This window comes from Triticum aestivum, chromosome 4A (genome assembly GCF_018294505.1).
Source record: "Triticum aestivum cultivar Chinese Spring chromosome 4A, IWGSC CS RefSeq v2.1, whole genome shotgun sequence".
Lineage (NCBI taxonomy): Eukaryota > Viridiplantae > Streptophyta > Magnoliopsida > Poales > Poaceae > Triticum > Triticum aestivum.
This window is the reverse complement of record NC_057803.1, coordinates 59,994,347-60,065,758: the sequence shown is the minus strand read 5'-3', so window position 1 is coordinate 60,065,758 and position 71,412 is coordinate 59,994,347. Positions and strand designations below refer to the sequence as shown.

Sequence of the window (71,412 nt, the reverse complement as noted above, 5' to 3'; positions counted from 1 at the left end):
ATCAAGTCTACGATATAAAGAGAGAGGCATAACACTAACACCGGCTCCAAGATCACATAAAGCAGCTTTAACATAGTTTCTTTTAATGGAGCATGGTATAGTTGGTACTCCGGGATCTCCTAGTTTCTTTGGTATTCCACCCTTTAAAGTGTAATTTGCAAGCATGGTGGAAAATTCAGCTTATGGTATCTTTCTTTTATTTGTAACAATTTTCTTCATATATTTAGCACAAGGGTTCATTTTAAGCATATCAGTCAAACGCATACTCAAAAAGATAGGTCTAATCATTTCAGCAAAGCGCTCAAAATACTCATCATCCTTTTTCTTGGATGGTTTAGGGGGAAAGGCATGGGTTTCTGAACCCATGGTTCTCTTTCTTTACCGTGCTTCCTAGCAACAAAGTCTCTCTTATCATAATGTTGATTCTTTGATTGTGGGTTATCAAGATCAATAGCAGGTTCAGTCTCTACATCATTATCATTGCTAGGTTGAGCATCAACATGAACATCACCATTAACATTATCACTAGGTTCATGTTCATTACCAGATTGTGTTTTAGCATCAGGAATAGAAATATCATTGGGATTCTCAGGTGTGCAAACAACAGGTTCACTAGAAGCATGCAAAGTCCTATCATTCTTCTTTTTCTTCCTCTTATAAGGACTAGGTGCATCAATATTAATTATCTAAGAATCCTGCTCAATTCTCTTAGGATGGCCCTCAGGATACAAAGGTTCCTGAGTCATTTTATCCTCTCTACTCATAACTATAACAACATTATCATTCTTATTATTATTTAATTCATTGAGCAAATCATTCTGAGCTTTAAGTACTTGTTCTACTTGAGTGGTAACCATAGAAGCATGTTTGATAATAAGTTTAAGTTCACCTTTAACTCTAGACATATAATCACTCAAGTGTTCAAGCATATCAACATCGTGTTTCAATTGTCTATCAACATAAGCATTGAAGTTTTCTTGTTTAACCATAAAGTCATCAAACTCATCCAAGCATTGGCTAGCAAACTTAGTAAATGGGATTTCGCATTTATCAAACCTATAGAGAGAATTTACCTTTACTACCTGTGTTGGGTTATCAAGACCATGTATTTCTTCAATAGGTGGTAAATTCTTAACATCCTCAGCTTTAATACCTTTTTATTTCATAGTTTTCTTTGCCTCTTGCATATCTTTGGGATTGAGAAATAGAATACCCCTTTTCTTCGGAGTTGGCTTAGGAGTTGGTTCAGGAAGTGTCCAATTATTTTCATTAGTCAACATATTATTCAGTAACAATTCGGCTTGATCAACAGTTCTTTCCCTGAAAATACAACCAACACGACTATTCAGGTAATCTCTGGAAGCATCGGTTAGTCCATTATAAAAGATATCAAGTATTTCATTTTTCTTGCGAGGATGATCAGGCAAAGCATTAACTAATCAGAGAAGCCTCCCCAAGCTTGTGGGAGTTTCTCTTCTTAAATTTGCACAAAATTATATATTTCCCTTAAAGTAGCTTGTTTCTTATGAGCGGGGAAATATTTAGCAGAGAAGTAATAAATCATGTCCTGGGGACTACGCACACAACCAGGATCAAGAGAATTAAACCATGTTTTAGCATCACCCTTTAATGAGAACGGAAACAACTTAAGGATAAAGTAATAGCGAGTTTTCTCATCATGAGTAAACATGGTGGCTATATCATTTAATTTAGTAAGATGTGCCACAATAGTTTCAGATTCATAGCCATAAAAAGGATCAGATTCTACCAAAGTAATTAACTCAAGATCGACATAGAAATCATAATCCTTATCAGTAATAAAGATAGGTGAAGTAGCAAAAGCAGGGTTATATTTCATTCTAGTATTCAAAGACTTTTCTTTAAGCTTAGCTAATAATTTCTTAAGATCGGATCTATCATTGCACGCAAAAAAGTCTCTAGCAGTTTCTTCATCCATAACATAACCCTCAGGAACAACGGGCAATTCATATCTAGGGGAGAATCTTCATCATCACTTTCATCAATATTATCATATTCAATAATTTCATTCTCTCTAACCCTAGCAAGTTGTTCATCAAGAAATTCACCTAGTGGCACAGTATTATCAAGCATAGAAGTAGTTTCATCATAAGTATCATGCAAAGCAGAAGTGGCATCATCAATAACATGCGACCTATCGGAATCAATAGCATGTGTAGGTGTCGCAAGTTTACTCAAAACAGAAGGTGAATCAAGTGCAGAGCTAGATGGCAGTTCCTTACCTCCCCTCGTAGTTGAGGGAAAAATCTTGGTTCTTTGATCTTTCAAGTTCTTCATAGTGATCAACAGATATGAATCCCAAGTGACTCAAAGAATAGAGCTATGCTCCCCGGCAACGGTGCCAGAAAATAGTCTTGATAACCCACAAGTATAGAGGATCGCAACCGTTTTCGAGGGTAGAGTATTCAACCCAAATTTATTGATTTGACACAAGGGGAGCCAAAGAATATTCTCAAGTATTAGCAGCTGAGTTGTCAATTCAACCACACCTGGAAACTTAATATCTGCAGCAAAGTGTTTAGTAGCAAAGTAATATGATAGTAGTGGTAACGATAGCAAAAGTAATATTTTTGGGTTTTATAGTGATTGGAATAGTAGCAACGGAAAAGTAAATAAGCGAAGAACAATATATGAAAAGCTCGTAGGCAATGGATCGGTGATGAAGAATTATGTCGGATGCGATCGATCATGCAACAGTTATAACATAGGGTGACACAGAACTAGCTCCAGTTCATCAATGTAATGTAGGCATGTATTCTGAATATAGTCATACGTGCTTATGAAAAAGAACTTGCATGACATCTTTTGTCCTACCCTCCCGTGGCAGCGGGGTCCTATTGGAAACTAAGGGATATTAAGGCCTCCTTTTAATAGAGCATCGGACCAAAGCATTAACACATAATGAATACATGAACTCCTCAAACTACGGTCATCACCGGTAATGGTCCCGATTATTGTCGCTTGCTACCTCTTGAGCACTGCGTTGGTTTTCCCCGAAGAGGAAGGGATGATGCAGCAAAGTAGCATAAGTATTTCCCTCAGTTTTTGAGAACCAATGTATTAATCCAGTAGGAGGCTACGCGTGTGTCCCTCGTACCTGCACAAAACAAATAAATCCTCGCAACCAACGCGAATAGGGGTTGTCAATCACTACACGGCCACTTACGAGAGTGAGATCTGATAGATATGATAAGATGATATTTTTGGTATTTTTGTGATAAAGATGCAAAGTAAAATAAAGGCAAAGTAAAAAAGAAAAAGAAATAACTAAGTAGTAGGAGATTAATATGATGAAGATAGACCCGGGGGCCATAGGTTTCACTAGTGGCTTCTCTCGAGAGCATAAGTATTCTACGGCGGGTGAACAAATTACTGTTGAGCAATTGACAGAATTGAGCATAGTTATGAGAATATCTAGGTATGATCATGTATATAGGCATCACGTCCGAGACAAGTAGACCGACTCATGCCTGCATCTACTACTATTACTCCACTCATCGACCGCTATCCAGCATGCATCTAGAGTATTAAGTTAAAAACAGAGTAACGCCTTAAGCAAGCTGACATGATGTAGAGGGATAGACTCATGCAATATGATGAAAACCCCATCTTGTTATCCTCGATGGAAACAATACAATACGTGCCTTGCTGCCCCTACTGTCACTAGGAAAGGACACCGCAAGATTGAACCCAAAGCTAAGCACTTCTCCCATTGCAAGAAAGACCAATCTAGTAGGCCAAACCAAACTGATAATTCGAAGAGACTTGCAAATATAACCAATCATACATAAAAGAATTCAGAGAAGATTCAAATATTGTTCATAGATAGACTTGATCATAAACCCACAATTCATCGATCTCAACAAACACACCGCAGAAAGAAGATTACATCGAATAGTTCTCCACAAGAGAGGGGGAGAACATTGTATTGAGATCCAAAAAGAGAGAAGAAGCCATCTAGCTAATAACTATGGACCCATAGGTCTTAGGTAAACTACTCACACTTCATTAGAGGGGCTATGGTGTTGATGTAGAAGCCCTTCGTGATCGATGCCCCCTCCGGCGGAGCTTCGGAACAGGCCCCAAGATGGGATCTCGTGGATACAGAAAGTTGCGGCGGTGGAATTAGGGTTTTGGCTCCATATCTGATTGTTTGGGGGTATGTAGGTATATATAGGAGGAAGGAGTACGTCGGTGGAGCAACAAGGGGCCCACGAGGGTGGAGGGTGCGCCTGAGGGGGTAGGCGCGCCCCCTACCTCGTGGCCTCCTCTTTTGTGTCTTGACGTAGGGTCCAAGTCTCCCAGGTCTTGTTTGTTGAGAAAATCACGTTCCCGAAGGTTTCATTCCGTTTGGACTCCGTTTGATATTCCTTTTTTTCGAAACACTAAAACAGGCAAAAAACAGCAATTCTGGGCTGGGCCTCCGGTTAATAGGTTAGTCCCAAAAATAATATAAAAGTGGATAATAAAGCCCAATAATGTCCAAAACAGTAGATAATATAGCATGGAGCAATCAAAAATTATAGATACGTTGGAGATGTATCAAGCATCCCCAAGCTTAATTCGTGCTCGTCCTCGAGTAGGTAAATGATAAAAACATAATTTTTGATGCGGAGTGCTACCTGGCATAATTTTAATGTAATTCTTCTTAATTGTGGTATGAATATTCAGATCCAAAAGATTCAAGACAAAAGTTTAATATTGATATAAAAATAATAATACTTCAAGCATACTAACAAAGCAATCACGTCTTCTCAAAATAACATGGCCAAAGAAAGTTATCACTACAAAATCATATAGTCTGGCTATGCTCCATCTTAACCACACAAAATATTTAAATCATGCATAACCCCGATGACAAGCCAAGAAATTGTTTCATACTTTTGGTGTTCTCTAACTTTTTCAATCTTCATGCAATACATGAGCGTGAGCCATGGACATAGCACTATAGGTAGAATAGAATGGTGGTTGTGGAGAAGAAAAAAAGGGAGAAGATGGTCTCACATCAACTAGGTGTATCAATAGGCTATGGAGATGCCCATCAATAGATATCAATATGAGTGAGTAGGGATTGCCATGCAACGGATGCACTAGAGCTATAAGTATATGAAAGCTCAAAAAAAAACTAAGTGGGTGTGCATCCAACTTGCTTGCTCATGAAGACCTAGGGCATTTTGAGGAAGCCCATCATTGGAATATACAAGCCAAGTCCTATAATGAAAAATTCCCACTAGTATATGGAAGTGATAACACGGGAGACTCTCTACTATGAATATCATGGTGCTACTTTGAAGCACAAGTGTGGTAAAAGGATAGTAACATTGTGTAACGCCCGAGACCGATGTGCCAGGTGTCCTCCAGTTATTCGCTGTTGTTGCCATGTCATTCGCTTGCGTGTTGCATCTTGTCATGTCATCATGTGCATTGTGTGTCTGTATTCATGCATGTTACACTGTTGCTTGCCCTATGCATATGTCCCATGTATTATCACCTCTCCTTTCCTTCTTCCTCATGTTTTTGCAAGTGACATTATTCCCTCCTCCTTTAATGTTCATTTATTTCCTGATGATCTTATTCCATGCCTTATACCTCTCTGTCAAATATCATCCATTTTGGAGTTGTTTTGGTAGGGTTCAAAAATGGCTCAAGTTTGAATTAAATTCAAACTTGAATTATTTTTCTGTCCTTAAAAATTCCCAAAGCAATTTATTCAAATTCTGCACAAATTCTGGACTCCAGGGATATTCTTATATCTCTCAAAACGCTCTCCAATTCCTCTGTGATTTTGCTCTTTTATTTCTGTTTGAAGAAGTAGAAAAGCAAGAGCAGCAGCAACTCAGCGCAGCAGGGAGCAGCCCGGCAGTGGCCCATCTTCAGCGCACCCGCAACAGCCCACCTAGCCCTCCAGATCCTTTTTCCACCTGATACTCACATACCCCTCTCTCTCACTCGCCCCACGTGGCATAGCTGGACCCACGCGTCAGTGGCTTTTCTGTAGCAGTAACCCACCTTTCTCCTACCTCTCCCCTCTCCTTTACACGCACGCCATGGCCACGGTGGCGAGCCAGCCGAGCCCACGCCCCCTATAAGACCTCCCCGCTCCCTCTCCTAGGGTTTCCCCTCTTCCCCTCTTGCCGCCTCCACCTCCTTCCCATCCCTCTGCTTCTTCCACAAATCAGATGCACCGAGAGCAGGGAGATAAGCCTGTCGACGTCTGTCGTCGTTCTCACGGCTAGAGGGCCTCAAGCTCGTCTTCGACATGTCCTCCTGCACCCCGTCTCCATCCTCGGCCGATTTTGATGGGTGGTCGAACTGGATCGCCTCCATGCCATCGTCCACGTCCACGTCGCCGTCGTCTTCCCCTGCTTCCTCTTCTTCAGGAGACCGAGCTTCTCTCCGTCGTGATCCGACAAGCAGCTGCCGTCTTCTTCGTCCGGAGCCTCTCGTGCCTCGTCGTCGTCTTCCTCGACTACGCACACGTCCACACGGTCCCGTAGCTCCTTCCACGACGTCCTCTACATCGTCTTCTTCCTCCGGCTAATCCATCGCCGCCCCGATCAGCGCGCCTTCTCGCCGTCTTCGGTCTCCGACGCCTCGTACAACTCCAGCAGCCTCCCCTCGATGAGCATACGCTCTCTAGCCTCTCTCTTGTTCAATCCGTCGCCGTAGTCGTCTTCTCGAGCCGCCAACTCCATATCCGCCATGGCTGAGTTTCTGGAACTCACCTCGCTGCCCCTGCACACTCCCGCACGCGCTCACACACGCAAGACCGAAGCGCTGCACGCGCAGCAGCCGCGGAACACCACCCGCGCGGCTTCGGTCGTCGTCTTCCCCATGTCCGAGATGAGCTCCTGCTCGTGCACAAGTGCCTGCACGCACGCCACCCCCGGAAGCAGCCTTCACTCACAAGCGCGCACCCTAGCACATTTCCGCACCCCCGCCGATGATCCGCTGCACCTGTAGCCGCTGCTTTGCTCATCCTCGTCGCCGGCAAGTTGCTGTGCGTTCATGGCGGTTCCAAGACCGAACCTCTGCTTTCAAAAGAACTATGCCACTTCCTTATCACAAACACTCAGTCAGGCCAGCTGGTCAACGCTCTGCTCCCCTACGCAGGAGCTCGTGGGATCAAGTCCCAGCAGGCCCCATTTTTTGCTCTATTTTCCCCTTTACTGCTGCACACACACGCAGCGCTCACTCGGGCCTCATTCGCTCCCGGGCCGCTACAATCAGGCTCGTGCATGTTTTTTTTCCACTCTATGATTTTGGCATATTTCCAGTGCATGCATATTTTCAGAAATGCCATTAATTTGCTTTGCTCATATCTAAATACCCATGCATCTTAATAAAGCATGTAATATATATAAAATGCTTAGGATTTCATGTACTGTCATAATATGCACCTTTCACCCTTGGCAAAATGTTTAAAATGTTGTTTGTTTAAATTTGCTTAAATAACTTGCTAAAATGATTTAATTCATAACTAAATAACCGTAACTCTGTTTGTAATAAACTTTATATGTAAATGGGGTAGAAAAATGCCTAGTTTAACATGTTGCACTCACCTAGCATGTTTAAAAACTCTAAAATTATGTTTAGGGCAGAACAGTAACCAACCTAATATATGCATATGAGGAGTTTCCGGACTTGTTGTTTTGTTGTTCCGGCCTCATTTAAACTTGCCTAGATTAGATAGTTTCATCATGCTTCACTTCTTGCCATGCTAACAACATTTAATCTTGTTGGGTACATAAACGAGAAAGAACTAAATAAGTCATGTGGTGTTTTTCTTCAATATGTAACTCCGTTGCATATTGAGCTCCACTTAATTTGTAGTGTTGTTTGTTGCACTTTGCCATGCCATGCCCTCTTTAAACCGGACATGCATCATACTTGTTGTGCATCATGCCATGTTGTTGTAGTGGTTGTTTACTATGTTGTTTGCTTCTTTTCGGTGTTTGCTTCTTCGGATTGGTTCCGGTAACGTCGTGTTTGTGAGGACTCATTCGCCTACGCCCGTTTGTCTTCCTCATGGACTCGTTCTTCTTCCTTGCAGGATTTCAGGCAAGATGATCATACCCTCAAAATCATTTCTATCTTTGCTTGCTAGATGCTCGCTCTTTTGCTATGCCTATGCTGCGATACCTACCACTTGCTTTTCATGCCTCCTATATTGTTGAACCAAGCCTCTAACCCACCTTGCCCTAGCAAACCGTTGTTTGGCTATGTTACCGCTTTGCTCAGCCCCTCTTATAGTGTTGTTAGTTGCAGGTGAAGATTGAAGTTTGTTCCTTGTTGGAACATGTTTACTTGTGGGGATATCATAATATCTCTTATCTAATTAATGCATCTATATACTTGGTAAAGGGTGGAAGGCTCGGCCTTATGCCTGGTGTTTTGTTCCACTCTTGCCGCCCTAGTTTTCGTCATATCAATGTTATGTTCCCGGATTTTGCGTTCCTTACACGGTTGGGTGATAATGGGAACCCCTTGACAGTTCGCCTTGAATAAAACTCTTCCAGCAATGCCCAACATTGGTTTTACCATTTGCCACCTAGCCTTTTTCCCTTGGGTTTCGCGGACTCAAGGGTCATCTTTAATTTAACCCCCCCCCCCCCCGGGCCAGTGCTTCTCTAAGTGTTGGTCCAACTGAGCGATGTCCGAGGCTACCAGGGCAACTCTGGGTTGGCTTACCCGACGTCTGGCTCATCCGGTGTGCCCTGAGAACGAGATATGTGCAGCTCCTATCGGGATTTGTCGGCACATCTGGGTGGCTTTGCTGGTCTTGTTTTACCATTGTCGAAATGTCTTGTAACCGGGATTCCGAGTCTGATCGGGTCTTCCCGCTAGAAGGAATATCCTTCGTTGACCGTGAGAGCTTGTCATGGGCTAAGTTGGGACACCCCTGCAGGGATATGAACTTTCGAAAGTCGTGCCCGCGGTTATGGGCAGATGGGAATTTGTTAATGTCCGGTTGTAGAAAACCTGAAGTTTACCTTAATAAAATGCATCAACCGCGTGTGTAACCGTGATGGTCTCTTTCCGGCGGAGTCCGGGAAGTGAACACGGTGTGGAGTTATGCTTGACGTAGGTTGTTCTAGGATCACTTCTTGATCATAGTTTCTCGATCGTGCTTTGCCTTCTCTTCTCGCTCTCATTTGGGCATGTTAGCCACCATATATGCTAGTCACTTGCTGCAGCTCCACCTCATACCTTTACCTTACCCATAAGCTTAAATAGTCTTGATCGCGAGGGTGCGAGATTGTTGAGTCCCCGTGGCTCACAGATTACTTCAAAACCAGCTTGCAGGTGTCGTTGAACCGTGCAGATGACGCAACCAAGCTCAGGAGGAGCTCGACGAAGATCGTGTCCTTTATGTTGTTTCGTTCTAATTGATCAGTAGTGGAGCCCAGTTGGGGTCGATTGGGGACCGTGTCGCATTTGGGGTTCTTCTTTTATTTTGGTTCCGTAGTCAGACCTTGATTGTATTTGGATGATGTAATGCTTTATTCATGTATTGTGTGAAGCGGCGATTGTAAGCCAACTATGTATCTCTGTCCCTTTTGTATTACATGGGTTGTTTGCGAAGATTACCTCACTTGCGACATTGCTTTCAATGCGGTTATGCCTCTAAGTCGTGCTTCGACACGTGTGAGATATAGCCGCATCGAGGGCGTTACAAGTTGGTATCAGAGCCTTCCCCGACCTTAGGAGCCCCCACTGCTTGATCGAATTAGCTGACGAATTGAGTCTAGAAAAATGTTTTGAGTCTTCTAGGAATTATATATCGAAGAGTTTAGGAATTCTTTTTACTCCCTAGTCCCCTCATCGCTCTGGTAAGGCATCCTGACGTAGAGTTTTAACTCTTCTCTTCTCAAATTTCACCTAATTTTTTTTAGGATCACGCGGGTATCTTGGAATCGTTCCGATGGATTTGTGACGAGAACATTGTTCTTGGTGCCTCCTGTCATTTAGGGGTTGTGGCAGTGTCCCGGGGAGTTGAGCTCCGAGGTGTTGTCGTCACAATTTTATCGTTGCAGTTCTGGAATACCTGAGTTTAGTTTCGCCGACATCGAAAATCTCTTTTATGCAGTTGTTGGTGAGATAACCTCGACGCCACCCAGTACTGGGGCGGGAGTTCGGGAGTATTGCCATAACTCGTATAACGGATGCTTTTCGAAGGTTGAGGTAGATGATTTCCGAAGGTTTCTTGGTTATGTGTTGAAGGATGGATACAGCTGGATGTAGGATTTGCTAGTTTTGAGTGAGATATTATGCTTCCCCTGTATCCCCAACACCTGATTGCATAATTGGAAAATTTCGGGAGTTTATAAGTGGGAGTTCAAGTAGCTCTTAGGATATCTATTCGACAGATGTATGATATGAAATTGGGGTTCGATGTCTAGTGGTCCGCCTATTCACGGTTGGTTTTACAATGGTCTCGTTGTGTCTTAAAGAGTCCTTGGCTATGCCGACTCAGGGACGCTTCGTATGTCATGTGCACTGCCTTGTACATGATGGTGTTGTACGATCGAGCCCGTGTAGGCCCCACCACGAAAACTTCGGATGAAATCTCTATCATATGTTTGTTCCGGCTTATTCTGCAAGCCAATCCTTTGTTTTGTTTTGAGTTGTGGTATTCGAGTTGCTTCGAAGTCAAATGTTGATTCCATACCTTTCCTAAGCGGTGTTATCATGTTCCTATGTGAATACCAATCCTTCATGATCATCGAGATGGTCATGTCAATCCGTTTCAACCGGCGTGTTTCTCTTCAAGTGGATCCGATCATTTCAACATGCGCAAGATCAACTCAAGCCTTTTCAATGATGTTTGTTTCATTCGTTCCAAGCTGCCTTTGTTTTTTCCCGCCCGCCCACCCCTTTTTCCTCAAGGACTCAGATGTCTTAATCAAGTATCCTTTTATTCCTGTGAAGTCTCTCCATTCCTTTTCTGTCAATGTTCTTATCCGGTGATTCTCATGAAGATTTTAACGGAGCTTCAAGTTCATCATTTTTCGTTCTTTTTCTCCTCCGGTGGATTCAATTCAAGCTTTTGGTGTTTCTTTACCCTTTTCCTCATTTCATGGTTTTCTCATGCCGGTGCAATTCTTAATCGTTCACCTCTCGCTATTCTATTGTCCCGGAGTGCTCAAAATATCTCAGAAGGCTTGTCTTTTCATTCAAGATCAGTTCAACCTAATCTGAGGTTGCTATCTCATTCAAGCCATTTTATTTAACCGGTGCTTTCTCTCTTTTAAATCGTTCTATGGTGTTTTCTTTTGAGTGGGCCCTAACCCACAGGTCTTTTCCCAGGATCTTACCCGACTCTTCTTATTTTCCCGGAGCTATCCTCAAATTTTCTTTTCGAAGTTGACGTAAGAATGAGTTATCATCAGTCACATGCCTTTCTCCAAGATCTTTCAAATTCTTTTCATCGTTGGATCAACCTTTCCATTCTTCATTCCGGAGTGCCTCTACAATTATTGTTGGTGTTTCTCGTCTTCATTCTCAAATTTTGAAGACCGAAGAAGAGCTTCTTTTAAATCTTGCCCCATTCTCTGCCACCCTCCCATAATTGTTTCGGTTGTGAGAATTTCTTTTCACCCATCCGGAGGAATTCAGATTATTTTCAGTTTGATTCTCCGAAGGCCATCATTTCGGAATTATTCATTTTAGCTTTTAGCTCTCATCCTTCTAATTTTACCAATGCATCGATCAAATATCCTCTAATCAGTGCATGATCTCTTTGTTCTCTCATATATAAATTCTCTCAAGCATCTTCATTCATTTGCTAATTCTTCCCGGTGTTTTCTTTATCTTCTCTTTGTTCATTTTTAATTCTTATGGTGGTTCGTTCAAGAGTTCCTCTTCCTTCGTTTATCATATCAATTTATTCATTGTTTTCAATCCTACCGGTGGTTCATTGAAGACCTTTTCCAAGTCGACTCTATATCTATCTTAATTCTTTCTACAAGAATAAGTAGTATGCCAAAGCCATCGATTGTCATCAAGTTAATTGGTGAAGGATAAAGCATGATGTAATTCTTATTCTTATTTCATCAAGTTTATTCAATTTCTTTTTCGGAGTGGTTCATCGTATCACATTCTCAGTTCGAGATGCTTATCTTTTCTTTTCCGGAGTTCCATGGGTTCCACATTATATCATCACAAAGATCCATCTAAATCATTGCAAGGATTCACCTTGTGTTTTCAATTTCTCCTTCTTTTTATTCTTTTGTTACCGGAGTTTCTTCATGGATGCTATACAGGATGGTTCATCAAAGAAATAATTCCTTCTCCTAAAGTTCTTTGAGATTCTTTTCTGAGGAGCTCAAGTTTTCTTCATCTTGCTATCCGGAGTGCAATTCTTTCAACCGTGAGGACTCGTTTGCCTACGCCCGTTTGTCTTCCTCATGGACTTGTTCTTCTTCCTTGTGGGATTTCAGGCAAGATGATCATACCCTCGAAATCACTTCTATCTTTGCTTGCTAGATGCTCGCTCTTTTGCTATGCCTATGCTGCGATACCTACCACTTGCTTTTCATGCCTCCTATATTGTTGAACCAAGCCTCTAACCCACCTTGCCCTAGCAAACCGTTGTTTGGCTATGTTACCGCTTTGCTCAGCCCCTCTTATAGCATTGTTAGTTGCAGGTGAAGATTGAAGTTTGTTCCTTGTTGGAACATGGAGATGTTGTTCCTTGTTGGAACATGTTTACTTGTGGGGATATCATAATATCTCTTATCTAATTAATGCATCTATATACTTGGTAAAGGGTGGAAGGCTCGGCCTTATGCCTGGTGTTTTGTTCCACTCTTGCCGCCCTAGTTTCCGTCATATCGGTGTTATGTTCCCGGATTTTGCGTTCCTTACACGGTTGGGTGATAATGGGAACCCCTTGACAGTTTGCCTTGAATAAAACTCTTCTAGCAATGCCCAACATTGGTTTTACCATTTGCCACCTAGCCTTTTTCCCTTGGGTTTCGCGGACTCAAGGGTCATCTTTAATTTAACCCCCTCGGGCCAGTGCTTCTCTAAGTGTTGGTCCAACTGAGCGATGTCTGAGGCTACCAGGGGCAACTCTGGGCTGGCTTACCCGACGTCTGGCTCATCCGGTGTGCCCTGAGAATGAGATATGTGCAGCTCCTATCGGGATTTGTCGGCACATCTGGGTGGCTTTGCTGGTCTTGTTTTACCATTGTCGAAATGTCTTGTAACCGGGATTCCGAGTCTGATCGGGTCTTCCCGCTAGAAGGAATGTCCTTCGTTGACCGTGAGAGCTTGTCATGGGCTAAGTTGGGACACCCCTGCAGGGATATGAACTTTCGAAAGCCATGCCCGCGGTTATGGGCAGATGGGAATTTGTTAATGTCCGGTTGTAGAAAACCTGAAGTTTACCTTAATTAAAATGCATCAACCGCGTGTGTAACCGTGATGGTCTCTTTCCGGCGGAATCCGGGAAGTGAACACGGTGTGGAGTTATGCTTGACGTAGGTTGTTCTAGGATCACTTCTTGATCATAGTTTCTTGATCGTGCTTTGCCTTTTCTTCTCGCTCTCATTTGCGCATGTTAGCCACCATATATGCTAGTCGCTTGCTGCAGCTCCACCTCATACCTTTACCTTACCCATAAGCTTAAATAGTCTTGATCACAGATTACTTCAAAACCAGCTTGCAGGTGTCGTTGAACCGTGCAGATGACGCAACCAAGCTCAGGAGGAGCTCGACGAAGATCGTGTCCTTTATGTTGTTTCGTTCTAGTTGATCAGTAGTGGAGCCCAGTTGGGGTCGATTGGGGACCGTGTCGCATTTGGGGTTCTTCTTTTATTTTGGTTCCGTAGTTGGACCTTGATTGTATTTGGATGATGTAATGCTTTATTCATGTATTGTGTGAAGCGGCGATTATAAGCCAACTATGTATCTCTGTCCCTTTTGTATTACATGGGTTGTTTGCGAAGATTACCTCACTTGCGACATTGCTTTCAATGCGGTTATGCCTCTAAGTCGTGCTTCGACACGTGTGAGATATAGCCGCATCGAGGGCGTTACGCATTGTCCCTTCTCTCTTTTTCTTTTTTTATTTGGGTCTTTTCTCTATTTTTTATGGCCTCTTTTCTTTCTATTTTTTTCGTCCGGAGTCTCATCCCGACTTGTGGGGGAATCATAGTCTCCATCATCCTTTCCTCACTGGGACAATGCTCTACTAATGATGATCATCACACTTTTATTTTTCTTACAACTCAACAATTATAACTCAATACTTAGAACAAAATATGACTCTATATGAATGCCTCCGGCGGTGTACCGGGATATGCAATGAATCAAGAGTGACACGTATGAAAGAATTATGAATGGTGGCTTTGCCACAAATACGATGTCAACTACATGATCATGCTAAGCAATATGACAATGATGGAGTGTGTCATAATAAACGGAACGGTGAAAAGTTGCATGGCAATATATCTTGGAATGGCTATGGAAATGCCATAATAGGTAGGTATGGTGGCTGTTTTGAGGAAGGTATATGGTGGGTGTATGATACCGGCGAAAGGTGTGCGCGGTATTAGAGAGGCTAGCAAAGGTGGAAGGGTGAGAGTGCGTATAATCCATGGACTCAACATTAGTCATAAAGAACTCATATACTTATTGCAAAAATCTACAAGTTATCAAAGCAAAGTATTACGCACATGCTCCTAGGGGGATAGATTGGTAGGAAAAGACCATCGCTCGTCCCCGACCGCCACTCATAAGGAAGACAATCAAAAAATAAATCATGCTCCGACTTCATCACATAACAGTTCACCATACGTGCATGCTACGGGAATCACAAACTTTTAACACAAGTATTTCTCAAATTCACAACTACTCAACTAGCACAACTTTAATATCACCATCTTTATATCTCAAAACAATTATCAAGCATCAAACTTCTCATAGTATTCAACACACTCATAAGAAAGTTTTATTATTAATCTTGTATACCAAGCATATTAGGATTTTAAACAAATTACCATGCTATTTAAGAATCTCAAAATAATCTAGGTGAAGCATGAGAGATCAATAGTTTCTATAAAACAAATCCACCACCGTGCTCTAAAAGATATAAGTGAAGTACTAGAGCAAAACTATATAACTCAAAAGATATAAGCGAAGCACATAGAGTATTCTAACAAATTCCAAATCATGTATGGCTCTCTCAAAAGGTGTGTACAGCAAGGATGATTGTGGTAAACTAAAAAGTAAAGACTCAAATCATACAAGACGCTCCAAGCAAAACACATATCATGTGGTGAATAAAAATATAGCTCCAAGTAAAGTTACCGATAGAAGTAGACGAAAGAGGGGATGCTTTTCGGGGCATCCCCAAGCTTTGGCTTTTAGGTGTCCTTAGATTATCTTGGGGGTGCCATGGGCATCCCCAAGCTTAGGCTCTTGCCACTCCTTGTTCCATAATCCATCAAATCTTTACCCAAAACTTGAAAACTTCACAACACAAAACTTAAAGTAGAAAATCTCGTGAGCTCCGTTAGCGAAAGAAAATAAAAGACCACTTCAAGGTACTGTAATGGACTCATTCTTTATTTATATTGGTGTTACACCTACTGTATTCCAACTTCTCTATGGTTTATAAACTATTTTACTAGCCATAGATTCATCAAAATAAGCAAACAACACACGAAAAAACAGAATCTATCAAAAACAGAACAGTCTGTAGTAATCTGTAGCTAGCGCAAGATCTGGAACCCCAAAAATTCTAAAATAAATTTCTGGACGTGAGCAATTTATCTATTAATCATCTTCAAAAAGAATTAACTAAATATCACTCGCCAAATAAAAATGGCAGCAGTTCTCGTAAGCGCTAAAGTTTCTGTTTTTTTACAGCAAGTGTAATAAGACTTTCCTCAAGTCTTCCCAACGGTTCTACTTGGCACAAACACTAATTAAACACAAAAAACACAAACAAAACAGAGGCTAGGTAAATTATTTATTACTAAACAGGAGCAAAAAGTAAGGAATAAAAATAAAATTGGGTTACCTCCCAACAAGCGCTATTGTTTAACGCCCCTAGCTAGGCATAAAAAGCAAGGATAGATCTAGGTATTGCCATCTTTGGTTGGAAATTCTTCAATGAGACATCTACCATCTTTAGGAATTTCTTCCTTTTTATTGATTATCAAATTTTTAGGCACAAGATCGAAAAAATCATTTGTAATAAATGGTTCCTTAAAGATAGCAAAAAGATAGGGATGAATACTTATATATTTGAGACCCACGGTTTCCTTACTAGAGGATTCACCCTTATTCTTAGGAACGTACATAAGCTTGGCAATTTTAGCGGGAGGACTTGGAGTGTTCTTTACGGAAGAAAAAGCGGTTCCCAAGTTGGTAATAATATCCTCAAGTTTATCGATCCTAGTGGAATCATGATTTATTTTCTCATTAACTATGGGTTCCTTTTCTTTAATATTTTTCAAAGTAACGCCGACTTTAGATCCATATTGAGAGATTCGGCTGTGGATATTTTTATCCAAATTTTCAATTAACTCTATGGTAGCAACCTTATTTTCAATAATTTTAAGTCTTTGCATTACATGCTCCAAAGTTAATGCAGTTCCATTAACCAAAAGAGGGGGGAGCCAAATAAATCTATCATAGCATTATAAGAATCAAAAGTATGGCTACCCAAGAAGTTCCCTTCGGTAATAGTATCAAGAACATATTTGTGCCAAGGAGTAATGCCTACATAAAAAATGCGAAGAAGAACGGAAGTAGATTGCTTCCTAGTAGATCTATTTTGAGCATTGCAAATTCTATACCAAGCATCTTTTAGATTTTCTCCCTCCCTTTGCTTAAAATTTAGAATTTCACTCTTGGGAGATAACGGAGAAGATAAGGGACTAGCCATAACGACAAGTAAGCAAACTAACACGAGCAAACAAAAAGCAAGCAGGCAAAAAGAGGCAAATAGAGAAAGAGAGGGAGGATAGAGAGAGAGGGCGAATAAAACGGCAAGGGTGAAGTGGGGGAGAGGAAAACGAGAGGCAAATGGCAAATAATATAATACGGGAGATAAGGGTATGTGATGGGTACTTGGTATGTTGACTTTTGCGTAGACCTCCCCGGCAACGGCGCCAGAAATCCTTCTTGCTACCTCTTGAGCACTGCGTTGGTTTTCCCCGAAGAGGAAGGGATGATGCAGCAAAGTAGCGTAAGTATTTCCCTTAGTTTTTGAGAATCAAGGTATCAATCCAGTAGGAGGCTACGCGCGAGTCCCTCGTACCTGCACAAAACAAATAAATCCTCGCAACCAACGCGAATAGGGGTTGTCAATCCCTACATGGCCACTTACAAGAGTGAGATCTGATAGATATGATAAGGTAATATTTTTGGTATTTTTGTGATAAAGATGCAAAGTAAAATAAGGGCAAAGTAAAAAGCAAAGGAAATAACTAAGTAGTAGGAGATTAATATGATGAAGATAGACCCGGGGACCATAGGTTTCACTAGTGGCTTCTCTCGAGAGCATAAGTATTCTACGGTGGGTGAACAAATTACCGTTGAGCAATTGACAGAAATGAGCATAGTTATGAGAATATCTAGGTATGATCATGTATATAGGTATCACGTCCGAGACAAGTAGACTGACTCCTGCCTGCATCTACTAATATTACTCCACTCATCGACCGCTATCCAGCATGCATCTAGAGTATTAAGTTAAAAACAGAGTAACGCCTTAAGCAAGATGACATGATGTAGAGGGATAGACTCATGCAATATGATGAAAACCCCATCTTGTTATCCTCGATGGCAACAATACAATATGTGCCTTGCTGCCCCTACTGTCACTAGGAAAGGACACGCACGATTGAACCCAAAGCTAAGCACTTCTCCCATTGCAAGAAAGACCAATCTCGTAGGCCAAACCAAACTGATAATTCGAAGAGACATGCAAAGATAACCAATCATACATAAAAGAATTCAGAGAAGATTCAAATATTGTTCATAGATAGACTTGATCATAAACCCACAATTCATCGGTCTCAACAAACACACCGCAAAAAGAAGATTACATCGAATAGTTCTCCACAAGAGAGGGGGAGAACATTGTATTGAGATCCAAAAAGAGAGAAGAAGTCATCTAGCTAATAACTATGGACCCGTAGGTCTGAGGTAAACTACTCACACTTCATCGGAGGGGCTATGGTGTTGATGTAGAAGCCCTCCGTGATCGATGCCCCCTCCGACGGAGCTCCAGAACAGGCCCCAAGATGGGATCTCGTGGATACAGAAAGTTGTGGCGGTGGAATTAGGGTTTTGGCTCCGTATCTGATCGTTTGGGGTACGTAGGTATATATAGGAGGAAGTGTTGGAAATATGCCCTAGAGGCAATAATAAAAGCATTATTATTATATTTCCTTGTTCATGATAATTGTCTTTATTCATGATGTAATTGTGTTATCCGGAAATCATAAAACATGTGTGAATAATGGACACCAACATGTCCCTAGTAAGCCTCTAGTTGACTAGCTCGTTGATCAACAGATAGTCATGGTTTCCTGACTATGGGCATTGGATGTCATTGATAACGAGATCACATCATTAGGAGAATGATGTGATGGACAAGACCCAATCCTAAACATAGCATAAGATCGTATAGTTCGTTTGCTAGAGTTTTCCAATGTCAAGTATCCTTTCCTTAGACCATGAGATCGTGTAACTCCCGGATACCGTAGGAGTGCTTTGGGTGTGCCAAACGTCACAACGTAACTGGGTGACTATAAAGGTATACTACGGGTATCTCCGAAAGTGTTTGTTGGGTTGACACGGATCAAGACTGGGATTTGTCACTCCATATGACGGAGAGGTATCACTGGGCCCACTCGGTAATGCATCATCATAATGAGCTCAAAGTGACCAAGTGTCTGGTCATGGGATCATGCATTACGGTACGAGTAAAGTGACTTGCCGGTAACGAGATTGAACGAGGTATTGGGATACCGACGATCGAATCTCGGGCAAGTAACATACCGATTGACAAAGGGAATTGTATACGGGGTTGCTTGAATCCTCGTCATCGTGGTTCATCCGATGAGATCATCGAGGAGCATGTGGGAGCCAACATGGGTATCCAGATCCCGCTGTTAGTTATTGACCGGAGAGCGATCTCGGTCATGTCTACATGTCTCCCGAACCCGTAGGGTCTACACACTTAAGGTTCGGTGACGCTAGGGTTGTAGGGATATGTATATGCAGTAACCCGAATGTTGTTCGGAGTCCCGGATGAGATCCTGGACGTCACGAGGAGTTCCGGAATGGTCCGGAGGTAAAGAATTATATATAGGAAGTGCTATTTCGGCCATCGGGACAAGTTTCGGGGTCACCGGTATTGTACCGGGACCACCGGAAGGGTCCCGGGGGTCCACCGGGTGGGGCCACCTGCCCCCGGGGGCCACATGGGCTGTAGGGGGTGCGCCTTGGCCTGTATGGGCCAAGGGCACCAGCCCCAAGAGGCCCATGCGCCTAGGGTTCAAGAAGGGAAGAGTCCCAAAGGGGGAAGGCACCTCCTAGGTGCCTTGGGGAGGAGGGATTCCTCCCTTGGCCGCCGCCCCCTAGGAGATTGGATCTCCTAGGGCCGGTGCCCCCCCTAGGCCCCCTTATATATAGTGGGGAGATGGAGGACTTCTAACCCCATGCCTTTGGTGCCTCCCTCTCCCTCTCCAACACATCCTCCTCCTCCATAGAGCTTAGCGAAGCCCTGCCGGAGTACTGCAGCTCCATCACCACCACGCCGTCGTGCTGCTGTTGGATCCATCTTCCTCAACCTCTCCTCCCCCCTTGCTGGATCAAGAAGGAGGAGACGTTACGCTGACCGTACGTGTGTTGAACGCGGAGGTGCCGTCCGTTCGGCGCTAGGATCTCCGGTGATTTGGATCACGTCGAGTACGCCTTCCTCATCCCCGTTCTTTGAACGCTTCCGCGCGTGATCTACAAAGGTATGTAGATGCAATCCAATCACTCGTTGCTAGATAAACTCATAGATGGATCTTGGTGAAACCGTAGGAAAAATTTTGTTTTCTGCAACGTTCCCCAACAGGAAGGAGTACGTCGGTGGAGCAACAGGGGGGCCACGAGGGTGGAGGGCACGCCTGGGGGGGGGGGGGTAGGCGCCCCCCTACCTCGTGGCCTTCTCTTTTGTGTCTTGATGTAGGGTCCAAGTCTCATGGGTCTTGTTTGTTGAGAAAATCACGTTCCCGAAGGTTTCATTCCGTCTGGACTCCGTTTGATATTCCTTTTCTTCGAAACCCTAAAATAGGCAAAAACAGCAATTCTGGGCTGGGCCTCCGATTAATAGGTTAGTCCCAAAAATAATATAAAAGTGGATAATAAAGCCCAATGATGTCCACAACAGTAGATAATATAGCATGGAGCTATCAAAAATTATAGATACGTTGGAGACGTATCATCACTTCGGGGTTAACGGATCATAACACATAATAGGTGACTATAGACTTGCAAGATAGGATCAAGAACTCACATATATTCATGAAAACATAATAGGTTCAGATCTGAAATCATGGCACTCGGGCCCTAGTGACAAGCATTAAGCATAGCAAATTCATAGCAACATCAATCTCAGAACATAGTGGATACTAGGGATCAAACCTTAACAAAACTAACTCGATTACATGATAAATCTCATCCAACCCATCACCGTCTAGCAAGCCTACGATGGAATTACTCACGCATGGCAGTGAGCATCATGAAATTGGTGATGGAGGAAGGTTGATGATGACGATGGCGATGGATTCCCCTCTCCGGAGCCCCGAACGGACTCCAGATCAGCCCTCCCGAGAGAGTTTAGGGCTTGGCGGGGGCTCCGTATCATAAAACGCGATTAATCCTTTTCTCTGATTTTTTCTCCCCGAACACGAATATATGGAGTTGGAGTTGAGGTCGGTGGAGCGTCAGGGGGCCCACGGGGCAAGGGGGCATGCCCAGGGGGTAGGCGCGCCCCCACCCTCGTGGACAGGGTGCGGGGCCCCTGACGTGGATTCTTCTTCCAGTATTTTTTATACATTCCAAAAATAATCTCCGTTGATTTTCAGGTCATTCCGAGAACTTTTATTTCTGCACAAAAATAACACCATGGCAATTCTGCTGAAAACAGCGTCAGTCTGGGTTAGTTCCATTCAAATCATGCAAGTTAGAGTTTAAAACAAGGGCAAAAGTGTTTGGAAAAGTAGATACGACAAAGACGTATCACTGAGCCAGTTTTGAAGCACCCTCCCCCCTTGCTCCGCATCCTCCTTTGTGAGATGTTGATGTGTTGATATTCCTAGGTCTCGGTTGGAGACAAGAGACCAGAATATCCTGATATCTGCACTAAGTTTATATCCAAAGCCACATAGGTTGATTTCTGCGTTGAGATTTCTTGTTTGTTGACGACTTCGTTTCCTCACGAGTTATGTCTTGTAGTCTAACATGTAAATATTCTTTCCCCACTGATGAAAATAATAATGTCAATCGTCAACTGATCAACTTGCTATCGGCCCCTGCATAAGTACTATCTTTGATTTTTCTGACTTCTGAATTTTCAAGGAAGATATGAGAAAAAACTTCTAGGGACACAATCATGTTTCCTTCTTTTCTCACGTGCAACTGTGCATTTTATATGACTTATTAGCATATAGTACATTTTTAATAACCGTATGTATTTCTTAGTTGCCAAAAAATGTCATTTCCTTGTTTCCGACAATTTGTTTGATAGTAACATATAGACTATGAGGAAATGATTTGGAAGTTTTCTTGAATCCATTATACCACATTGGGTGCAAACACATAAACCTACATGGCAGGTTGATTAACAAGGTTAGTGGATAAACATGCTCTCCTTAAAAGTAAAAAGATTATTGCTCTGGCAATACATATTTGTGTATATGATGGCCGATGAATAGCCTGAGTTGTGATGCTTTTGGCGCATGAGGAATTCCGACGGGTGCCTTTCGAGAGCAGTAACACCAAGAGTTTGTTTGTTGTTTGTGTAAGTTCACATTGCACGTCTGTACACGGTTTTGTTGTTTGTATTGTACAATGCATTTTTGCATATATGGTGTTTGATGAATAACTTGAGTAGTTTTTTCCTCGAGAATATGCATGATTATGCATATCATATAATGATAGGAGGAAAGGGGTGGAAGAGCACCCGTCCATAGAGTTACCCTTTGTCCGAACGGACAAAGAAAGATTACAAGAACTTAAATTTCCCCAGCACTCCACCTAGACAACTTCAGCAAACATGATCTCATGTCAACCTGGAGGAAATCTCCCTGTTGATACGTCTTCAACGTATCTATAATTTATAAAGTATTCATGCTATATTTACATGAGTACTGCATGGTTTTGGTGCACTTTTATATTATTTTTATGGACTAACATATTAATCTAGTGCCCAGTGTCAGTTCCTATTTTTTTGCATATTTTATGTTTCATAAAAAACCATACCAATGTATGTCCAAACGCGATAAAAATTTATGACGATTTTTGTCAGAAGGAAAGAAACCCAGAAAGCTTCGGGAGGGAGGAGCCAAAAGGTGGGGACCACAAGCTCAAGGGACGCCCCCCTAGGGCATGCCATGCAAACTTGTGGGGCCCTTGGGACTCCCCCTAATGTGAATCCAATGCTGAAAAATCTCATAAATAGAGAACCCTCTGAAAAGTAACCTAGAACTTTTACTCCATCGTCGCAAGCCTCTTTTTCGAAGCGATCTCATCTAGAGGTCTTTTCCGGTACCCTGCTGGAGGGGGGCCATTGCAGAGGCCATCTTCACCATCCTTGCTGCCTCCATGGCGATGCCTGAGTAGTTCATCCTCGGGGGCTGAGGGTTTGTAGTAGTAGTTATGTGTTTGATCCCTCTCTCGTGTTCTTGATTTGGCATGATCTTCATGTACCATGAGCTTTACCAATATAGTTGGATCTTATGATGTTCTTCCCCTCTATTTCTTTTATGGTGAATTGAGTCTTGCTCTTCGAAGTTTCTTTGTTATTGGATTAAATAGTCTGGATTTTAGATCACTTGATGCACGTCTCACTCGCGGATTCTCGTGGTAACATTGGGGTAATCTAGGTGACATAATAGTTGACTGATGCATACCACATGATGTTATCATAGCACGATCTCTAGAACTATTCGTAACAATTTGAGGGTCGTTCAATAAATTGATTGGAAAATACAACTTTGAGGTGGTTTACTACCTACGCGATTTCATCCTACTTTCTCCGATAGGAATAGAAACCTTGGAGTGATTTTTTACCGCACTTTGAGGGATTATTATATGATTTAATTATGTTAGTAACATTCAGAGATTGCACTAGTAAAAGTATGAACCCTAGACCTAAGCATTGAGATACTGTTTTGCTCGTTTTTATCACATGCTACTTTGCCGCTTTTTATCTATTCAAATTATAAAAAGATATTTCTACTATCTATATCACACATCTATCACCATCTCTTCGCCGAACTAGTGCACATATACAACTAACATTTGTATTGGATGTGTTGTGGACACAAGAGACTCTTTGTATTTGATTGCAAGGTTGTTTGAGAGAGACCATCTTTATCCTACACCTCCCACAGATTGATAAATCCTAGGTAATTCACTCGAAGGAAATTTGCCATTGTCCTATAAAACTTTGCGCTTGGAGGCCCAACAAAGTGTACAGAAATAAAGTTGCGTGGTAGACATCACCTGCGTCCACTCTCTACTAACCGGCATAATCGGCCGGAGATACACCATCGAAGACCGCTGCATTACAATGCTTGCACGTTTCCCAGAGAACCAAGGTTGTGAAAGTGTTGTGGTCCTTCTGGCATTGCGGATCAAGAGAGACGGAGGAGCAACAATGCAAGAGCTGATCGTCAGGGCCGAAGGAATTTGTTGTTTGTATCATTACCTGAGTTGTGATACTTGTGTGTTCACATGGCACAAGAGGAATTCCAGTTGGCGCTTTTCATGAGCAGTAAGAAAGAACAAGAGTTTTTTTCCGTTGATCGAGTAAGTCCACATTGCAAATGTGTACATGAAAATGTTGTTTGTGTTGTACAATGAAAATACCTCTATTTTTTTCTTTGTTTTACAATGTAATTACTACGGAGTCATTCTCACTCTTGTTCTTGACATATTACTGGTACCTAAAGAACACACTGTAATGTAACATTTTATAGGAATCATTTGTTGTAGGCAAGGAGAATCACTGTACTTAAGAATCAACATTTTTTTCTTTTGTTGATCGGCCTATATGTGCGGGCAAATCAACACGACTGCCCACTATTCAGGGCTATTTCTTTTGACAACTTTAAAATAACTTGTAGCCTCCTTAGGGCCTCTTTGTTTCATAGGATTGCAAAAACACAGGAATAGGAAAATCGTAGGATTGGAATGGCATGTTCATTGAATCCCTATAGGATTTGAGTTTATTTGATTGTGTCACGAGAAAAACAAAGGATTTTTTTCAAGAGATTGGAGTGGATGTTGGAATTCCTGTAAAATGTAGTACAAATGAATCCTTAAGAAAAAATCCTACAAGATTCAATCCTACGAATCAAACAACCAACTTAGAAAAAATTCCTAAGGATTCTAATCCTTTAAAGATCCTGTGAAAATCCTTTGAATCAAAGAGACCCTTAGCCTTTTTCTTTAAGCAGCCTTCATTATTCATTGAGGCTTTTAGGTATGAGATAATTAATTTAGAAATCTTAAAACTTTATCCAAATGATAAGTGCCATACGTATGACACGAAGCACTCCGGTCCTGATATTTTTTACAACTGAAGTTGCCATATGAAAAAAAACCAAACCTAAAAAATAAGCCGAAACTTGCCATCCGAAAAGAAAGTTTTCATGCTTGACAGGTAAAGTTGCCATTCTCGTGCCACTAATTTTGCCATAAAAAACACTCAGAGTTCTCATGTGTTAGTGCCACACGTGTGGCACTGATAGGGTTCAAAATTTAAAAATGGCTTAATTTCTAAGCTGGAAGAGAGGCATTTTTTTTAGCTCCGTCAAACCGAGGCTCCAAAACCGGGCTCAGTTGGAATGGCACAAACAAACAGAAAGCGAACCCCGACCGAGCTCGGCACAAAAAGCTGTGCCCGGGGCCACCGGTGAGTTTCACGGGAAGGGAAGGGAACGGGAAAATTTCCCGGAACGCGCCACTGCAAAATCCGGACCCCGCCCACGAAAACCTCAAAACCCCAAACAAACCCCGCCGCGCACCGTTCCCCACCGCCCGCCCCCCCTACTCGCGCTCTAGGGTTTTCCCCCGCCTCTAGCCGTCCCCCGCCCCCTCCTCCCCGCAGAGGCGCGGCGCTCCGATGATGGCGTGGGCGGAGGACGAGGCCATCGGCCCCGACGTCGCCTCGGCGGGGCTGCACGTCTCGGAGCGGATCGGCCGCGACGCCGCCGCGCAGCCCGACCTGGAGGAGGCGCTCGAGGCCTCGCGCTACGCCTCCCACCCCTACTCCTCGCACCCCAAGGAGGTAACCCCCGCGCCACCGCCCGCGTAATGTGTTCTAGGGCCTGCACGCGCTCGAGCCGTTGATCTGTGACAGCGTATATTCCCCTTTTTGGTGTATCCGAGGCTTGCAGCGGAGCTACGCGTAGGTTAAGCAGCATTAGTTCTGGGGGATTCGCAGGCGTTTTTTTAGTCTTTTGCTCTCCCTGTTGGGCTGGAAGCCGTCGAAGTCTGAGGAGAACACGATGGGGTTGAAATTGAACCTGTTTATTTGGAACTTGGTAGAAAATCGAGGTCAAATTTTGACATAGATGCAGCGGTATATCATTTTTCAAGTTTGGCTGCCTATGTGAAACTTCGCGGCAAATCCCGTGAAATTTCATGTAAATTCTGGGAAACAAACGAAAGTTATAACCGTGCACATTTGGCAATTTACACGGGAGACTAAATCAGGGGTGTTCTAGTGTTTTTGGGACCTCCCTGTTTTGGGGTTGTACACAAAACACAAGATGAAAACAGTGTAAGCTTTGCAACATCACCGACCACCGTGCGAAGCAGTGAGCTTCCTTCTTTACTAAGATTCATTCATGTGAGCAGGCCTAAGCATATAAGCGAAACCACAAAGGATGCATCTGAGCTCAAAGGAGAGCTTAATCATGTCTCTCTGCAAGCTCATTGGTGTTGTACAATGCTATTTAACAGTAGTAGACCATCTAACACTAGACCTCCATATTGTAAAATGCACTTGTGTTTCTAGGCGTGTATTAGTATTTACTAGAATGCATGCATATATTCACTTATAATTTATAATTACGCTTAGCTTCAGCTTAAACTCAATAATCTTTTGAGTCTGAGTTTGGGTTGATTTGGTGCTGAGCTCGTATCTTGTTGAGCTGAGCTTGTCTGCAACATTACCTGCAACTTCTCCTTGTTGCCCGTGAATTCTCCAACATCCTTTGCAGAACAGATTGATTAGAGTATATGCCAGCAAGACACAGTTTAATTTCCTTCGAATCTTTCAACCTCCAGTGGTTAAAGCAACCTCTGTTTTACATTTGAGAGTCTGCAGCACAGTACTACCAGCCCAATGGCATTCTTGTTCTTGCCATGCGGAGGTTATTTAAAATTTGCTTTTCCCACCCACTTTAAAACTCTTTTAGGCAACGAGCATCCTTCATTTCTGGTGACAGATTCTAAGTTCTACCCCCTCCATTCCATAATTCTTGTCGTGGTTTTAGTTCAAATTTGAAACAAAATTTTAGGATTTAGGTGCTATTGTTTTTTCTTGCTTGTTTCTGTGGGAAGTTTTTGCCTCAAACGCAGTTGATCCCCGAGTCTTGCTAATCAACAATTTTCATGATACTGGGTAACAATTGTTGATATTAGTGACGGAGATCTTCCCTTACTCCTTGACTGTAAAAGTTTACCGTTTCAATCACTTAAATACATTGGTTTAGTAAGGCCTAGTCTTTTCTACCTTCTGTGTGAGTTGTAAGTTATATTCTGAAGTTATTATGCATTTTGAACACAATTTTTTTATTTTATTCTTGTGAAGTTAATAACTATATAAGATACTTTTATGTTCTACTGCAGTGGCCTCCTCTAGTGGAAGTTGCAGAAACTCGGCAGCTTCCTCCTATGCTGATTGAGAGATATAATGCAGCTGCTGGTGAAGGAACAGCTCTTTGTGGAATATTTTCTGAAATACACCGGGCCTGGGCAACTGTTGACAATTCATTTTATGTCTGGCGCTTTGATAAGTGGTAATTCATTATTTTTGTTTGTTCATCCCCTTTGCTGACACACAACTTAAGCTAAAAAACACCAGTGCTACTTTATGACGTGACTCTTGTTACTTAGCATCTCAAAGTTTGTGCCATTGTTATGAACAATTTGCCAGGTGCAGCACAGTCCCTCTGTTTTCTTTTCTAGAGAATGCCTTAATACCACTCCTTTTGATATGCATGTGTGTTTGGTCGAAACTGAGTGTGATGAGTCTATGATGTGTTACCTTCTATTAAACCAAGCATCTATTATTGTCTATGAAGTTGTACCTTCTTTTATTGTACACCACATTTAGGCAACATCACTGTATAGTAGTTGTTGAAAATTATCTTCCTGTATTTCTGTGTAATTGCATAGATGGCAAAGATCAGGTCTGATTAGCAAAAGTAACTTCACCTTTATATAGTTAAATCCAGTGATTAGCACAAATGATCTCGCTTCTCAATTCTCATCAAAATTCAAATAGTAATCCTCCTCACTTGTGATAGGCCATGTTTGTCGCTAACCATCTAATAGATGGCATATTTTTTCTCTATTTATCAGGGATGGCCAGTGTCAAGAGTATCATGCAGATGAGCAAGCAATTTGTGCTGTTGGACTTGCTAGAGCAAAGCCTGGGATTTTTGTCGAAGCAATCCAGTACATTTTAGTTTTAGCAACTCCTGTGGAGGTAAGAATGCTTGCGGGTTCTCCTGGGCAAAATTAGATTCAACCATTAAATTGAGAACTTGAAATAATTTGTTAACCTGGGAAAATGAAGTTTGGAAAAGAGAGTCAAATTTACTCTTCCCACTAACCTATTTTCTTGCAAATATCGAGGTAGAACAGAAATTTATATTTTACAAAATGATGGACACAACTCTTACATCTATTCTTCAGTTTTTTTTTTTTGGGTTTGCATGTGACTATTTTGGCGTTCCACAATGCTTGACTAGTGGAGCACTGGATGCCACCCCTATCTGGCTAGTTGCATATAGCTATGTCATACCCTGTAGTTCTGCCAAGGTGATTAGATCACCACTCAGCATATTTAGGGATGTATGTGCAGTGAACTATGAAAAACATCAGCATGGAGCTTACCAACACAATACCAAACTAGCCATTATTTTCTCTCATTCCCATCAACATCTGTATAGGAACCTAACAATGCCCTTGTGTGGCTTGCTTGTTAGATAGAAATAATCTGTAAACAACAATGGTTATACCGGTACGAACGGTTAGTCGGTTACCAGCTGGACCATCTAGAATTGCTGAATTATTGATATGCTCAGAATCCAATTAGACGGATAATTTTTGTTTGCTTGATAGAAAGAACTCATTCAAACAATTATGTTCATTCTTTCATTTAAGCCTCGTGCAGTCATGTTACTGAGATCCCATTTTAACTAAGATTTATGGAAATAAAAGTTGCATATTCCTAACAGCTTCATGGCTGCTACTTTCTGTTAGGACAGAGAATGCTGTAGGTAGAATATTAGAATACTAGAAGTGATTTAAAGCAATCAATTATAGTGAAGTATCATTTATTAGAGGATGATACACATCACAGAAACGCCTTCTGCTGAACTGAGGTTGATATAAATCCTCTGGTTACACAGCTGTTTTCCTTTTTCTGATTTTCCATTCATTGATTGACATTTACTGTTACGAACCTGCAAATCATGCAAGCTTTTACAAAAGTTACTATCTAGGATACTTATTTTCTAGTCAATAAATATACACTCACCTACATCTGTTGTGTCAGGTGATGCTTGTTGGAGTTTGCTGTTCTGCTAGTGCTGATGGAACAGATCCGTATGCTGAACTTTCATTGCAACCTTTACCTGAGTACATGATTTCTACTGATGGTGTCACAATGACATGCATCACATGTACAGATAAGGGTCAGATTTTCCTGTCAGGACGTGATGGGCATATATATGAATTGCAATACACAACTGGTTCAGGTTGGCGTAAACGCTGCCGTAAAGTTTGCCTTGCCACGGGTTTAGGCAGTCTTCTTTCCAGGTATCAGCTGTGAAATAATCTGACCCTTTTCTTTGCCTTTTACGTGTTTCTGGTCACCTGCTTATTCAGTTAACTTGATTTTCAGGTGGGTCCTGCCAAGTGCGTTTAATTTCTCAGCTGTTGATCCTATAGTGGACATGGTTATTGATGAGGAGAGGAACACTATCTATGCACGCACAGAAGGCATGAAATTGCAACTATTTGATTTAGGAGCTAGCGGTGATGGTCCCTTGAAAAAAATCACTGAAGAAAAGAACCTTGTTGATCCACGAGATGCACCTTATGGTGGTCGAAGGCCTAATGCATCAAGAGCTGCACGATCCCCGAAACCATCAATAGTATGCATCTCACCTTTGTCCACCATGGAATCGAAATGGCTCCATGCTGTTGCTGTTTTATCAGATGGCAAGAGATTATTCATTTCAACATCAGGTGGAAGCAGTTCTTCAGTTGGACTGAACTCTGGTTTGCAGAGGCCAAGCTGTTTAAAAATTGTTGCTACTAGGCCTTCCCCACCTCTGGGGGTTGGTGGGGGACTCACATTTGGTGCTGTTTCTGCTGCTGGCAGAGCTCAGCCGGAGGATCTGGCGTTAAAAGTGGAGTCTGCTTTCTATTCTGCCGGCGCTCTTATAATGTCAGATTCATCTGCTACAGCTATGTCCTCCCTTCTAGCTGTGCAGAAAGATTCTGCTGCCCAGTTATCACTGCCCAGTACCTTCGCAACAGCTTCTAGAAGCTCTAAGGCTCTCCGAGAAACAGTCTCCGCTTTGCCTGTTGAGGGTCGGATGCTTTGTGCTTCTGATGTCTTCCCACTTCCAGATGCTGCTTTCATCATGCAGTCTTTATACGCTGATGTGGAATGCCTTTCAGCATTCAGAAAACCTTCTGAGAAAGCATCTATAAAGCTGTGGGCCAAAGGCGATCTTCCTACCCAACATATCTTACCACGGAGAAGGATGGTAGTATTCAATACAATGGGTTTGATGGAATTAGTTTTTAACAGGCCTGTTGACATTCTGAGAAAGTTGTTTGATGGGAACACCTTGAGATCACAAATAGAAGAGTTCTTTAACCGCTTTGGTGCTGGAGAGGCTGCAGCAATGTGCTTAATGCTAGCTGCGAAGTTACTTTACACTGAAGATAGTCTGATAAGCAACGCGGTTTCTGAGAAGGCTGCTGAAGCATTTGAGGACCCTGGGCTTGTTGGAATGCCTCAACTTAATGGCACTACTGCTTTGTCTAACACTCGAACTCAGGCTGGAGGCTTTAGCATGGGACAAGTTGTTCAGGAAGCAGAACCTTTGTTTTCCGGTGCATATGAAGGGCTTTGCTTATGCTCATCCAGACTTCTGTATCCTGTGTGGGAGCTTCCAGTTATGGTGGTTCGGGGGCTGATAGGTTCCAATGACCACGGGGATGGCGTGGTCGTTTGTAGGCTTTCTACTGGTGCCATGAAAGTTCTTGAGAGTAAGATTCGTTCGTTGGAAACATTTTTGAGGTCCAGAAGAAACAAGAGAAGAGGACTTTATGGGTATGTTGCTGGCCTGGGAGATTCTGGTTCCATACTGTACAAAACAGGGCCTACCATTGGTGCCGGTATCCATAACAATGGAAAGAGCCCCTACCGCATTAGAGACATGGACTCTGCAGATCAATCTGCATCGAATAAGAAGCCACGGTCGCTTTATACATCAGCAGAACTAGCTGCTATGGAGGTAACATTTCTGTAATTTGTCAAGGAAGAGAAAATCTAAATTTGTTTGCTTAATACTTTACTTGTATAACAGGTGAGGGCAATCGAGTGCCTTAGGCGGTTGCTTCGAAGATCTGGTGAAGCACTTGTTCTACTACAACTTATTTGTCAGCATAATGTTGCTCGCTTGGTTCAGACACTAGGCAATGATTTGCGCAAAAAGTTAGTTCAGTTAACGTTTCATCAGTTAGTATGTTCTGAGGATGGTGACCAGCTTGCGATGCGGCTTATTTCTGCACTCATGGAGGTAGCACTCTTCTCCCTCTCTCTCTGCTCTGCCCAAACTACCAACAAAAAGGGAACAGCCTTGGTGATTCATCACTCATTGCATTTTAATCTGTACTTTTATTTGATTTTTGCAGTACTACATTGGCCCAGAGGGCAAAGGAACTGTTGAGGATATCAGCACTAAATTGAGGGAAGGCTGTCCTAGCTACTTCAATGAGTCAGACTACAAGTATTACTCCGCAGTTGAGAGTCTCGAGAAAGCATCTATGACAAACAACCAGGACGAGAGGGATATTCTTGCTAGGGAAGCCTTCAATCTCTTGACCAAAATTCCAGACTCTGCTGATTTGAGTGCTATATGCAAGAGATTTGAGAACCTACGGTTAGTTCCTTACTGAATCATCTTGTATATGATAAAACAAATCTATAAATCCTGAACACTTTGATTTATTTGGTCTGCAAGCTGACATTCTCTGTGTTTTGTTGGATGGGAGTTCAGATTCTATGAGGCAGTAGTGCGGTTGCCACTACAGAAGGCTCAAGCACTTGATTCCAATGCTGATGTTATTAATGGGCAAATTGATGCAAGGCATCATGATACTATAACTGCACAGCGTGTACAGTGCTATGAAATAGTTATGAATGCTCTGCGCACACTCAAAGGTGCGGGACGAAGTGGGGCACCTGGTCCAATGACCGCCCTTGATCCAGCTTCTCGAAGCAAATGTATCAAACAGATTATTCAGCTAAGTGTCCAGTGGCCAGACACAGCTTTCCACGAGCATCTATACAGGACACTTATTGAGCTTGGTCTGGATAATGAACTTTTGGAGTACGGAGGCTCTGATTTGGTTGCTTTTCTTCAGAGTGCTGGTCGTAAGCATCAAGAAGAGGTGAATCCTAATAACAACCTGGTATTGTTAGAGATGTACTCCCTCCGTTCCCAAATATTTGTCTTTCTAGTCATTTCAAATGGACACAACATACGGATGCATGTAGACATATTTTAGAGCGTAGATTCACTTATTTTGCTCCGTATGTAGTCACTTGTTGAAATCTCTAAAAAGACAAATATTTGGGAACGGAGGGAGTATTTAGTATGTTAACTCAATTGAAAAATTTGTTAACGTGTTGAATCTGAAGGCCTTGTAGAAGAGTGTAGAAGAATATCTTGCATTTTATGTTGTATTTTGTTGCATTTTTGCTTGAGCTGGCTGCCTTATCGATCCTACAGGCTCCACCACTGCCTCAACTTACATCATCGTGTCCATATTGTTCTCATCTTAATAAAATGGAAACTGAAATTATTAACATGAGTTCATTTAGTTTATATCCTGTTTAGTGTTAGCTAAAAGGTACACCATCTGCTAAAGTTTACGTGGAGCCTGCCCATCTCTTGTCTAATACCAGCCAGATTCAATCATACTATCATACAATTGTTCCTGCTACTTAGTTTTCTTTTTGCTCTGATAATCTAAAAGTGCCTTCTTCAACTTCTGGATATATGATTCCTTGCATTAGAAATGCTTGTATGTTTGCTAAATCTTTCCAAGTCATCATCATCTTAACTTGTACTGAGTTCAAGACTTTACTGTGTTATAAAAGAATATACATGTTGTGCTGTCCTGACCGTCTCTTTCTTCCACTTTTAAGGTTCGAGGGGCTCCTAGGTTGGATGATTTAGGCGCACCTATTTCTACCAGCCAAACGAAGTATCTTGAGCTCCTAGCAAGGTACTATGTTCTCAAGGGGGAGCATGTTGCTGCCGCCAGGATGTTATTGATATTGGCAGAAAGGCAGTGCTCCAATGCCGAAGAAGCTCCTGCTCTTGACCAGAGGTCTCCACATTTTGTTCTGCTTCTTTTCTTTACCTCCGTATGTCCATGTGTTGTATCTATTAACACCTAACTTTGGAATCCAGGTATCAATATCTGAGCAATGCTGTGCTACAGGCTAAAAGTGCAGGCATTGCTGCCGATTCGTCGAGAAATCCTATTGACAGTAGTACAGTGGATCTACTTGAAGGCAAACTTGCAGTGCTTCGGTTTCAAATGCAAATTAAACAAGAACTGGAGTCTATGGCTTCACGGCTTGAAACTATCCCAGGCAGTGGTGAATCACCCAGTGACCCCTTTCCTCGTGATAATATTCTAGCTGATGCAGAATCTGCCAAGGAGGCCAAGGACAAGGCGAAAGAGCTTTCACTGAATCTTAAGAGCATTACTCAACTATACAATGACTATGCTGTTCCATTTAATCTTTGGGAGGTACGATTTTCTGTGTTTCATGGAATTCAAGTTGGATCACAACATTGTTACATGATTTCAACTCTTGCCTTTATGGAGCTGAGGTCTTAGCAAATGGACTTCTCAAAACAACCTTTCATGTCCTGTTCGTTAGCATGCTCATGTGCATTCCACTTATTCACCTAAAATTTTGAACCCTAACCAGGATTGAAGTTGCATGAGATGTTTGTTGATGTGCACTGTAAGATCATGCTGGCTTATGTTTACTATGAACTACTCCCTCTGTTCCCTAATATAAGACCTTTTTAGCTATTTCAAAATATTGGCTACATACATACTGAAATGAGTGAACATACACACTAAAATGTGTTTAGATACGTACGAATCAAGAAAAAGCTAAAAGGTCTTATATTAGGGATTGAGGGAGTATGAAGTGTGCACTACTGGGAAATCTTGCTGCTAGTATCATTATGTTTCTTTTCTCAAAAATAAATCATGGTGCTCAATAAGTTTGCCTAGTTCCAAAACAAAAGAACCTCAAGGCAAACTGACGTTCTGGCTTTGGTGTTCTTGCCTTTCTGTTGTTGGGTCATGCATTTGTACTTAGGAGTGCCTTTTACTTCGTAAGGCTTACATCTGTTTTGGGTAATTACTCAAAAAGTTGACTGCTTAAAGCTTGTTGTTGTTGTTAGGTTTGCCTGGAAATGCTCAACTTTGCAAATTACTCTGGAGATGCTGATAGCAAAATTGTCCGGGAAATTTGGGCCAGACTCCTTGACCAAACACTGACAAGAGGTGGTTTAGCAGAAGCATGTTCTGTGGTGAAAAGAGTTGGCTCAAAACTAGATCCTGCAGATGGAGCTTGTTTACCTTTGGATATAATATGCCTTCATCTTGAGAAGGCTGCATTGGTATGTGTACATGGCATCTATATATGTATTTTTCATACTTAGCAGCAGTGCACTTCACAGGGAGACCTATATCATCAAATGCTCCTATCTACAGGATAGGTTAAGTTCAGGACAAGAATTAGTTGGTGATGAGGATGTTGCAAGAGCCCTTCTCGGAGCCTGTAAAGGTCTAGCCGAGCCTGTGCTTGCTGTGTATGATCAACTGTTATCGAATGGCGCAATCGTGCCCTCACTTAATCTGAAGCTGCGGCTTCTGAGATCAGTTCTCGCAATCCTTCGTGAATGGGGAATGTCGGTCATTGCCCATAAGCTAGGCACCACAACTGCTGGGGTTTCGTTCTTTTTGGATGGAACATTTTCGCTCAATCAAACAGGGTCTTTGCAGAAAGGTGTTCGAGATAAAATAATTAGTTTGGCAAATAGGTAAGCAACATAATCCCCGTGAGTCAAATCACCAATCCTTTTTGTTCATACTTGCTATTTTAATGTTACCTCCTGCAAATCACATAAGCTCCGCAATTCTACATGCTCACATTGTGTTTGCATCTTCAGGTATATGACTGAGGTGAGGCGATTAAATCTCCCACAGAACCAAACAGATAATGTGTACCGAGGTTTCCGTGACCTAGAGGAGAAATTGTTATCACCTTACTAGCCATTCTTTATTTGTCCTCAACATTGTAAAGTGTGGGATGCGCATTTGTTGTTGTACCAAGTATGGGAATAAAGCCAAGACAATCTTGATTCAACTGGACATTGATCTCTCATACGCTGTTTATCCATGTAGTGGAATTTTGTGCAAGAACCCAGGAGGGGGCTCATCACGGATCAAATTGTTTGTACATCCTTTATACGTCAGCGTGGGTCTGTTGCCTCAATTTTGGAAACAGGGCAGGCAACCTCATTTCTTTGCGCGTCTCGAAGATATTGGATTGTTACTGCATTGTTTCCGTAGTGATGAGGTTGTACAGTTCTGTAGTTAAATGATTCTTCAAGCTAGTTGTTTCCGTAGTGTTGTTAGTTCCTAGTCGGAACATCAGTTTCTTCTATAGCTGAAATCTTGTTGGTCCTTTTGCAATGTTAGTTGTTTCCGTAGTGTTGTCAGTTGCTGCATACAGGTTAGTGTTTGCAGAGGCTACACGTGGAACCCCTATTCCTTTTGCAAATCCACGCAACTGTTTTGTGAGGGATGCAAATTTGGAACCTAAAGGGACTTGAAGAGATGCAAATTTATTAAAAAAACACTATTTTTTCAAATGAGGTGAATTCGGTATACCCTGGAGGTTCCAAATTTGCATGCCTATGTATTGGGTTCCAAACGCATTTTAAACCCATTTAAAAATTGATGCTTGTTTGAAACTGAACGCAAGTTGTTGTACTGTCAACACACACAACAACAAAAAAGTCGTTAGCATTTGGATACTCTATTAATTAATCTTTTGATATTCTACCCAAAAGATTTATTGTGAAAAATATGACAAAAGGAGTGCAAACACTCATTTTGCACATGAAATCTTAGATAGACTTTGTATAACTACATGTATCAGTCAACGTCTTGTCCACTTGCCCACAATGACCGAGTCTGACAAGGTTATTCCTCTGCATCACCAAAATCCACACTGCCTGTCATATTGTTCTCTCCTCCCAATTCCTTCATTATTTGTTGTGACTCAGCCAGCAAATCTTGGATATGTGGTGCATTCATGTAAGGAGTGCGCCGAGTACCACCGACGAGGGTCCTCCAGCATTTCATGTAGTGCGCCCTGAGGGCGTTGGACACTATGTTTCGTGTACGAGGCTGCAACAGTAAATATCATGTTAAAATGGTTATTTAGTTCTGTAGTCCGTGCTGACTGCAGATCATATTAAGCAGAAAGGCTGGAGGACCGACCCTCTCCTGCATGGTTCAAAAAATAAACAAATGAAATTCACAGTCCAAGGACCCAACACATACCTCATTGTAAAGTGAAACCCACTTGCGCACAGCTTGTTCAAAATTTTCATAATCAAACTGAAACAGAGAGATCCAAGTCAGCTAAGACACCAAAGGTAAATTAGGTATGAATACCGTAACACAGAAGGAAATTGGTCAAGTATGCAGAAGCAGCTGTATCCTTGTTATTTGACACAGTCTTAAGTGTGGGATTTGTAACTTAGAACAATAAAACAAAATTTTGCCATGCATATACCATAAAATAATAAACTGAACGAGACCATTACAATTAGTGACCGAATTTTAAAATAAAACGCAATCACTTTATAAATTCTAGAGCAATAAGTCTCATCCCATCCTTAGCAAAACAAATTCTAGAGAATCATCATTTCTGTTGACCCACCGAGAACGAAGTGGGAATTACGGAGTATATGAATAAAGCAACATGCATTACTACAACAAAAGCTAAATGAAGAAACTGTATATAAGCAGTCAAGTTGATAAAACGTAATTATTACATGATTAAGTAAATTCAACATGCAACAGTGGTGTATCGGACCTTTTCAAATTTATTAAAATGGATTCGTAGCGTGGTATATCGAAGACTTATGCGATATTTTGCTGGCCATATGAATAGCCAGCATTTGTCTGGTATGCGCACAACATCAATTTTGAAGTATCCATGCTTCATATGTTCCCGAGGAAGCCTTAGCAAGAGTACCGAGTTCTAGAGTGAACATTGTTTTGTTAGAAGCAAACAAAAAAGATTATGTATCCAATAATTGCCAAATGCATAAATGAAGCACAGGAAAAGTACCGCTGGTGCCCATTCTTGTATTGCCATGTTTAAACAGTCAAGAAGTCCAACAATTTCAAGTGCTTCCAACTACAATAACAGTATCATCAATAGAAAAAACATGGCATCACACATCTACCTGGCTGAGAAGACACTAACAACACTTTAAGTAAACAAAATTCCAACGTTTCACAATCCTAGCTACAACTCTGCCGCATCAGGTTACAAATGGATTCAAGGATGCCGGGAGATAATTCCTATGTAAACAATTTCGGATATAATGCTAGTGTTTGTGTTATGTCTTCATTGGAAAATGGGGTTGAAAAGTATTTGGGTGCATGCTTGTCTATGCTGACATGACTCAAGAGAAACCTAAATAGAAAGGGAATATGATAAGTCACATTGCGGCATGCAAAAATAGGAGAAATGTGAAGGCATGGTGATGTTAAAAGGAAGCTTTATGGTAACCATGACAAACATGAAATTTAATGCACCAATTGTTTATGTAAAAACACAATCCATGGAATCCTGAGAGTTGCAAATCTATTGGATTCTTAATCAGTGGAGAGAAAACTAAATAACCACAAAAGCAGGGGAAGAAAAATGTAAAAATGGACAAGGGATGGACATCATGAACATATAAGTGGAAGATAAATCCCTTTGTGGGTGGGTGGGAAACATACAAGTATTCCTGTTGCTGCAATCCGTCGCTCCAATTCGATACCAAAGGCATTCTTCGGTTTTTTCTGATCTTCCCTCGAAGGATTCAGTATTTTTTCCGCTATCCTACCATGACGAAACATAGATTCACAAAGATTCAAACAATTTACTACACTACTGCACTTAGTATCTAGGCATCTTTTTAGTTTTGATGTGCCGAATGGAACTATGGAGATTAGGAACCAAAAACGTGTAAAAATATGGAGCTAAAAGGAATACCTTATCGAATCATTGACAAGTCTTTTTCCCCTCACAAGGTGAGATCTACATAGGTCATTGTTCACTTTGATATCACTAATAATTCTAAGCAAACTTAGCTTTGCCAAGTATACCAATATACTTGCTACCTGTAACAATGAGACAGGTTATTGACCACTAATAGTATGTGACTGTTTAACAAATTTGTGTTAATGTTTCAGAAGCCAGTCCCAGACTGGCTCCGGCAAGGTGGCTGGTATTACCATCAGGTTCTATGCTTCTAACAACAGCAGAGAGAGTATTAGGCCACATGAGCCAAGTCATCCCATATACAAATATCAGGTGTAACAAAGGATTCAAACACCTGTTTACATGTTCTTAAAAAACTTCACAAAGGTAATTGTAAGATAAACAATTTTAAGAAGGCGGAGGTTCCAAGTAACGGAGGTTGTGATATACTACCAACTATGACCATTTGAGACAACTGGCCACAATGCTTTCATCTGGTAACACAAGATGACTTTCTACCATAAATTGAAAATCAGCTCAAAAGCCAAATATTATAAGGCAATGGCAAACCTGAATATGGTCTTCAGATAAAATCTTTTTTCTGACTGCAAGGCATCTAAACATCGTAAATCATTGAACCTGTAAGTAAGAAAACTTTAAAACTGGCCAAAGAACCTAAAAGTAACCTTTTTACCTTTGCAATAATTCTTCTGATTCCCTCAGCTTCCCTAGGGTTACAAGAGTGACACTTAATTGTACGGCTGCGATTGTAGAACCAAACGAATCCCATCCCTAGCAAACAGTTCCACAGATAATTTTCAGTAGTTTACGTAGGGATGATGTGACAGGCTCTGGTCAAGAGTGCCCTTTCTCCTTTTCTGTTTTCAATCAGCTTTTATTTTGTTTCCTATATGCTTTATCAGAAAATAGTATGGACTGCCAATTGGACTAGAGTTTCACAAAATATGTCACATCAAAACTATTTCAGACTTTCTACTACTTGAGATGTTGTCAAACAGTCAAGAACCATTGTATGCTATTTTCTGGTAGAATTTCAACCCATTGAAATGTCAAGGATCACCGTGAATGCACTGGTATTTCCCCCCTAGCCATGTTGGCATGTTAAATCCACTGTTATACATAACGAGTAGGACAAAGCTGAAGCTCTTGATATTTCATAAATTTGCACATTTAGGATCACCGTGATACTATTTCGCTAAATTTGCACATCTGGTCTACGTACTACCTCCATTCCAAAGTAATTGAAGTTCTGGGTTTGTCCTAAGTCAAACTTGTTTAAGTCTGACCAAGTCTATAGAAAAATATATTGACATCTAGAGCACCTAATTAGAACCACGAGATTCTTTATGAACTATATTTTCGCATATGTGTATTTGGTTATGTAGATCCTAGCACATTTTACTATATAAGTTGGTCAAACTTAAGCTAGTTTGACTTAGGACAAACCTATAACTTTAATTATTTTGGAATGGAGGGAGTAAGAATGAGGCAAAAACAATAGTGATCTGTGCTTCAACGCACTTGAATGCGTACTAGTGGTTGGGGCGCCACCCTGTGGCGCCGCTTAAGAGAAAGCTGTGCGCACATTTTCATTTAAAAAATACATAGTCATCGCCTCCGTCTAAAAAAACATCTCAGAAAAAAAATCATCACCTTCATCTAAAAACAGAAGTAAAAAGAATTTTTTTTTACCACCGCAGCCTACCAATAGGTGCCACTTTGCATAACCGTCTATTTAAAAAATACCGAAGGTCCTAACATCCATCTAAAAAGAAAAAAACGCATTTAAAAAATAATCCACACCTTCATCTAAAAAAAATTCAAAAAATTTCTCACCGCGGCCAACCAGCTTGCGCCACGTGGCATAGCTGGCTGGCCGCCCTTTGCGCATAGCTTAATGTGTTTAATGTAGTGATACATTATCCTTCCTTGCCACCCCACTCAACCTTGAATAAACAAACAACTAAACACGACTTGTGTTTCAGGCAAAGTTAATGCAGAACTTCACAAAAAATCAGTGTCACCAACTAAAGCACCAATTTAAGGCCCACATTATGTTCATGCCTGATTTCGTACGACAGACTACTGAAGAAACATTGTAGGATTACAGCTACATGTGCATACCTTCGAAAGCTCCATAATATGTAATATCTTCCTTCGCAAATTTTCAGCTTCATCCAGTTGTTTCAGATTCATCAACTCCTGGAAAAACTGGTAACATGAGTACGAAGCCACAAAAAATGCACTCAAGAACAAAGTAAAATCACAAATTACGATCATAAAATCACAAACTGGTAACACTTGGTTGGGGGAGTGGATGTACAATCCTACCACCTGGGTTCAAGTCCTCACGATGCAAACTTACGTTCCTATTCATACTGTAGGGCTCTCCCCTACAGTTCTACTAAAAAAAGCAGTGTAGGGCATAGAATAAGAGAAAAAAGAGATGCAATCATTGCTAGGAACTTAAAAGGACTGATCAGCAACCTAGACCACGATGAAGTACGAATGATCTATGGCACAACTTCAAGTTACAACCATTCTTAGCATTTTACCTAGCAAATGCTTCTGATGTAACAATTTAATAATCTGTGTAAATTTGATGCCAATTGTCAATCAGCGCTGAAAATGATGAAATTGATTTTCAAGGGAGTATGTTAGATCCGTAACTTTATTTCACTGTCTCCTTAACACTAAAAAACAGACACAGTGTGCAAGACCTGACGTGTTAACTTTCATGTTAGGAACAGACTCCTGTGATTTTTGTCTAATTAGTATTCAACTCAGAATGGATTATACACACCACAATTTCTACATACACTATATGGTTTGTGTCTAAACTAATTTCCTGTAAGAAGTATGCAGAAATGGAACAAACCGTTGAATACAATTGCTGCAGTCCAATGTTTGCCCTATTATATTTTTCTTTTTCGAGAAAAATGCAGAAGTCTTGCACGATAGAGAACAAGCTCTGTACAAGCCCTAAAAGGGGCAACACCCTAAATTACAATGCCACACTTCTAAGTGCTAGGCATCGCTGGGAGAAGCTCTAACAAGGGCAACCGACTACGTGCCTTTCCGCACCGCTGATGGGGTGGAGAGGATGACCTGATGCCACCATATCACAACAACTGGAGGTCGCGCCGTGGATCCACAAGAGCACCTCATGCCCTAAGGTGCAGGAGAAAGGGCAACCTATCAGTAGGTGGGTCATGCTCTCCTCAGATTGGCGACAAAGACATGCCGATGTAACCTGCAGCCCCCTGCCAAGCCTAGCGTATTTTAAACAAATAATTAGGGATCTGAACAAAATTTAGCATATAAAATTTTGGGGATACTTTTACGCGTCATCTAGTCTTTCCATTCTCTGTCCTCAACCCTATAATATCCGTCAAAGAGCATCTCTAGCAGACCCCGCAAACGGCCGGGCCGTAAAAGTCGTTTGAGGGCTCCCGCAAAAATTATTTACGGGACGGCGAGCGCTCCGGCGGAACAGTTCCCGTAAACCCGTCCCGCAAATGTTTTGCGGGATGCGTTTGCGGGATCTATTCCGCGCCGGAGGGCTTGCCGTCCCGCAAATACAATAATAAGCAAATATTTAGCAAGTTCATCATGACAAGTTCATCATCATATATATACATCACTAGTTGATCATCATACTAGTTCATCACATCCAAAATCATGTGCAACAAACGAGGTATCAAGTTTAGGTTCATGAATGCGCGATAAAACAAGACAAAAGATGCTCAAACGACATTGATCAATCAAGCAACATTCTCATTGTTACGAAGAACGTTGCCACCAACACTGCCCCTAGCACCTCCATCGCCACCATCCACATTGACCGAAGAGCTCGCACCACCATCTTCACGAACTTGAACCGGAGAGTGAGCACCTCCATCTTCACGAACTTGAACCAGAGAGTGAGCACCACCATCACCACCATTCACTTGGACCGGAGATTGAGCACGACCACCATCACCACCATTCACTTGGCTTGCCGAAGCACCACCAACCATGCCGAAGCCACTTCCGCCACCCATGTCGAGGCCACCACCACCATTGCCGAAAGAAAAGCCCCCTCCAAACCCAACACCACCACCGGTCATAAGATTTTGGAGCTCCATCTTCCTCCGGAGCATGATCTCCATTCTTTTCATCTCCCAAAATTCTCTTGCCATTGCATCCATGCCCTCCGGATTCATCATCATGAACCAGTCCTCCTCGGCGGTCCTCTCGTCCTTCCTCCTTTGCTCCTCTAGGATGAGCTTGCGCTCCTCGAAGGCACACCTCTTTTCCCATTTCTCCTCTTCGTGCTTCTCTTTCTTTCGGCCATGGCAACTTTTGCATCCCAATGCTTGGCTAGCATATCCTCCATCTTCGCTATCTCACCAATTTGATCCCTCAAAGTGATTGCCTCGGAATTCCTCTTGACTCTTGCTTTCTCCTTGTTTCCATCCGGCTTGCCCTTGTTTCTTCCTCCTCTTGGTGCATCATCACTATCATCATCATCTTCAACCTCCACTTTGATGCCTCTTTTAAGGGGATCCCTTGTCCCTCACCCTCCACTTCTCATTATACCGGAGCCATTTCCAACAATGTTGACGATTGAATTACTGGACATTGGAGGCTGGGATTTGGTTGTAGTACTCGTTGGCGATGCGATCCTAAACACAAACATTGAGACAAGTATGAGCTCATAATCGTCCTATGCACACCGCTGGGGACTTGAAGATGAAGAAATGCTCACATAATCATCAATAGTGACGCCACTTGGTGGTGCATTCCACACTTGCTCCAAGCATCCGAACCAACGGGAGCAAGCTTTGTTGATGGTGTTCCAACGGCCTTGAAGGCCTTTCAAGCTCCGACCGGATGGGAATGGTATCATTTGATGAAATTTGTCTTCAATTCTTTGCCAATAGTTGCCATATGTTTGATCCTTGCCGGTGATGGAGTCAAGAGGGATGCTTTCCCATGCTTTAACTAAGCATGCATCCTTCGTCTCCATGTAGTTGCCGATCCTCCCCAACCTAGCATCATAGTCGGCCTCTAGGATCTCTTGCACATCATCATCATCTTCATTCTCATCGTGCACCTCCGCGTCGACCTCAACATATGATGCATCGAAATCGCCAAGAGGGGCACTCAAATTCACCATGCTCTCGGCCAACATCTCCGTATATGTGTAGGGCACATTTTGGCTACAAAAATCAACGGCCAAAGCTCAAGCAATTGTTCCGGAAGGCCGAAAAATGATGACAGGAGCAAAGCAAGCAAAATATTTTTTTACCTCCCGGCCGCTTCATTGAACACGTCTTAGGCGTGGCCGGCGGCTTCGTCATCAATGTGGATGCCGCGGTCGGCCGGAGGCGGAGGAGGAGCCCGACCGCTTGGCGCGATTGCCTTCTTCCTCGGAGGCTTCGCCCGCGCATTGGCGGGGCCGGTCGAGGCGGTCTTCTTCCTCTTGGGCGGGGCGCGTGGAACCGGAGCAGGGGCGGCGCTCGGTGGTGCCGCGCCGTCTGCGCCGCTTTGAACGAGATGGCTCCCTTGGCGCTTCCTCTTGAGGGCGGCGGCGGCAGAAGTTGGAGCCGTGGGAGGCCCGAGCGGACGGACCGGCGGCGGTGGCTCCATCCGGCTGAATTCCGGCGCTGCGAGGCCGAACGGCAAGGTCAGAGGATGGATGGGCGGTGGCATTGGGGCGGGAGGCAAGAAACGAAAGCCGGCGGAAGTGCTTCGCGCCAACCGAAAGGGGATCCGGCAAAATCGGGTGGATTCCTGCACATATGGAGGAAATGGGCTCGCGGATGCGGGATCCCACAAAAAAAAATCCGGGACGGCCCGATTTGGCTGATATGCTCGGGCCGGGGATACGGGATGGATCCCACAAACCGGCGGTTATTTTAGCGGATGGCCCGGTTTGCGGGATCTGCTAGAGATGCTCTAACTGATTGTACAGAACCATGCTGGATACTGTATTAAAGGAATCCATGAACCTTGAAAGGATGCCTCGCTAAATGAGTGAACTAAATTTTAGAGACACTGGTCTAATGCTTGGGAGTACAAGGGTTTAATCACCATGTTGTTGCATGGTTGTCAAATGTATTTTATGTTTTCAATATGCAACTTTGTGGCATACATGCCATGTGTTTGAACACTAAAAAGCATCACTGCATATTCCATTTGTGAACATGAACACAGTTGAAACCCCTATGCACAAGTTCAGAAAGTGCAGTGGTTATTGAGAGGCAGGAAATAAGAGAGGTGCTTACTGTAGAGTGAAACATCATTCTTTGTAAGCAAGCAGGGGATTCGCCAAGTCCAGCTTCCTATTTTAATCCTCATTAAGCCCCCTTTCATGCCAAAAAAAGATTAAATCTACTCTGAAATGGTAAGCATACCTCAAGTATCCTAATAGATTCCCGGACAAGAGCTTCTGCATCTTTTCTTTTTCTTTGTTGACTTAGCACCTAAGAATAGACAAAACAATAGGTTTAGCTTTTGTGACATACACAATAGGAATATGTTTTAGAAGGCATTTCCCTGGTAAATCCATCTATTTAGGTTAAGGGAACCAACGAAAAGGAGGGAAATCTCAAGAAAACACAGTTTAGAGTGAGCTCAAGAAGAGTATATATATGAAAACACTTCATGCAAGAATAAAATACAGTTCTATGCAGCAGAGCACACACAACCATATGAGCTTCATGGTGATATAACAGTTAGATTCTCAGAGAGAGAAACACATCACTACTGCCTTGCAGGAAATCGACAAATCATGAACAATGTATGATCCATACGGCCACACATGTGAAGACACTGGGTTTTATTTCAAACTGACGAACAGCTTCGAAGCCATGTTTTCTCACGTACTTTTTTTCCTCGAACGCGCAGGAGAGCTGCGCATCATTTTCTCTCTCTCTCCCGAACGCACAGGAGAGCTGCACATCATTATATTAAGAGGAAAGAGTCTAAAAAGACTCATACAAGCCCATTAGGCAGGGGTTTTTCTCACGTGCTCTCAGAAGGCACTCTAATCCAATCTTTCTCAAGACATCATACATTTCACAAGTTCAAATAGAAAATATTTTTTTTGGACAGAAAGAACTGGGGGATGTGCACCAACAAAGGGAGCAAATGCTGAAACAAATGCTCCTGCTATTTTCATATGGTAGGATGCCCTGTGTTAGGCTACACTTCTCGACTCCTGACACACGAACTGTAACAACGGAGGTTTGAAAGCAAGGAGGCACAACTGTGGAGGCAGCTGCAAGCTCCTAACTGTTCCAGAACCAGTAACTGTATGAGGCAATTAATTAATATTGCAAAAGGAAATGTTGCACGGTAGGATAGTAGCATGAATCACAAGAGGCGGGAGGGAGCCTTGATGGCAGCCGGACCTGAAGGGCATGAGAGACTAGAGGAAGTAGGAGACTGAGATAAGACTGATTTATTTTTGCTTAATTAGTTCCTCATAGAGGGTCCTCTTTGTTATGAGCAAAGCAACTTGATCTACTGCTAAACTTGATATATATTTCTCTTGATTATGTCTTACCGGCTGATTTATCAGGTGAATCTCTTGAATTAACATCTTTACTCATTAATCAAGTAACATGTTTCTAGGCCAGATGCAGTTTTCAATTAGCATGACCATTAGATAATAATTAATATCCATGAACTTTACATAGTTTCCACCAAACAATGTCAGTGTCAGATATGCTTAATCGATACATATTTCCTTTCCTCTTCCCTCAGTGAAAAAGGCCTGAGCATCATTAGAGCCATGTTCTGTGAGATCAATTCCATTCTTCGCTTAACTTTATATTGATTTCATGTAGTTATTGTTCCAGAGACTGTAATAAAGCTGCACATTCCACGGCAACATTTGGTGCTAAGCTGGTCCTAGAACCCTCCCTAGATGTGGCCAGGTCAGGCTCCAGACATCCCATGAGGTGGCCAACGATTTGATTGGACCACAGGGTTAACTGAATCGGCAAGGTTCCAGGTAAAAGAAAAAACTTGTGAGGCTCAGGGCCTAGTTTAGCTTGGTGTGTGCGTGTTGTATCTGGCCCAGTGCCTAGAAAGGAAATAAATATCTTCTAGCAAACAATATACGTCGTTTTGTTGGCCTGTGGGGTTCAGGACCTAGGTTTGCATAGACGTGTACTCGTTCTCGTTGTATCTGATTTTCCCTTAATTAATTGTGCAATTCTATTCTTATTAATGAAAGGCAGAGATCCTGCCCTTTGAGAGAGATGTCTCTAGAAAACAATAAGAGAATACAGTACATAACAGTACTTATACAGCAACAGAGCAGTTGTACTTGTACCCTGGCTAGAAGGTACATTGTATTTGCATAATCTGGGTGACCAGGCCCCACAACACTTCCTTGTATCTACACCAGAGTTAAACCAATGAGCGTTAGAACTACAAAAAAATATCCGAAAAATTAGTCAATAGTATTATTTCTGTACAAAAGTGAGCACACATATAGTGATACGTAACTGATATGCACCACTCACAAATATTTGATGATTAAAAGAAAACAAATAAAACAACAGTCAGCAGAATACTATGACTAAAGCTGTTTACTCATAAACACGATCTACTAATACTTGCTCATGCTGGCTTCAACAGTGAGTTACAAGAGTTGTTCATGTTATTCTCCATCGATTAACATGCATACATTTTTTTAGTGCTTTGTCCAACGGGTCATGACTCAAATAATGATATGTTTTCCTGATGGCCTATCATTTAGTCTGCTTACGTGCCAACAGCAGAACGATGTGCATGCCAGATAAACTAGTGTGTACTGCTTAACTTGGATGTTGTTAATATGAAGTATCTCAGTGGCATAGAGAAAGGAGGTTCAAGAATTACCTTCAAACATGCAAAGAGAAAGGAGGTTCAAGAATTTAGTATTACCTTCAAAGCACGCTGAAAATAATAATTTCAAACATGCATAGAGAAAGGAGGTTCAAGAATTTAGTATTACCTTCAAAGCACGCTGAAAAAAAGAAACAATAGAAATAGAAAATGATATAAGAAGCAAGTTTGAGCTGAAGAAAACATGCATAAATCATAGAAAACTGATTCAATAATTGTATGAAAATCACAATGGCAAAATTTTCTTTTTTTTCCTTTCAAAGTTTCTATTCCACAAGCAGCCTCTTTAATATTTTTGTTGCGCATGAGCAGACGACGAGCAACTCAAATAAGCAGAGATGCTTAAATGAGTATTCACATGAGAACTTCTGCAGTGTTGTGGATGCTATGTAAGAACTCTATGGTATATAATGATGGTATGTTTCTTTAAGGGGACATTTGATTCCTATGTTCGATTTTGCAGGCTCTAGGAAACGTTCATAAAATATGCAAGTTAGAATCAGATTGTGCAAATTATTCAGGTTTGCAAAGATAAATGAGTAAACGGCTCCACGATTGATCTCATCAAGATAAATGAACTACATATTAAGGGTAAGCAACAGAAAGTGGTTCTGTTCTGATATATTCAAGCCGTACAAACTATTGCCTGCTAGCTGTTACATTTTTCCCCCAGAACAGTAGGGGAGAGTTCTATTGAGCTATTATATAACATTTCACTCAAACACTTCTTTTAGGCCAACCATCTGACTTTATTAATCACTTCAACACTTTTCTAACTGTATAGCATAACACAATTACAAAAAAAATTGAAAATTGAACTCGAAAAGATTCATGAGGTAACAACAGGTACCTCATAACATGTCTGAGCTTGATCAAACCTGTTCTGAAGATGATAGTGTTGTCCAAGATTACGCAAAGCTGTTCCAACCCTACAAGAGGTATGTATAACATGTTTTATGCAGAACAAGGTAATTCACCAAAGTAGGGAATTTAGATGGAACTTCATAAGCATCGACAAGTGTGATCAATCATGCAAACACAGAGTGATCAGGATATAATATTAAGTTCTCTGCTATTACAAAGGCGGAAGTGTACACCATTCTGCCGCTCATCAACAACAGTACACACCAAGCAGGCAGGGATGCATAACATGCACCATGTAATGGAAACAAATATCATGTCACCTATGCATCCCTTTCTATCCGCTCCAATTTAACCCTAAAAACTAGCCTTTTGCCCTTGAGATATAACCTTATGTTCACTCCTTTTACAAAATGAACCGAATCATAAGTTACTGAACAAAAATCTTAATCTAAAACTTACAGTACCGTATATCATCAGGTCCAAATGATTGCTCCAAGATTTCAATTGCTTCCAGAAATAACGGTTCAGCTTTCTCAAACTCTTTTCTTAACACATAAAACTCCGCCTGCAATATTGAAAACAGAGAACAAGAGGAATGTCTGTTCAGGCAAGAGCAGTACTGAGAGGTTTATGAAAGCCACCACAAGACAGGACGTAGCCTGGCCTTTTAAATTCTTACATGGAAACCATCGAGTGCTGGTGTGTTAAATGCAACCCGTACAACTTAACATACTGGGAAAACGTAGTGATACATAATGAATTCAGTACATGATGCACTGATGCCAAGAATTCAGGTCATTTAAAGTTGTTTGGTTGAGGGATCTTGGCTGGTTACTGGTGCAATGGATATTCACTTGGTAGAAAGATTGGACCCTAAAAATACAGTGCATGCAATCTAATATTGATACACCCAAGTATTTTAATTCTAAAGCATAAAAACTAGTTGATTCAATCGTGGCCACATCCTACATAGTGTTAAGTTGTCAGTACCCCACCTCCAGAGGGCTTATGTGGTATACAGCCTTATATGTAGTTTAAAAAAAGTGATACCTACGACGAACTAGGCATCAATTTCAATTTCAATTAAGGTAGAAGCAAAGGTTCGAACCCAGGCTGGCTAGCCCACCATCCATGGTGCTAGCTAGTAAGCCGATTGGCGCCTTCTCTTGTGCAATTTAGAATTAAAAATAGACAAGGACTAGAAAAGTTGGGCGTGCTTCGCTAAGGGCAGCCCCAGTGCATGTAGCTCCCGCTTGCGCAGGGTCTGGGGAAGGGTCCGACCACTTTGGGTCTATTGTACGCAGCCTTTCCCTACATTTCTGTAAGAGGCTGTTTCCAGTACTTGAACCCGTGACCACTTTGGGCGTGCTTCGCTGTGCATTAAAAATAGACAAGGACTAGAAAAGTTGGGCGTGCTTCGCTGTGCTGTTGGTGTTGGAGGGATTTCATTTTTTTATTTGGTTTGGCGCATGTGGAGATGATGGGGTGTTTTTTTTATATAATATAATGCGGTGTTTTGGTGAGCCCTTCCTGATGGCGTGACTCTGTTATGTGCTAATCAATATGTGGGGAAGTTTCCTGCGCTGGTGGCCGCATGTACTGTATAGGTGCTACAGTGTCGCATGCTGGCGCTTCTTTTTTGCCAGGTGGTGAGAGGTGCGCTGGACTGATGTGTTTTTATAGGCTGGTGTTGCCAATTGATTTGAGAAATCGTTGGCCCAGTCAAAACCGTAAACCAAATACAAAATTGAATACCTCAATCAAATGAGAGAGCTCCTTAAGAAATCGTTTACCTCAAAATCGTAAACCAAATCCAAAATTGAACACCTCAACCGAATGAGAGACCTCCAAAATTAGGGATCATAGTGAATTTAAAGATGTGTTAAATGCGCACGAATTTACCAGGTAAGTGAACAAGGATATGTAAGAGATTGTTTGGTTCAACGTCTAACCTTGCCAAACTTTGCCACATACTTCTTGCCAAACTCACGTTAAGTTAGGTCAATAAAATCTGAGTGCACTTTAGCATCACTAAGAGAATCTTGCCACACCTTTTTAGTCCATGACACACAAGACCCATCTGTCAGAAAATTAATCTTTCCTAACGCGCGACTACAAACTAAATCCCATACCTAAATCGGTCAAACTTGCCCACCTTAGAGTGTGACAAAGTGTGGTTATGTTTGGCATTTTGGCTATGAACTCAAACAGGTCATAAAACTCATAAAGCTTATGGAGTGCAAGAGTTCCGTTCATTAGAGAGGAAAACAGAATGTTACTTCAGTCTCCAGTTCATAGTCAGAGGTGACAATTACCAAGTTTTTTAGTGCCGATGCAGCATGTGGATCTCTCAGTCCAAATCCTTCTTTAGCTTGATGTAGGGCTGCCTTGAAGAACCTTTCAGCTTCATCTAGTTTTCCCTAAAAAAGGAGATAAATACATATAATAGGATAACAATAACTGTATTTCAAAGGTCAAACGCAGAGTAGGAGTAACTAAAGATGGACCCCTCCTTTCCTCCTTACGTACAGTCATACTCCAAGGAACATTATGGTATTAGAAACTTGTGATGCACATGGCATATGGTCCAAATGATCATAATTAATGCAAATGTTCAGCAGTCCCATGGTTTATTGACTCAAGCAAGTTTTAGAATATGTACTTATGGAAGTTGCTACACTCAAGCGTTCAAGCAATAGCAATCCAAAATATCATGACAAATTACTATTAAGTTTCAGCATATGAACATAAAAACAGAGCGTAGTTTAATGACAAGCTAAACCTTCCAGTTTCACAAGGTTTAATTAGGAAACTAAAGGGCTTTTGCCCATAGAAAGAGTTGTAGCAGGTGGCCAAACTGTGTGGACCAAACAGTTAGCATCATGTGGCAACACACCAAAGTTATCCTCTCTAGGTTATGATATATCAAGATGATCGTGATCGAGTTTTGCATCAAATTTAGATAACACATTAAAAAAGGGATCATGCTGGAACAAAGTGTGGAACTATAGGTAGTAATTTTTTTATAAGAAAGATAACGCCAAAAGGTGGGCTAGATGAAGCTAAGGACAAGAGGTACTTGCTTTTACGAAAAAAGCTTTTGCTTTATCCGTGAAGATTCTCCATTTGATCGTGTGTTCATTTGAGATCACTGAACCATCTTCAATCCGACGTAGACCAGTAACAATAGCATCAGCTTGCTTACTCATTGTAGCTGCTGGAGCAACTGAGTCATCCTGAGCCAATACAGAGCCGTCGCTCAGGCTAAGAAAAAAAGCTGTAACAAGAGCGAGGTTAGGATCACACGATATCAAATATGAGTTTTCCTTCATTAAATTTTGAAAAGTAAAATCATAATAGAGCTTCAAAGCTTTAGAGTGGGAATTCTATTAAGTTGCTGTGGATCAACTCTGGAGTATTGAAGACTGAAGTTGGGAAAATAATGGGAGGACTTGTGAGGCTTTTGGAAGTTCCCCACATTGGGTATTTTGAACGTAGCCACGTTGGTTGCTGAAAGGCAGCAAACCTAATTGAACACATTTGCTATAAATATAATTAAATTAGAAGTGGGGCAGTCCCCTATGTTAGCAAGGTAGCTTTTGGGAATGTGGATGCCTTTACAATCCTACATTCCTACAGTTGGTACTAGAGCCTGGTTCTGAGTTCTGACATCTCTGGCTTAATTGGACACTAGTGTGTGACTGACCGATGGACGAAGGTCCCTACGGGACTGTCGGTTGTACACTGAAGGAGCCAGTGAGTTTGAGGGGCCGTTAGTGTATGGTGAAGTGCTGACAGACACCGACTGTAAAGGGGAGGATTTTCCAACTAAGTAAAACATGAACTGAAAACAGTAACTACTGATTTTTTTCTGGGTTTTTCAACACCAATATCTGAAGAGGGGAATTGCTGGAGCAGTGGAGGTGAATGGACCTTAATTACAAGTTTTCAGCAAAGCAAAACAGGAACTAAACACGCTAACTATTGATCTCCCCCACGGGGTTTTCAACACCAATATGTGGAAGAGAGATTGCTGGAATAGTGGAAGGGCAATGAACCTAGTTGCATTAATTTAATAGTTTTTCTTGCTTGTTCCGGATCCTGTTTTAGGCTCAGTCTGCGGTTGCTGAACTTTGCAGTGCTGCACTTATATTTTATAATCTGCTGTGGAAAATTAGCCATAAAAGTAACGCTAGAATTAGGGAAAAGCGGGTGGGCCAAACAGGATTATGAGAATCCACCGCAATGCCAAACGCAGAATTAATTATAGTACTTTCAGTTTTAGCTTTCTAGTGTTTGCTTTAGCTCTTGTTAGTTCTTCTTTTGATCTGGAAGCTTGCAACTAGTTGAGGAAGAATAGTTATGAATTTCCACTTTCACCGCTTGCTGGCTTTGTGAGATATCAGATGTGGAACAAAACAAAATCAATCAACACTTCCTTATGGATTCGGCATTCTTCCTCATCGAATAAGCAATACCAACAACACATGTGCACATGAAAGTTTTTTTTGGCACCGTTACTGGGGAAGCAACCGCTGGAGCTTCTAATTTCTTGCTTTTGGTAGCTTAGTATATTTAGCTAGTTTAGTTATTTTTTTCTTAGTTTAAAAAACCAAAAATATTAGTGGAAGGGCAAGGGATCTAATTTGTAAGTGCGGGAGCCCCTTACCTCATAACTGCATTGGGAATGAGAAGGCTTTTTTTTATCCAACAACCAATGTTGGCATCCACTTATTCTGATAAAAGTGAAGGTTCTATTGCTACTTGGTGCCGTATCCTCTACGTTTTCACTCATAGGACTGTGATGTTTGTATTTATCAGAAATAAACTGTAGTAAGCAGTAAGTAATTGTTTCGTCATGTGTGAAATGTGCAGGTCATTGCGTTTGTAACTTAGCTTGTAAACATGGGTGAGAGAATGCCTGAAATCATCAAAAGAAACAAGCTGTCCAGTCCATTGTTTCCTAAACTCGTGTCTAAGAACCTAGAAAATTATCGGTTGTTGCATGTGTGTTGGAAGAGAGTGGGCTCCAGAAATGCATTTTTTAGAAACATTAGCATGTTTGTTGTGCATGTCCAGAAGTTTATTGCTATACCATTTGCTTGTTTGTCGGCATGCACAGTTAGCGTGTTTCTCAATCTGGTGACAAGATAACCCTCCCTCAACTTTTCTCTTCCACCTCACCCAAATGCTGAAATTGCATGCACCCCACTTGGTAGCAAGTGATATAATAATACTTTTAGTCCAACTATTGTCTTGTACTAAAATTTATGAATTCAGCAACAGCTAAGCAGTCTGCAATGCATGAAAAGGGGATGGTGCCTATGCATGAGACCAGACCTGCTTGTCCAATCAGTATAGCGCCAAACTTGAAACCCAGCCGTCGATTGGAAAAGTAACCAAAGTTACCATCATTAGATTCAGAACCTGGGGGAGAAAATCATGCGTTTTGTCAAAATGACCATGAAAGCAGACACGAGCAATGCCACTCTTGGCTGCACTAGAAACAATAGAAGAAGGTAAAACTATAATTTAAAACTCAATTTAATTGAAATAAATCAATCCAGAACAGTTCACTAACAAAGTACACAGCTACTATCATGGATCAACCAAGCTTTGGCGTTACATATTTCGTGACAGCTGAACAGCTCCCCAGAGACTCAGATTCACCCACAGGTTGTAGCTTGCACATTCCAATTCCAGTCTGATCCCATGACATCACCGGCCTTGGGGGACATCATCAATTCTCCCTAATCTACTCTTAGTCCGTCGTGCTCCTCACCTATCTCTTCTCTCCATGGAAACAATCGAAGGCACGCAACACCATCCCCCAATATTTTGCCACTAAATCAACTCAATTTTACAACCCCAGAGCGCATCGCACGATCCAACCGCTCAAACCCGCTGAAATCACACTACTCCGCCTCGCTACAGCCATTTCCCTGCTAAACACGGCCCAGGGATCCTCCTGCGGGGGGTTAACGCGAGACCACGGAACAGGGTCACAGGGGGAAGCGCTCACCTGAGGAGGAGGCGGCAGCGGCCGCGGCAGCGGGTAGGTGGAGGCCCCTTGAAGGGGGCGCGCCGGCGAGACGACCTGCCGGGGCGGGGGCGGGGGCGAGGCGGCCGCTCCGCAGGAGCGAGAGCAGCCGCAGCCGCGAGGACATGGTTATTCGAGAGCAGCCCTGGGCCTCCTGGTCTCTGGCCCGGGGGTTATGCGGTGCGGGGCTCTGGGACTGGGAGAGAGGAGAAACCTTTTGGGCCCCACGCGCGGGCCACACTTCTCGCTAGTCAAAGTGTGATCCCTCGCTCCCCCGCCACCACCGCCGCTGCCGCTGCCATGTCCGCCGCCGCCGCCGCCGCCGCCGCCGGCGGCCGAGGTCTCAAATCCGTCTCCCGCGCCGCCTTCTCCTGGAAGCCGGTGAGTGGGAGTCAGCGGAGGAGCCTGTCTCTAAACCCTGGAGCGCTGACTGGCTGTTTGACTAACCCCTTTTGCCCCCCTCCCACCAGACGGGCCGGGCGCAGCAGACGCTCGCGGCGGCGGTGAGCAGGTCGGGCGTGGGGCTCCACTCGGGCGCGCGCGCCACCGCCACGCTGCTCCCTGCGCGCGCCGGCGAGGGGAGGTACTTCGTCGTGGAGGAGGCGAGGGTGGCGGCGGAGGCGGGGAATGCCGAGCCACAGTCTCCGCTCTGCACCACGCTGCGGAGCGGGAGCGGGAGCGGCGGCGCGCGGGTGCGCACGGTCGAGCACTTGCTCTCGGCCATGGAGGCGCTCGGCGTCGACAACTGCCGCGTCGAGGTCAGCGGCGGCGATGAGGTGCGTGCCAGTCTCGCCTGATGCTGCTAACAGAGTAGTTGGGTAGACGTTCATGTCTGATTCCTAGTATCCACGATGTATTTCCGATTCATGTGAATTTATTTTCAAGCGATGACAGATCCCTTTGCTTGATGGATCAGCGCAAGAGTGGGTGGAGGCCATCCGGGGTGCAGGTCTGTGTGCGGCCGAGGATATCAGTGGACAAAAGTTGGAGAAACTGGCACCCAAAATCGACGAGCCTGTTTACCTGCGGAAGGACGATTGCTTTGTAGCTGCATTCCCTTCCTCGCAAATCCACATCACCTATGGAATTGATTTTCCAAAGGTATGTATGTCTCATGCCCTCCCCCTTTTTTTAAGTTCACGAAATGTGATTATTGTAGGGGGTTAACCATGTGGTTGATATGCAATTTGGTTTGTAGTACGATGTATCACTTCTCAAATTGAAAATTCTAAGTAACACTGGTGCATGACCGGGAATAGAAGGGTATTTTGTTGCTATGAAATCGATGTCAGGTCAGCACTGCCTGAAGCTAGCCTTTGACTTCCTTTTTCTATCACATATCTAGTGATTTGGTAGAGGCCATTAGATTGTTTTTATTTGGGCTTAGTTTGGCGGACTTTGCACATGTTTTAATCATGGTGGAAGCAAAGTTGGGAGAGCTCGAAGCCTGCCACATCCTGATGCATAGAACAGTAGTTGTTCGTACGGATAATGTGTGCCAGGACATCGACTGTGAGGTTTAATGTTTTTTGTGCATAAGGCTGAAATTATCCTTGTGTTTTTATAATCATTGATTTGATGATCATCATAGGAGTAGACATTTACGATAAAGTGTAAGCACAGTAGCTTCATTTTTTATATGCATTAATAAAATGCTTGCCCAAATGCCTGCTGTTGGCAAGGACATGAACAAAAGGAATGTTGCCTAATTTTTATTACTATTTTTAAGTAAAAGCTTTGATAGTGTGCAAAAAATGTTTCAAGGGACTTGAGCAAACTATGCATCCTATTATAGGTGCCAGCGATTGGTTGTCAATGGTTCAATACATTCCTGGATGCTGATATATACTCAAGCAAGATAGCTCCTGCAAGAACTTTCTGTATTTTTGAAGAGGTTTGCTCACACATGAACTGATGTTGATCTATAATCTATTATTACTCTTTTTACTGTATACTGGCAATATCATTCATTCTCTGGTACTAACAGGGGGAAAATCAATGTCTTTCACATATGGAATATATGATACTCACTCCATCCGGGTTTGTAAGGTCGGCACGCCTTTTATGTCTCCAATTTGACCAACGAAATGTGTCTAATATGCCACCAAAAGTATATTTTTGGAAACTTCATTCGAGGACGAATCCAATGATATATTTTTAGTGGCATATAACACACACTTTGCTAATTGAAGACCTAAAAAACCCATGCTCGCCTTAAAAAAACCCGGATAGAGGGAGTATCATAAAAATTTCTCCAATAATAATGGCATTGCAACTTGCCTAGCACATGGTTTGGTTCTCATGTATTTTATCATGATTTCATGGTGCATAACTTTTAAAAGTTTATATTCGTTTTCACCTTCCTGACTAATGAGTAATGTCATGAATCTTGCATAACTAAGGACTTCAAGTATTTCTTTCATTTCCCATATAGCTCTGTAGTACAATCTGCGTTTTATCCTTTCTGTTGGGGATTTTGCAGAATTACTGTCTATGTCTTACATCCCCCAGCAATTTTCTGGCCTCGTTCTTATGAATTACTCCCTCCTTTACGGTTTATAGGGCTTATTTCAACTTTTTTGTTTTTCCAATTTAAAGGGCTCATCTCCATCTCATTTTTAGTTTTCGAGGCGCATTAAATCTTTGCATGCAAGAATTAAAAAGGAACACACCAATGCATGTAATGTTCCTACTCATCTAGTGACCAAGCATGCATGCACTGCAATTAATCCAAATTAATGCATGAGTTTAATTTGAGTAGTTTTGTAAAGTACGAGATACATTCCTCCACTCACAAAATGCCTTGGTTGATGAGATTTCTGATTTGAGCCCTATAATCCGGAAAGGAGGGAGTACATGTGAGTGCAGACACTCACTTCTTTGTTCTGCAATTCTGACTTCTTCAGGTTGAAAAAATGCGTGGTGCTGGGCTTATAAAAGGAGGATCACTGGAAAATGCTATGGTTTGCAGGTGAATAATAATATGATGAAATATTTGTCTTCTAATTATAGTTCATTTTAGCTTTCTGTCGAACTGTGGATTGGTGGTTTCATTGTTGACATAGTTTTAATAAATATATCTGATGATGCCTACATGAATGAATAAATGATCTGGTTTTAATAAAAAATATTTTTTTCACCCATAACTCAATTGCAGTACTAATAACTCTTTTGTCAAATCTAATTGAGGAATAACTGAATGATTAAGTAATCAACATGGTTAGTCGCCAGAGCTTTCTAAGAATATGCATGCTCAATGGTTTTGTAGAAGAGTAGTTAAGTACTCCCTCTGTAATGAAATATAAGAGCGTTTAGATCAGTAGAGGGAGTATAAGCTTAATTTAGTTGGTGCTTAACTGATTATGTAGTTCATACTTCACATAATATAGCTTTACAATAACACTAGAAGTGCCCGTCTTTTTTTAATCCGGTCAAATAACATCAGAAGTACTACTGTGTATGCATTATATTGGTATTGTAGTAATTGGCCATCCCCATGTCAATTTAGTCAGATAATGTGGTATACTTGTTTGGCAATTGACAGTATGTCTGGTGGTTGGCTTAATCCACCACTTCGTTTTGATGATGAACCTTGCCGCCACAAGATTTTAGATCTTATAGGTGATTTCTCACTTCTTGCACGGAATGGCAGCCAGGGTTTTCCAATTGCTCATATAGTTGCCTACAAGGTACGTTCTTTAACTTCATTTGACTACAGCATTCTTATTGTATAATGTAGCGACTGCATCTTATAAGTTCGTAGCGCATCGCTTTTGTCACTGGTACTATAATTGTCTTATTCGTGGCCCATGATCATTTGGAGTATGCTTGTTTAGCGCTGGTTAGATTTCCATCCAGTCCATCTGTGGGCTTGATTTACTCCAGCTCACCTTTCAAATTTATCGTGTAATTAAGAAGACCTTGAACATTTATCAAATCTCCTGGCTACTTCAAGAATATACTTGAGATTCTTTTGTTGTTAGGTGAATTTAAAATAATATTTTCATGTGATTCAGTTCAGCTTGTTTTTGGAGGGCTTGATTTTGTAAGTTCATGTGTCATTTTTCATGAGATTTTTTGTAAGTTCATGTGTCATTTTTTTGGAGGGCTTGATTTTGTGATCATCACGTTCACTTGCCTATTTTTCTTGAACACGCACCCATATGTGTCATTTTGTATTAGAAGAGAGTGTCAAAATGGCGCAAAACGTGACCAAATCGCAGTCAAAAAGAAAAGCAAGAAAATGAAAGCTAACAAAAGGAACAGAAAAAGTAAAAAACAGGACCACCACCACAACTGTACAAGCCTGTTGCTGCTCAAGCACACATTAGCTTGGCTTCTCTAGCTTTGTGAGAAGTTCTCCCTTTATGAAGTAAACATCCAATGCCATTTGTAGTGGTAGGCAATAAGAACTATGTAGTTCATGACAATGAAAACTATGAATAATGACCCCTGGCCAGTGGTAGATCAGGGATCTAGTCAAAGTTAGGCAAAAAGTTACAGTTGATCCGAAAGGAAGCATCAGTTACCGTGTAAAAAGTATGATTATTCCGTTATTGCGACATTCTCAACTAAAGGTTTTGCAAGTTGCAATGACACTCATTGTCCTGATTGTGACCTTAAACTACAGACCACCTTTTTGTTTCTCGTGGCACATCACAACCTCTTGCTTTCACGTGTTGTGCCGAACATGTCGTCCTGAGACGATAGGGTTTATCTTAGGACATGGCATATTCCCTGCTAGAATTTTTTTTCCTTTTTGTACAAGAATAACCTATCTGATAGAATGAGTTGTAGAGTATTGTCCTCGTTTGGTACTCCTATGTTATCCTATTTATTATGCCGCCCTTAGAGTTCTGTAAATAAACTACTCCTCCGTTCCAAAATAAGTGTCGCTGATTTAGTACAATACTTTGTACTAGATCAGCGACACTTATTTTGGGACGGAGGGAGCAGTTTGTGACATCTGAACTTGATATTTCTCCATTGACGTGACATAGGCTGGTCATTCCCTGCACACCAGTTTCCTACATCATTTATCGGGGAAGACTAGTGTGGACCAAGCAACGCTTGCTTAACGATTTTGGAGCGCATGGTGGCGGGTATTGTTCATATGTTGGTGATAGTGATGCTCAACAAGAAGATGGCAGATTTCAGCATACGGTACTAACAATCATGTGATGGTCCTCATCCTGACAGTCGGACTGGTGTCAGCTCATAGTTAGATTAAAATCCTACCATATCTCTGAGTACTCATATATCTCCATCTCTGGCAAGTGATTTCTTTTGTTTCATGAACCGACACCAGAAAGGATGGCATTTGCGAACATTTTTCATGGCAGTTTAAGTTATAGGGGATGCCATTTTCTTAAGAAGAGCATGACAAAAAAAACTGTCAGTTAACATTACAGCAGTATTTCTCATGCTTTCTGAAGATTGATCTGAAGAATTATGTTTGTACTCCATGTTTGTTATGGTTGTAATAACTGGACATGACTCGGCGTGAACTCGTCTCAGTTATCCAAAAAAAAAAAAATCAATTCTGGACGCAGAAAGAAAGCTGCCTCGCTCGTGTGGTCCTACAGCCCGTGCTGGCCACGCCGGAGGTTCCTTGGGTTCTCCTGGCCTGGATAACTACGAAGGCGCCGTGACGCCAAGCCGCGAAAGCGACGGCGATGGGGCCGTGCCTTTACGGAGGTGGCAGCCGACTCGCTGTCTCGCGGCGGTGGTGGTGGTGGTCGGCTGATGGAGTGATGGAGATCTACCCGACCGAAAGCGCGGCGTTCCCCCTCGGGAGGTGGCGGCGGCGGCTCCAGGCGATGTGGCGTCGTCTCGTCTCGTCAGCCTGTGCAAGAGCCCGAGTCGCACTTGCCTTCCTCGAGGAGGCGGCCGGGCTGGCGCCCCGGATCCACGCAAGATGGAGCAAAACGTGTGGAGCTGATGAAATGTTGCTTTTGTGATGAAAGTTAGGTTTCTGTTGCGAAATTGCTGTGCAGACGAAACTGCACACACGATGTGTAGCCGACAGTCAAATCCAACCGTAGAACAGTGCTGCTGCTGTGCATCACATGGCTTGAATTTAGCATCGTCCACAAATCGTCTGCGTGGCATCGTGTGTATAGCAGCGTTCTTTCTGTTGCCAGGTGGTTTGGTTTGGCCAGAGTTGGAGGAAGGCATGCTAGAAATGGCCAATGGCTGCGTCTCTATTTGCGATCCCATGCAGAAACACCTGTAGCTTTTTCTTCCGGTATTCGACCAAGTTCTATATAAAACCCAAATGTTTTATACAAATCGATATCGACCACAGTGACTTGCACCACGTGCGTGGTACAAGTGGTTAAGGGCATCTCCAGCCGCGCCTCAGGAAGGCCTCCCCAGGCGTTTTTTTTGCGCTGGCGCCGAAAAACGGCCCAGTCGCGCCCCCGAGAGCCCAATTTTCGCCGGTCTGGGCCGAAAACAGCGCCGGTGGATCCAGGCCGAACCCGGCGCGCTGGGGGGCACCCGGGGCGCCGGGGCGAACTGTTTTGGCGCGAAAAAGCTCCCCCCAACTGCCTCGGTTCCCGCGGGGAATCAATGGCAAGGTTGCCGCCGGTCAGCCTTGCCATTGATTTCTCACGGGCGGCGCGTCTCGGGACGGCGCGCCGACGCCTCCCCTCCCTCGCACGCGTACACACGGGCGCGGAGCGGCTATAAAAGCCGGCGGTTCTTGCCGGTGCCCACACCAGACTCGCCCCTCGCCGCCGCCCAGCCCCTCTCTCTCCGTCTCCGTCTTCCTCTCCCGAGCGCCACCGACAGCCCCTCCCTCTTCCTCTCTACCACCGCCGAGCCCGTCGCCATGGCAGAGCGCTTCCCCGGAGACGAGGCGGCGGCGAACGGCTTCGGCCGGCGTTCGCTCCGCGAACAGGAGTCCTGGCTCCTGTTCCAGGCGAACATCCCAGCGCCGCCGGACATGCGCGCCGGGCCGACGGGGCGGCGGCTCAGCGACGGGGGAGTGCCCGTTCCCCCGTTACCCGACGCCGTGGCGAAGCCCATGTACTTCGCCGAGAAGGTCGAGGTCACGCGCGCCTCCCTGACCGACGACGAGCGCTCCCTCCCCCAGTACGCCGCCGGTAACCACGCGGCTTAGGCGGCGTACTTCCAGCGCCGCCAGCAGCAGCGCCTGGCCTCCACCAACGGCGCGCCGGTGGGCGGCGGCATGAAGAACAGCGTGGGGCGCCACCTGTGGTGAGGCGTCCCGGGCCGCACGCTGGAGGGCGTGCTGACGCACCTCGACGGCGGCAACAACCCGTCGTTGACCTATCCTGCGACGGGGGCCGCCCCGTCGCAACACCGACGCGCATGGGCGCCAAGGAGGTTCGCCTCCTCCTCGTCTTCCTCCTCTCGCTCATCTTCCCACTCCTCTGGTTCTCCGGCGCTTCTCGGCGTCAAGGCCGAGCCCGCGGCGGAGACGCCAATCGGTCGGCGCACTCGCAGCGTCGGCATCGTCATCAACGAGGGCGGCCGGCGCGCCCCCTCCTCGGCGGCTCCTCCGCGCTTCATCAAGCCGAAGACGGAGCCGGGGCTGGCGCCGGTGAAGACGGAGCCGGGGCTGGCGCCGGTGGAGGCGGAGTTCGACGACGACGACGCGGCCCTAGAATGGGCGCGCCAGGACTCCATTGCGATGGAGAAGGCGCGCCGGGAGAAGGAGAAGGAACGCCAGCGCGCCGCCCTGCGCCGCTTCGAGGAGCGCCGACGCGGCCGCGCTGAAGACGGGGTCGTCGTCTTATGCGACAGCGACGACGACGACGACGTGCCGCCGCCAGTCCACCATGGTAACGCCGGGCAGGGGTCCAGCAGGGGCGCCCGCGTCAAGGAGGAAAAGGCCGACGACGACGATGGCGGTGACGGCGGCGACGACTTCAGCCCTTTTCTTTTTTAGATTACGTTAATGTAATGAAAATGCGCGAATTTCATCGAAATTTGCCATGTTTGACTGAAATTTAACTAGTTTTTATCATAACTTCGCCGAACGGTCTTTTTTTTAAATACGCGCCTGGGAACGGTCCTGGGGGCCGACGGCTGGTGACCGACTCGTCCCCGGGCCATTTTTTACGCCGACTCACCCTCAGACGGCGCTTTTAGACGCCCCCTGAGAAGCCAACGGCTGGAGATGCCCTAACAACCAAACCTTCGTAGGCCTGGCACCGCCACTACGATGCAATTATACTACACTATACTACGTCTAAAGCCAATCATGCACGTACCAGGATCTAGCGAAATTTGTGCGGTGCAAACGGCGCTAGAGATGACAGTTGCAAATTGTTTTCTACTACCACTGGAGCTACTTGCAAGAATGAAAAGGGGCGGCACACCTGTTCGTGCGTCCACCTGACTAAATGGTTCAGAAAAGAAATCCACTTGACCAGTAGCATTTTCAATACTACGTACTATAGACCGTGCCTGCCATGCACAAAAGATTCGCCGTCAGGTCAGATGGGTTTAGTTAATCATCATCATCTGCTACCGGCTAACGGAAACAGGCATGGCCACATATCCTCTCTCGGGGGAATCAAAGGAAAAATAGATAGTAGATTGACAGACGAGGAAAAGAACTCCGGAGAAAGATTCCCCACAGCATCTCTCGTCAGACACGCGCACCGCCAGATCTTCCCCCCGCCATGTGATGCTCTTCCATTTTTACCACGGCCGATCTACCCCGTCAGCTGATCGCTTCAACTGAAGCAGGGGACGCCCAAATGAGATGAGCGGCAGGAAGGCACTGGTGGTAGCAACTCTGACGCACTAAAATACTACTCCTACTAGAGAGCGGCTTAGATCCCTGATGATGACAGGGGGCCCCCTCGGCGGTTCGTAAGCGCTGTTTGGTGGCCTCTTTTGCGTTGGCGGCCGCCCGCTCGCTGTGTCGCTGTGCTGCTTGTGTCATTGGTCCATAAACCTAGATAGATCATGCCCTTGGCGGCCCAAGTGGCGAGTGACTTGTCCAGCTCTGATTGGAGCCAGCCGGGATGCGGTTTCGCGTCGGTATATGCCTGCGTGCCGTTTCTGTCATGGGAACGCATGCCATGTTTCACAAAAGGACAATATGGGATTCAAGCGGCGGCTGGCGAAGGCAGGAATAATTTTCAGGTGTGGCAGAGTTTACGATGAAGAAAAATCTTGTATAATACAACTATGCAAAATTTTACTAAAATGCTAAATATATACTAGTATTATTTTGTGCTCGCAACTAGAAGCAAAATCCTAAAGTAATCGGTTGGTTTCTACAACAGGAGGTCACTATAATAGTGGAGCTTATTTCAGTCGACGGCAACAACATTTGCTTCAAAATTCAAAGTTCAGTTTCAGTTCTGGATTAGTTTCCATCATTTACTTGCTCTGTTCGCAATTTACTAAAATATGAAATATATATTATTCCGTGCTCGCAGATTTGATGTTTATTAGAGAACGCGCCGAGACCAAATGTAGAGTCTGGTATGTGAAGGGTGAAGGGGGCACGATCGGCTCTACTAAATATATCCAAGCAACATCCTGCTTATTTCTTGAATTAACCCGATCTGGACATTCATTGGCAAGATATGCATTTCGTCGAGGAGTTAATCGTTTACATTTGTCCATTCATACACCTTTTTTGCAGCCCATTCTCAGATGAGCTTGCTGAGGTGGCATTAGTATAGGTGATGATGGCAATAAATAAATTGGATTCTCTAGCTTTTTTTTTTTTTTTTTTTTTTTTTTTTTGCGGATTGGATTCTCTAGCTTATGTGGTTCAATCGGAATGGATTTACTCCCAGTCTAATCTTGGAGTGAGCAGCTACTAGGCTACTAATGGTTTTGTTTCCACGAAATTTAGTAAGTGTTTGACAAAACCTGTTACCCATGTACCTCCTTCTTCTTCACCAACATCTAACGACACATCTAGTTATTTATTTTTCTAAATAGAAAGAATAATGTATATACTACTCCGTACGTACTACGCATGGTGCATGGATATCATATGAATCCTAACTACTACTATATGAGTATCTCAAACTGCATTTCCGGCGAGGAAATATACTACCTCAAATTGCATTATATCTATGTAACATGCTACCTCGTAGTGGATTTAGTAAATAGCCTACACCAGTTTGTTCATTTGTTTATTACGCCAAATTGATCATCTTGATTAATCAAAGAGCCAAGTAGCTTATCAAGTGCCACGAGAAGGGCACATTTGATTCGCCCCATCAAGCCCTTCCCTGGTTGATGTGCTAGCCTGGTGCATTTGGAGGATCTTTGCAATTGCCCGTGTATTAATTAAAGGCCAAGTCCAATCACATGCAGCGCATATATATGGCGTCACCTCGCAGGCTCTGGGAAATCATGTATCCCCAACCACTAGTATACTACCTAGACCAATCATAGGATCATACAGCAGTCATGATATATTATTATTATGCGCCTTTCTGCGGCGTGGCAACTTTGCAGCCGTGCTATATGCCAGAGTGGTGAAACGGCGATATGTGATGGCTAATGAGAACCTTTGTGTTCATCCGTGCAAATAATTTGATGAATTTCAGAAATTCATAAGCATAAACTTGAATCATCACCGAGAAGATCATAAACCGCAATGCCAGTTTGATGCCCAGAATTTCTAGAGGATTGTAACCCTTGGGAATTTCTTCTATGCTGGTAGTTTGATTTGTAGGATTGCAATGATTTTTCCATGTAAATATATTTTCACCACATTTCACATATTTTTATTTTCATAGACTTCAACCCCTATGAAAGGTTCATAAAAATTTCATGCAACCAAACATCCTTTTAATCACATACAATTTAAGATGGCATGATATTGCAATCTTACGTTTGTGAGATTCTTGCATTCTAGGGATCTTATGGATCAAAGAGACCTTATGTTGAAATAGGATGGGCCTTGGGCCCATCTAACAATTTCAGAAAATCTACAAGGGCCCATGTGGGTTTTATGGCAGCGGGTGTGGTGAGAAGTTTAGTCTCACATTGATAGTTGAGAGGAGTTGGACCCCCAAGGGATTCCCTTCCACATGCTATTGGAACTTGAGAAAAAAAGTGGTTCCCGCACGCTCCTCCACTGCCGCGGGAACGAGCCAAGCCTAGCTCACAACTATGCGCTTATTTTTGCTAGTCGTGGGCCCAACCCACGTCTAGCCGCCACGAGACAGATCGCGTGTACAGCATCCGCGCCCACTGTCGTTCCTTTTGTTGCTGCCGCCGCCGGTGATCCTGTCACGTCCACCGCGTACACGGTTGATAGGAGAGCAGGCCTTTGAAACCCCGCCTCTCTAGATCATGTACGGGAGAGGGGCGATTAGGTTATTTTGGAAGCATCTCCTATGCGACTGCTCTCCACCGTTCGTGTGCATCTACTAGGTCTGCGTCGCCTTCGTCATCATCATGTCCACCGACGCCAAGAGAATCGCCGCCGAGAAGGCTGCCACTGGCAAGAAGGCGGCCGAGGAGGCCGCCGCCGCTGCTATGGCCAACTAGCCTGCTGTAGGGTATAATACGCTTATGCCGCTCCTGTTTTTTTCCTGTCTTAGTAGTACTAGAAATGTACGCAGATGTTTCGGCTATATGCATATGCGCAGTACGTGCTTATCTAGATCTTAATCAGTATGTTATTAGTTCTGTCAATGCAATGTTCATGATTATTTGTGGATTAAATTAATCAAAAAATGCTAATATACTCAACAATCCAAAAACCTAATGTGTGTAGGCAATTTTCAGCCCATGGCTTTACCATTGCACTGAAATCGGATAAGTTTACTGGTACATACTTTAAGCGTTGGCAGACCAAAGCCACCTTATGGCTCACAACTATGAACGTGTTCCGGGTCACCGGTGTTACTCCCACGAGAACGATTGCTCATGATTAGGAGAAGGTGTTCAGGGAGGCCACCGCCGTCTTTCTTGGAGCAGTTCTAAGTGTGATCGGAGATAAGTTGGTTGACACATATTTACATATGCAGGTTGCCAAGGACTTGTGGGAGGAGCTCAAATCTAAATTTGGCACAACCTGCTGGTAGCGAGATGTATGCATCGAGCAGTTCCACGGTTACAAAATGGTCGAGAACCGTTCTTTATTTGAACAGGCTCATGAGATACAATGCATCGTTAAGGAGGTTGAGCTTCCTAATTCGTCACGGGATGCATAATTGCTAAGCTCCCTAATTCGTGGAGGAACTGTGCTACTACTCTGAAACATCACATATGAGAATTCTCAGTTGAGGATGTCTTCGGTCATCTAAGTGTTGAGCAGAATTTGAGAGCAAAGGACTCGAACGGAAAAGGAAATGAAGGAACTTCTGTAGCCAATATGGTACATCAGAGGAACTTCAAGTCCCACAAGCCCAAGGGAAAGAATTCTGTCCAACAAAATACCGACTTTAAGAAGAAGGGTAAGAAGACCCTCAAGAACAAGAAGGGAGATGTGTCATGGGTGTAAGTCTGACAATAGTGTATAGGGGTATGAATTAGAGGGCAGAGCCTAGCTATGACGCAGTTGTTACACTCGGATTCACGAGTTCAGGCCCCTCATGGTGGAGGTAAAAGGCCTACGTCTCGGTGCTCTGGAGCTGTTGACTGAGTGTATGGTTTACAAAGGATGCGAACCCTTGCCATGAGGTTGAGGGTGGTTTGTATAGAGTCCGCTAGCCCCTCATGAATGCCGCGATAACCAAGGGTTAAAGGGAAAGTTTAAGGGCGCCAGTTACTGGTAACGGATGTATTGATTACACTTGATGAGGGTGGACGCACGTCCTGACCGTTGCGGTTCTGGAGGGACTCCCGGTCTTTGTCATTCGAGTGTTGGCAGGTTTCGTCGAGTGAAGGAGTTCGGTCGAGTGAGACTCTGTCCTCCGAGTGATGAGTATCTTCCGAGTGGATCGTCTGGTTACAGAGCTTCGAAATGCCGGCCTGGCCCTATGGCCTAGTATAAGGTATACAATTTCTTAGGGTAGGCTCTGTAGGTCAGGCCTGTTACCCTACCCTTAGTACATGTCCCCATCATTAGCCCCCGAATCGGTCGAGGTTAATCAGGTCATGTCGAAACGAATTCTCAAGTGAGCCGAGTGCTACAGAGGCATTCAAGAGCTCCCATTGGTCGTTCGACGATCTCGTCTCCGCGTGACACCTTGGCGGATTCCGGATCATGCGACTTCTGAGTAAGAGTTGCATTGCAGGTCCCAGCTAGATAAGGGGTGTTTCCATCCGAGTGAAACGGCTTCTTACACGTTGGGTGGCAGACCAGACCCGAGCATTTTTTGAAAGACTTTCAAAGGAGAGCAATCAGATTGCTGGATCCTGGATTTTGCGGGATTTGAAACTGGAGATGTGCGCGCGCGAACGGTTGCGACGCGATGAGTGGGGGAAGTGGGGTGTGACACCTCGATTTTCGCCCCACTTTTCGCCATGTATCGCTGGATCTCCGCCAATGAGATTCGAGGAGATTTGCGGTCCAGCAATTCATTGGAGAGGATCGGCAGGCAGAGAGCTGGCGGTATAAAATGGCTACTGTATCAGGAAGGGGGGGGCAGATCCCCTTCCCCCCTTGTCTTTGACCCTTCATTCTTCCCCTCTGCCTCCACTTCGTGTGAATCCGCTCGGCATCAGAGCGCTCCGCCGTGATGGCAAAGGACAAGGAGACGAAACTAGAGAAGGCGAAGAAGGCGTCGAGCTCCAAGGTCGCGCCCCCGCAAGGATGGATCTAGGGCGTTTGACCCCCGCCGACCACCACGATAGAGGACATCGGTAGGCTTGTCATCGACGGCCTGGTGCGGGAAGGGATCTGGAGACTGCCGGGGGAAGGGGAGATCGAGCCTGCGCCGTAGCCGAGGGATCGTGTGCTCCTCGTCACTCATGTGGAGTGAGCTTTTTCTATGCCACCCCATCCTTTCCTCTGTGGTTTCTTGAACTTTTTTGTTGCCCAGCTTCACCACCTCCGTTCGAATGCTATAGGATACCTTGCTGCATTCATTTCCATGTGCGAAAACTTTTTAGGCTGCCAGCCGCACTGGGGGCTATTCAAACACATTTTCACATGTCGTTCTCAATCGGTCAAAAAGGCCGACCCCGAGGGGGAGAAAACCCATGTCGTGCGGCGGCCTAGGCATCCAGATGAGAGGTAGGCGTGCTTTCCCTATGATGACCTTCCCCGAGTCGGTTAGGGGTTGGCAGTCAACTTGGTTTTACTGCAATGACATTCCTTGTGCCGGTTCATCGACTGGCCTCCCTTCCTACATGCCTGAGAGGGTTAATGCATCTCCATCACTGACGGTGGACAAGGAGGAAAAGATGGAAGTGTGGATTTTGGTAGCTTCTGTAGTTGGCCTGATTCAGGGTGGAGTGATAGGCTTGATTTGCTGGAGGTCTTCATCAGTCGGCGGATCCAGCTGCTACAGGAGCGGGCTCACCCCATGTGGCAGTACGCCGGGGCAAATGACCCAACTCGAGTACACCTGGAAGACATCGACAAGGAGACTATAGAGCAGTGGATCAGAAGTATCACTGGCGCTTGCAACAACCCCCTGGGATCGAGGCAGATCCCACACTTCGATGACGCGCACCCGCCAACGGAGGTGTGATATGTATTTTCGAGTGAATCATTTCTGCACAAATTATCCGACTGAACTTACTAATCCAATTGTCTTCATTCTTTGCGCTTTGTAGGAGTTCTAGAGGATGTTCTCGCATGTGCCAAACAGAGGCCACCTCGTCGAGAATGTGGTGAGCGACCACGGTAGCGTTGAGGACAGCTATGCGGAAGACAGCAAGGAGGAAAGCGATGACTCAGAGGTGAGTGATGAGGCTGAGTCTTCTCCGTCTGCAGAGGTGCATGCGGAATGTCGTTCCAAGCAGACCCAAGATCCAAGTGCCTGCCAGAGCAAGACCGCGGCCTCAAGTGCTAGGAATCCAAAGCGCACTCGGACATTGATGCCGGAGCCGACAGAGAAGACCGCCAACCAGCTCAAGGTCACCTCACCCAAACCTCAGAAGGCTCTGCCCAAGATCAAGGTCACCATGCCCGTCACCTCAAAGTGAGTGTTTCACCTTCTCTTTTCGCCTCAGTGAACTTTTCCACTCTTCTGACCGAGTGAATCTATGAACTAGGGCCGCTACTTTGACGATGTCACCCATGCAGGTCGACGAAGACCGTGTCGAGGCCGAGTCAGCGGATGCTGCCACCTCCCAGAAAGGTATCGTCGGTTTCTTTTTGGCTTCATTCTATGATTCGACTGGATTGCGAACCATGGATGACAATGTCGGGTGGATGCAGCGCCTACAGAGATCATCCACGTCGCGGACGATGATGAAGAACCGCCGCAAAGGGATGCTAAGAAGGGGAGTAAAGCTTTGACTGCCTCAAGGGCCACTGCCCAGAAGACACCACCAAGCAAGACGTCTCGAGTTCCACCTGCGCTTGACATGACCGCGCCTCCGGGGCAAGGTTCTTCCTGAGCCAGTGTTGACCCTGTTGTGGCTGCGTTGACTGCTCCAGCCCCGGCATCGACTCCTCTTGTCAACATATTCAATCTGCATAGAGTGCCAGAGGACCAAACTGGAGCCAGCAAAGAGGCGATGATCCAAGCAGAGTTGATGACCTAGCGTCTGAAGGAGGTGTGCGATACCAACAAGATGGCGTATGATGAGAGTGCAACTTTGCAAGAAAATGTTCGAGTAAGTGCCATCGTAAATTGGTCTCGGATTCATTTTTCTTCCGTAAGAGTTTCGTTCAGTAGATTTTCGGTGAACCCACTGGGGGTGCCTGTCCTGTTGGGGCACACGGAGTGCACCAATAGGGTGTAGTCCCCGAGACTGCCATCGATTGTTGGCAATCGGCAGGAGCCTTAGAACTTGCTGCATTTCCATTTTTGGGCATCGCTTAGATTAGGTGGACTATTTTGAGTGGATATCGTTCCAATGGGGGCACATTGAGTGCACCCACTGGGTGTAGTCCCCGAGACCGAGTGGGTTGCACTAGCAACTCGTGTCAGAGGGTATTCCAGGATCTGGTACTGATCGAGCTTGTTCCTTTCGGGGGTGCTGATCCTAGGGTACTTGGGGTTCCTTGCTGACTCGAAGGTCAGAGGATACTTCAGGATTTGGTATTGATCGAGCTTGTTCTTCATACACTCGACGTACTTTTTATCATCGACGAACTCAATTTCTTTTCCCATAAACTAGAAAACTTGTGATCTCGGGGCTCAGTACATGTCACTGGAGAAGGAGATGAAGCAACTCCGACTAGATCTAGAGGTGGAGAAGAGGAACACATCTCGTGCGTAGGCGGAAGTGAAGACCATGGGAGGTAAGTCTCAACAATCGAAATGTTATGCTTCCACTTTCTTCCCTTCTTTGAACCGAGTGACTTCACTCGAACAGATGTGCATAGTGAAAACCATCAACTCCAAGTGCGGCTTAGGACCTCTATTTCTTTAAAAACTATGAAGCATGCACTCATTGACAAGGACAATGAGCTGTCTGGGGTGTAGAAGGTAGCGAGGGAGAAGACCAAGGCCGCTGAAGAGAAGTTGGCTTCATTCGCAAAACTTGAAGAGGAGAACAAATCACTGAGGACCGTTGCTGAGGAAGCGAAGGCGGAGATTGCTGAGCTCAAAAAGCAACAAGCTGAATGGGACGACAGGCTCAAGACCCAGGCGAGTGCTTTCGAGCAAGAGAAAAAAACTTTTAGCGAGAGGGTCGCCCAGCTCACTCAGAAAAGGGACTCTTTGGAGCAATACATAGAAGAATTCACGGAGGAGATGTATAGCAAACTCGCAGGTACCTTGAGCCGTCTGAGTGAACTCATTCTTATTTCCGAGTGAGCTTTGCACATGCTGACTTGGGTCTTACTTTTGTTTGCAGAATATTGTCGTAACTTCGAGTTGGAGACTGATAGGATTGAGAGGGACTTGAATCCCACTAGGTTGCTTGTCAGGGACAAAGCAGCTCTGGGCATTCTGCGGCTTGAAGCCTTCCTCGATGATGCTCTGGGGTATATCATCCGCCTGCGGGGTGCGATGGGAAGAATTGACAAGGAGCTGTGGCCAGAAGAAACACTCCAGAATGATCTGGAGGCGATGATGGCTCGTCTTAACGAGATTCCTCGCCGAGTGCAAGCATGGAAGAAGTCTGCCGCCCGCTGTGGAGCTGACGTGGCAATCTTCCTTATCCGTGTCCACTGCAAAGATGCGAAGGAGGAAAAGTTGAAGTCTCTCCAAGTTGCCAACACGAAGAAGCTCAAGTTTGAAAACTTCATGGAAACATTCATCGAGGCGGCCACTCGGATTGCCGACAGCATTGATCTGGACACCTTCTCGAGCCGGCCAGTCCCACTAACGCGTGAGAAAAACCTAAGCTTTATCCATTTTCCTCGGTATGGCGAGTGAATTTGTATCCTTTAAACTCTTTCGAGCTTTGGGTCTGAGTACTCGTATTTGCTTTTGAACTT

The 71,412-nt window shown here is 43.6% G+C and overlaps 3 protein-coding genes across 7 annotated transcripts; 2 read left to right on the top strand and 1 right to left on the bottom strand.

The window, feature by feature from the left end:
• Positions 1–25,304: 25,304 nt before the first annotated feature.
• LOC123085126 (nuclear pore complex protein NUP155) lies at positions 25,305–35,227 on the top strand. Its single transcript, XM_044506717.1, has 13 exons — positions 25,305–25,573; positions 27,142–27,311; positions 27,877–28,003; positions 29,078–29,340; positions 29,426–31,055; positions 31,128–31,340; positions 31,456–31,703; positions 31,821–32,214; positions 32,975–33,159; positions 33,243–33,588; positions 34,260–34,478; positions 34,573–34,901; positions 35,031–35,227. The coding sequence occupies exons 1-13, from the start codon at positions 25,409–25,411 to the stop codon at positions 35,131–35,133; spliced, it is 4,392 nt and encodes a 1,463-aa protein (XP_044362652.1). The 5' UTR covers positions 25,305–25,408; the 3' UTR covers positions 35,134–35,227.
• A 656-nt stretch (positions 35,228–35,883) lies between these two features.
• Positions 35,884–54,173, bottom strand: LOC123085127 (uncharacterized). 5 transcript variants are annotated; one of them, XM_044506718.1, is made up of 19 exons: positions 53,928–54,173; positions 53,246–53,332; positions 50,989–51,182; positions 50,221–50,325; positions 48,370–48,470; positions 47,892–47,970; positions 47,151–47,162; positions 46,485–46,550; positions 44,557–44,625; positions 44,428–44,484; positions 40,280–40,366; positions 38,829–38,926; positions 38,705–38,750; positions 38,147–38,274; positions 37,891–37,993; positions 37,229–37,297; positions 36,971–37,138; positions 36,433–36,489; positions 35,884–36,276 (listed from the first exon to the last, which is right to left on the bottom strand). In XM_044506718.1, the coding sequence occupies exons 1-19, from the start codon at positions 54,070–54,072 to the stop codon at positions 36,070–36,072; spliced, it is 1,878 nt and encodes a 625-aa protein (XP_044362653.1). In that variant the 5' UTR covers positions 54,073–54,173; the 3' UTR covers positions 35,884–36,069. The 5 variants fall into 5 exon arrangements, with proteins under 5 accessions (XP_044362653.1, XP_044362655.1, XP_044362657.1 ...); XM_044506720.1 differs by having other exon boundaries at positions 40,280–40,357; XM_044506722.1 differs by lacking the exon at positions 36,971–37,138.
• LOC123085128 (probable UDP-3-O-acyl-N-acetylglucosamine deacetylase 1, mitochondrial) lies at positions 54,173–59,405 on the top strand. Its single transcript, XM_044506724.1, has 7 exons — positions 54,173–54,326; positions 54,416–54,721; positions 54,840–55,046; positions 55,741–55,839; positions 56,852–56,916; positions 57,490–57,634; positions 58,946–59,405. Exons 1-7 carry the CDS (start codon positions 54,246–54,248, stop codon positions 59,021–59,023), a joined length of 981 nt encoding a protein of 326 aa, XP_044362659.1. The 5' UTR covers positions 54,173–54,245; the 3' UTR covers positions 59,024–59,405.
• Positions 59,406–71,412: the final 12,007 nt, after the last annotated feature.

Excerpts from the sequence above, each read along its gene's own strand:
- LOC123085126 (XM_044506717.1), top strand. The coding sequence starts at position 25,409 with ATGATGGCGTGGGCGGAGGACGAGGCCATCGGCCCCGACGTCGCCTCG. Across the intron at positions 25,574-27,141 it reads ACTCCTCGCACCCCAAGGAG|TGGCCTCCTCTAGTGGAAGT; the intron begins GTAACCCCCGCG and ends GTTCTACTGCAG. Across the intron at positions 31,056-31,127 it reads CAGAACTAGCTGCTATGGAG|GTGAGGGCAATCGAGTGCCT; the intron begins GTAACATTTCTG and ends CTTGTATAACAG.
- LOC123085127 (XM_044506718.1), bottom strand. The coding sequence starts at position 54,072 with ATGTCCTCGCGGCTGCGGCTGCTCTCGCTCCTGCGGAGCGGCCGCCTC. Across the intron at positions 48,471-50,220 it reads CATCGGCACTAAAAAACTTG|GCGGAGTTTTATGTGTTAAG; the intron begins GTAATTGTCACC and ends TCAATATTGCAG. Across the intron at positions 37,298-37,890 it reads TTGCAGCAACAGGAATACTT|TTGGAAGCACTTGAAATTGT; the intron begins GTATGTTTCCCA and ends CTGTTATTGTAG.
- LOC123085128 (XM_044506724.1), top strand. The coding sequence starts at position 54,246 with ATGTCCGCCGCCGCCGCCGCCGCCGCCGCCGGCGGCCGAGGTCTCAAA. Across the intron at positions 54,722-54,839 it reads AGGTCAGCGGCGGCGATGAG|ATCCCTTTGCTTGATGGATC; the intron begins GTGCGTGCCAGT and ends AAGCGATGACAG. Across the intron at positions 55,840-56,851 it reads CTTTCTGTATTTTTGAAGAG|GTTGAAAAAATGCGTGGTGC; the intron begins GTTTGCTCACAC and ends TGACTTCTTCAG.